This window comes from Lactuca virosa, chromosome 9, assembly GCF_052849685.1.
Source record: "Lactuca virosa cultivar CGN04683 chromosome 9, Lactuca_virosa_CGN04683_v6, whole genome shotgun sequence".
Classification (NCBI taxonomy): domain Eukaryota; kingdom Viridiplantae; phylum Streptophyta; class Magnoliopsida; order Asterales; family Asteraceae; genus Lactuca; species Lactuca virosa.
In genome coordinates this window covers 227,369,601-227,441,689 of record NC_136434.1, presented here as the reverse complement: position 1 = coordinate 227,441,689, position 72,089 = coordinate 227,369,601, and the positions used below count along the sequence as shown (strand labels likewise).

Below are 72,089 nucleotides of genomic sequence, written 5' to 3'. Positions count from 1 at the left end.
TAGGACTCGTGTTGTCTCCATGCCGATTCCACTTGTAGCACCTAAAAATACAGAAAAAGATTTAACAAATAAAAAAGTGAATTCTTGTATGACATCATAAGTGGGGAATGGATTGTAGAAAGTTGGAACTTAATGGGAAGGAAGGCCTAATTTCTCTGCGAAATTGTTTTGCTTCAAGTAATTGACGATTAAATCAACTTATAAGAGTAGGATACAAAACCAGAAACGTTTTGGGTTCATTTTGAATTAGCAATTACTATTTTTGGAATTTCAGAAACAGAAGTTGACTTTTCCTTATGATTCCAAAAAGAGTAAATTGTAAACATGAGAATGAATCCATGATCCAACAATCTAACCCTAATTTCTTAATTTAGTTCTCATTATTGAGTCATAAGCTCAAGACCCACCACTTATTCATTAAAATTCGTATTCAATTCCAAATTATAATTCATAAAACCAAAAATTAATAAGAACCCATGTGATATATCTTGCAATAGGAGTACGAACTGCATACGAGAAAGAGAAGTTCAGAAGCATTGAAGATTACCTGTAATAATAGCAGTCAAACCAGTTCCATTGATACCTTCAGTGACATCTTCAACTGTTGAAGAAGTCGAAAACCCAGATGCCCCTTTTCTCCCAAAAATCCACATGTTTGCTCTTCCTAAAGATCACACCAAAAATCCCGGAGTGCCGCTGCGCTAGAGGATTTCGAGCTCGACAAGACCGAGAGACCTGTACTGCGTTTAAATCTTGTTTCCATCGATTGCTCAATTTAGGGTTTTCAGAATCGGTTTTTAGATAAAGAGGGGAACGAGATTCAATAAAAGTCAATACCATGATTATAGGCATTATTTTTGGAAGTTATTAAACAAATTACTAAATTACCCTTATTTATTTATTTAATTATTTAATTTTTTATTTAATTTTGATTGGCCCACATTTATGCATACAATAACACAATAATTATTTTAAACACCTGAACCTAGCTCTCTCTCTCTGTCTCTCTCTCTCTCTCTCTATATATATATATATATATATATATATATATATATATATATATATATATATATATATATATATATAAATAAGAGTCCATATTTAATTAGTTCATTTTGATCACTAAATTAATTCTAAATTGATTATTGATCAATACTAAGTAAATAATATGATTTCATATTAATATTTTATTACTTATAATATATTAATAAACCATAGACATACTATTCTCAAAAGACTATCCATACAAATTGTTCCGGTGAGGTGCAACCCAAATGGACCATGCTACTCTCGGGTCGAGTACATACCAATAATAGTTATGTGCTTAGACATCTAATCCAACAAAGCCGATGCCGGGTTCGTCCCGATGCAGCTGGGCGGTGTCCCAAAGTTTATGTTACATGTTATATGTTATGTGTATGGTATGTGGTAGTTTGGGGGAGCTCACTAAGCTTTGTGCTTACAGTTTTCAGTTTAGTCTCAGGTACTTCAGCTAGCAAAGGGAAGGGCTCGGGATGATCGAATGACACACACCACAGTTTTCTAGCCTAGGAGATTTAATCTGATATTTGATATGAGATTTTGATATGTTGACAGATATTACGATATTTTGAGATACATGGTTTATGATTTTATATGATGATGATGATATTTATGGTTTTATTAATAACTTAAAAATGAAATTTTTGGTCTGTATTTTTGGGATGTTTCATGAATTAAGGAAAGTTATTATGAAATTCAGTTAGTTGCAAAATGACAATTTTGAAATATTGAATTCATGTATATAAATAAATTTAGAAACCTTAATCTAGACATCATTATTAATTACTTTACATCAATAGTCTAAACCAAAAATATAAATATAAGGTTAAAACATCAATATTTTACTTAAAGTTGATAATTATTTTATTACTTTATAACTAATTATAACGTCTACCAATTATTTTGTTTCTATTATTTTAATGAAATCATACTATTATATATTGTATGCTCAAAGATATGATGTTACGCAAGAAAAAAAATAAAAAAAATAAAATGACACAATGAATTAACATGGCTTGATCGATATGAACATGATAACTATTCTATTAATTAACTGTTTCAAACGTGATTATTTTGGAATCCCTAACTACAAGTATTTATAATCATAAACCTAAACAATATAGGGTTTGAACTCGTATACAAGTAAATCTTTAACAATTAAACATATCAATACCATAGAGGGATGTAGGGACAAAGGCCATATACATAGACCATGATACCGCGTAAGAAAACAATTCGATAAACGAGTTATTTTTCGCTACCGCTTTGCGTGGGCACACATCTAGTACATATAAAAATGTATTATACGTTAAAAAATATGTATAAATATAATCAATACATATAAAAAACATATTTATATATTTTTATACCTTAAAAACGTTTTTAAAGTTCTTTTTTCATTTAAACCTATTACCGAAAAGATGTACTTTTAGTTACTTTATCTGATCAAATCTTTTGTATAGATCGTGTTAGTTAGACATATTGAGTATGATCGGATGTCCACCATACTTAAACAGTCTGGTTTGAATATGGTCGTTTGTCCACCATACTTAGACATGTTGAGTACGGTCGTTTGTCCACCATACATTTCAACTCTACCATACTTAAGCATCACATGGTCCACCATACGTAAGCATGACCTGGTCTGTTCGTTGTAACGATATGTTCTATCATCAATCAGTTATTTTCTCAACAAAGTATAAAACGTTTAAATGAAAAGAGAACTTTAAAAACGTTTTTAAAGTATAAAAATATATAAATACATTTTTCATATATATATATATATATATATATATATATATATATATATATATATATATATATATATATATATATATATATATATACACACACACGTATAAATAAGTATTTAAAATATATTTATATATGCATTTATTTAATAATATTAATGATAACAAATTAAAAAATAATATATTTACTTGAGTTTTAATAAAATAATAAAAATAAAAAAATAAAAATAAAGGTTTTTTTGCATAAAAGTCCCAGTATTTTGGGTCAGTTTAGAAAATAGTCCAAAATTAATTTGTTGTGGGCTGAACCGGGAAAAAAAATATGTCAGAATGCAACATTTTACCGATTTTTAGGACTTTTTTTTTGTAAAGAATAATAATTTGAGACTATTTCGTAGACTGGTCCAAAATATTATGACTTTTCAAGAGATTTCCCTAAAGTCACTGGTAATACTATCAAGATGAAATTTATCTAACATATCTTTCTCTGTATATAATATTGCCAAAGCATTCAAGCTTTCTTACTATTGTGATATATGCTTGGGACTTAACACTGTCATTTGATGATCTTGGCTTGATAAAGTCTTGTAATCACAACAATGAAGAGATAATGTTAGTCGATGTCCGCGAGGTGGTCCCGAGACGAAGCTCCGACGGTCTAGTTAGTACGTGTATGAGAATATGGTGATTAGGGTTTTGGAGAGTAGAAAGGTGATCCCTTCTTCTGGTGAAGAAGGCTTCCTTTTATACCTGTTGTTCTCTGCACATCATCTCAACAGTATCCTTTGTCTCGTTTGGGCTAATAGGACGTGGAGGGGTCCCATTGGAGAATCATGCACCACTAGTGGTCATATGCTATTATCGCTCTGAGCACTACACTTTTTGCTCTGGGAAACGACCAGTTGTGTTTTGGCTTATTATAGACCGGATATTGTCGTCAGGGATTAGACCTGGGCGCGAGGGCGCCAAGCACCTGGGTCCTAGCACGAGGGCGAGGGCCCGACTCTGGCGCTAGGATGGGCTGTGACTGCTAACTAGGTCATCCTAAAGATAGCGGTTCCGTTATCTTTAACGTATTCCTTGAGGGATACGTTAACAAGTCCCCTAGGATAATAGACGTCAGCGTTTGGCGTAGCGTAGCTGAGTTGTTCTAGCCTTGATCAGGATACATGTTCGGTGAATATGGACTGGTCATTCGCTGATGTGATGGAGCCGGCAGCGGAGGCGGTTTCATCATGGTGACGGTTCGGTATTCCCGCTCTTCATTTAAAACTCCCTTATTAGGAACAATTTCCTTTTTACTCTTTCCATTCTTCAACTGATTCCTTATTCTCTTTCCTTACAGTCTCTTCTTTCCTGTTCTTGCTCTAAGAAAAAATGGCGACACCACGATTCGGAATCGAGCAACCCCTGGATGAGTTTGAGGCTCTTCAAACCCAATTCGGTTTCATGCCTGAACATGAGGTGCAATTTCCACAGAAAGGGGCCATCATCTGTCAGCCACTAGTGGGCAAAGTTGGATTCCCCATTCCGATTTTTGAGGGGCAGGTCTGAGGCTACCGACGACTGATTTCTTTGATGAGATCATGTGTTTGTGTGGCTTCTGCGTGGATGACTTGACTCCCAACGTCATCAACAAGATTGAAAGATTTGAACTGGCCTATCGAGCCCCTGGAGTGCTTCCTCATTTTCTGGCCTTCAAGGCCTACTTCAACTCCTCCACCCAGTCTGGCGTCCGTACCTTTTCTCAGAGGCGGGGAATTCATGCGTTCATCATCAACAAAAAAGCGCCCAAGAAAAACTGGAAAGACAAGTGGCTCTGGGTGAATCGCAACTTGGTTGGCTTTGGCTATCCCCGAGTGACCATCTTTTCTGATCGGTCACCACAACTGTGGGGTGCTAGCCTGTCTGTGGCACAGGCGTTGAGGAGTATCTACTTCAACGGAGAGGATCGGGAGGATTACATCTTAGCCGCACTAGGGATGAGTGCCTCCTGGAGGGCCTGGGAGACGATTCCCCAGTTCTTTGTGGAGAAGGACAGTAAGTACCCTTATCCTTCCCCCTCCCCCCAATATATATATATATATATATATATATATATATATATATATATATATATATATATATATATATATATATATATATATAAGAGAATATGTTTACCCACTCCGTTTATTGTTTGTCTTTGTAGGTATTGAAAGGATCTTGTCCTTTGAAATGGTTCAACGGGACAAGTATAAGGGCAATCTTCAGTACTGTGAGGTACCTATGGTGGAGACCCTTTCGCCACCCATTAACGCTGATCGAGCCCTAACGCTTGGTGCACCACTTGTTGTCAGGGACGAGGGGTCTGCGCCCCAAGCTAATCTGGCTTTGGTGGATCCCCTCGTTGAGGATGTTTCTCGTGATGATCCTCCGCCTCAAAACTCTGAAGACGAATCAGCGAAGGAGGTGGCAGTTGGGAAGCTACCAAGCGACAAATAGCTTGGGTGGACTCCCCAATTGCTGGAGAAATTGGTGTTAATACCATTGGCAAACATCTTCGCAAGAGGCATAACGTGGACTTCTTGCTAGGGGAGTCTGACGTATTAATCACCATCCTCGATGATGAAGCTTTGTACTTGTCGGAGGGGATGAACAAAGAGGCAACATAAAAGCCTCATGAACCAAAGGAGGAACCGAAGGATGCCATCGATCTTGGTGGTGGCGAATATGGGAAAAAGTCGGAGGTTAACCTCCAAACTGATTCTAGCTTTACTGCATCTGCATTAAGAGACAGTGTTGTCGCAGGTGTGTAACGCCCGCAGATTCGGGCTAGTCAATTTAAGGACAATGAGCGTCAAAAATGACTTTTTGATGGAAGATTATTTAGAAGGAGTAATCTTAACTAAGTTGTAGTATATGTTACAAGGATTCCGTACATATAAAGAACGCTGAAATCCGAGTTATAACGAAGAAGTTATGACCCGTCGACAGAACCGGCACGACACAGCGCGACGTAAATAGTGAATTTACGATAGAGCGATATTTGGCCTTAGCTATCTAAACAAAAGTCGTAGAATACGTTAAACCGAGAGCGTGCATAAAAAGAACGCCCAAATCTGACTGCGTATGAGGAAGTTATGATTTTTCGAAGTTTCGGCTAAGCAGTATGCAACCCGAAATTCGAATAATAGATCGAGCGGTTTTTAGCCGACACAACCTAAACGAGAATTGAAGATATCGTTAATAGTAGCGTAACGATAACAAGACAGACGAAAACGGACGTCGGATGAAGAAGTTATGAATTTTTAACGGACTTTTCCTGTCCCGGCCCGTTAAAAATATAATATTAAAAATAAAGTCAAAATTAGCCGATCGAGTCTAAACGAAAGTTTTAGAGCCTAATTTCACCTATGTATGGATATAAAGAACGTCAAAAACGGAGTTCGTATGCGAAAGATATGAATTTCTGAAGTTCGGAGCACAAACTTCGAGAATTTGACTGCATTCACGACGTGAACATAGTGTTCACGACATGAACTCAGTGAACGACACGTTTCGAGCCTAGAAGACACACGGCAAGCCTAGGGGTGAAGACAGTGTTCGGGGGGGGGGGGGGGGTTAAAAGTGGGATAAAGAAGGTTTAGAGAGTGAGAGATATCAGAATTAGCAAACAAACTTCGAGAATTTGACTGCATTCACGACGTGAACACAGTGTTCACGACATGAACTCAGTGAACGACACGTTTCGAGCCTAGAAGACACACGGCAAGCCTAGGGGTGACTAGGATCGAAGTCACGACGTGAACATACATGGTTCACGTCGTGAATCTCAAAATTTCACCCTATAAATAGAAAACGAAGCCTTCGGGATTTGTGTGAGTTATTTGATGATGTCTTAATTAAGTGTTAAAGAACATACCTGATTGTTTATGATAACTTAGGTTAAAGAGTAAACCTAAGGTTTGTTATAATGGTTATGGGGTAGTATCTATTTATGAGTACGAGTGAGATATATACGGAGAATAGAACTTTAAAATATGTCATTGATCCGGAAGCATGGATTAGACATAGTTATTCGTCCCTAGTCCGAGAGTATGGATTGGACTTAGTTAATTGTCATTAATCCGGGAGTATGGATTAAGACTTATTCAGTTGTCATTAATCCCTGAGTATGGATTACGACATAGTAAGTTTTCTTAGTCCGGGAGTATGGACAGGACATAGAATTTGTCATTAATCCGAGAGTATGGATTTAGACATAGTCAGTTGTCCTTAGTCCGGGAGTATGGACAGGACATAGAATTTGTCATTAATCCAGGAGTATGAATTAAGACATATTCAGTTGTCCTTAGTCCGGGAGTATGGAAAGGACATAAAATCTGTCATTAGTCCGAGAGTATGGATTTAGACATAGACCAATTGTCCCTTATCCGTGAGTATGGAATGGGCACAATCATGGACTCGAGTATATGGATTAGATTCGGGAGTAAGAGTTAAAATTTAAGGTCCAAGGGTATGGATAGTCTCGTTGAGAGGATTGACGGGGTGGGGTAAGAGTTGGTTATATATATAGAGAGAAAATTTTATATCGTGTGAATTTTAAATTATATATATGTTATAACATTGTGGGATTGAAATCCCTATGTACTCACCAGGTTTCCAAACCTGACCCACTCAATATATTTGTATCACAGGTATCGATACGAAGCTATATTACACTGAGAGATTAAAGGAGATGTAAATCACTAGTGTAAATAAGGTCTGTTTATGCTTATGTTTTTGTATTGACGATGACATCCCAAAGTTTTAATATAAAAAAAATACATTTCTTCAGAAATTCTTTGATAATATATTTATCATGTTTTCTGGGAACAAATTCCGCAACATTTTTATTAAAAGAAGTACTCTGATTTTTATAAAGCATAAACAAAATCGGTTTTTTCTGGCCGTGAATTTGGGGATGTCACAGTTGGTATCAGAGCATTAGTTTAAGCGAACTAGGAATTTGTAGGATTTCTAGACTTAAACTTAGAATGCTAAGCGATGATTGTGAGATGAGTGTCTAATATATTTTAGGTAGTACACCTGAATTGACACAAGCACTAGCTTACTTTAGGATTAGATGCCTAAATTGCTTTTATGTGCTAAATGTTTTATGTTATAGATATAAAGATGCCTTATATGGTATTATTTGTTCGGATCTATGGTCTATTGCCGATCGGATCTGGAAATTTTATGTGTTCAGATTTCTAAACGTTTAATTACGATATTAGAACTAGCATGTAACTTTTCGGAGTAATAGGTAGATTTATACGTCTATCGTAAATAAAACTTTCCCATCTTAAATTCTCGCCTAGTACGCCAAACGTCTGCTTGGTTGTATAAAACGTTATGGTGAAGACTCGTGGAGAATTGAGTAAATGGAGGAAATGAAAGGCTTATGATAGTGAATGACACCTATCGGAAGATATCGTAAGAGTGGTATCTTGCCTTTAGAATATGTCTGATAAAATAACGGAACGTTTAGAGGGGTATGGTACGTCTGAAGTACACCTTCGATTGGCAGGATGATGGAACGACTGGTGTAATTCTTGAAGTTTTCCCATCGTCTGGAATTTCCATCACCAACCGAGTTGAAGTAGAATTGATGATTGATGATACGCATGGAAGAAGTCCTAGTAGAGTCTAGGAAAATTTTTATGATTAATTGGACGCATTCATATGTGTTAAATTTTTTTGTGATTTTAGGACTTGGGGACTGCGAGACAATACTTGGGACGAGTATGAGTAGGTGTGAATAGTAGTAGAGATCTATACTACTGGAAGCACATGACTCACACTTGGATCAGGGAAAGTCACAAGGTTACCAAGAAACTAGTAATTGATTATGTCTTATTCATGTATGTCGTTACCATCATTTCGGTAATGACTAAGAAGATGATTGATATTCCGACCCTAGTGGTCATATCAAATCTTGTTCGACATAATACGCGGAGCATGTGCAGGATTGAGCACTGCCTGCGGTCAAGAAGTCTAAGAGTTAGAAACTCATTCGAAGGAACATAGAAGTTACGGTTATTACCTAGGATGAAGAGACAACGTATGGAATCATTATACCAGACCTATTTCGTTGATGATTTCGGGACGTAAGCATCCTAAGGGGGAGATAATTGTAACGCCCGCAGATTCGGGCTAGTCAATTTAAGGACAATGAGCGTCAAAAATGACTTTTTCATGGAAGATTATTTAGAAGGAGTAATATTAACTAAGTTGTAGTATATGTTACAAGGATTCCGTACATATAAAGAACGCTGAAATCCGAGTTATAACGAAGAAGTTATGACCCGTCGACAGAACCGACACGACACAACGCGACGTAAATAGTGAATTTACGACAGAGCGATATTTGGCCTTAGCGATCTAAACAAAAGTCGTAGAATACGGTAAACCGAGAGCGTGCCTAAAAAGAACGCCCAAATCTGACTTCGTATGAGGAAGTTATGATTTTCGAAGTTTCGGCTTAGCAGTATGCAGCCCGAAATTTGAATAATAGATCGAGCGGTTTTTAGCCGACACAACCTAAACGAGAATTGAAGATCTCGTTAATAGTAGCGTAACGATAAAAAGACAGATGAAAACGGACATCGGATGAAGAAGTTATGAATTTTTAACGGACTTTTCATGTCCCGACCCGTTAAAAATATAATATTAAAAATAAAGTCAAAATTAGCCGATGGAGTCTAAACAAAAGTTGTAGAGCCTAATTTCACCTATGCATGGATATAAAGAACATCAAAAACGGAGTTCGTATGCGAAAGATATGAATTTCTGAAGTTCGGAGCACAAACTTCGAGAATTTGACTGCATTCACGACGTGAACACAGTGTTCACGACGTGAACTCCGTGAACGACACGTTTCGAGCCTAGAAGACACACGGCAAGCCTAGGGGGTGACCAGGATCGAAGTCACGACGTGAACATACATGGTTCACGTCGTGAATCTCAAAATTTCACCCTATAAATAGAAAACGAAGCCTTCGGGATTTGTTTGCTAATTCTGATATCTCTCACTCTCTAAACCTTCTTTAGCCTACTTTTAACCCCCCCCCCCCCCCCCCCCCCCCGGTATCATCCTCGACACCCGAAGCAAGTCCCGACCCCCCGAAGATCCCGAGAAAAAGAGTTTTTCGAGTCGAAACTCTGCCCGCGTGAAGCCCGGTTTTTTAGAAAACATCCCGGTTTCATCAAAGAATATTACTTTATAGAGCCGTAGTGCTGTCCGATCATCGTTTTATCATGTGAGTGCATAGTCCCTTTCATGAACATGATTTTAATACAAGTATTGTTTGAATGTATTAAATATATGTTTTGTGTGAGTTATTTGATGATGTTTGAATTAAGTGTTAAAGAACATACCTGATTGTTTATGATAACTTAGGTTAAAGAGTAAACCTAAGGTTTGTTATAATGGTTATGGGGTAGTATCTATTTATGAGTACGAGTGAGATATATACGGAGAATAGAACTTTAAAATATGTCATTGATCCAGAAGCATGGATTAGACATAGTTATTCATCCCTAGTCCGAGAGTATGGATTGCACTTAGTTAATTGTCATTAATCCGGGAGTATGGATTAAGACTTAGTCAGTTGTCATTAATCCGGGAGTATGGATTAAGACATAGTTAGTTGTCCTTAGTCCGGGAGTATGGACAGGACATAGGATTTGTCATTAATCCGGGAGTATGGATTAAGACATAGTCAGTTGTCCTTTGTCTGGGAGTATGGACAGGACATAGAAAGTGTCATTAATCCGGGAGTATGAATTAAGACATAGTCAGTTGTTCTTAGTTCGGGAGTATGGAAAGGACATATAATCTGTCATTAGTTCGGGAGTATGGATTTATACATAGACCAATTGTCCCTAATCCGGGAGTATGGAATGGGCACAATCATGGACTCGAGTATATGGATTAGATTCGGGAGTAAGAGTTACAATTTAAGGTCCAAGGGTATGGATAGTCTCGTTGAGAGGATTGACGGGGTGGGGTAAGAGTTGGTTATATATATATATATATATATATATATATATATATATATATATATATATATATATATATAGAGAGAGAGAGAGAGAGAGAGAAAAAAAAAATTTATATCGTGTGAATTTTAAATTATATATATGTTATAACATTGTGGGATTGAAATCCCTATGTACTCACCAGGTTTCCAAACCTGACCCACTCAATATATTTGTATCACAGGTATCGATACAAAGCTATATTACACTGAGAGATTAAAGGAGATGTAAATCACTAGTGTAATAAGGTCTGTTTATGCTTATGTTTTTGTATTGACGATGACATCCCAAAGTTTTAATATAAACAAAATACATTTCTTCGGAAATCTTTGATAATATATTTATCATGTTTTCTGGGAACAAATTCCGCAACATTTTTATTAAAAGAAGTACTCTGATTTTTATAAAGCATAAACAAAATCGGTCTTTTCTGTCCGTGAAATTTGGGGATGTCACAAGGTGCTTCCCCTTCAACTTTGTTGGCTCCCGGTGTCATTCTCCCGGAGTGGACTCTTACTCGTGAGTCTCTACTTACACAGCATTCGGTTGCATATGAGTGGAGCCGTCACGTGTTCCCTACGACCACCATAGATGCCTTGGAGCTCTTTTCCAACTCCCATATGGTAACAACTTGCAATATGCGGCAGTACATGTTGCTCCTTACTTGGTGGTTGCGGCCGGGCGCCTGCGTCACGTTAGTTAAGATTTGGCGGGATTTACTACCGTCAAGGCTGAACGTGACGAGGTGAGGGAGAGGGTGTTGGGCCTTGAGGATGAGAAGCGCAAGTTGTGACAAACCAAAGAATACATCACCAACCGTTGTTAATATTTAATAATAAGACGTAAAATGTAATAAGGACATCCTTTTAATCACGCGATATATTTTAATATATTCGAATTTTTCCGTCCCTAATTACGTCAACCATTAGGCTCAAAAATAAGTGCGCAAAATGTCACATCACTTTGAGAGCAGGTTAACATATTTAGACTCTATAGGTTATCGTGATTCAAAAAATATAAATTTTGTAAGAATCCGACACAGTATGGGTGAGATATGACATTTATGGTAAATAAAAATCTATCGTACTTAAAAAGTCACAACGACAAAAACTACAAGGAGATTGGTCGACTTTTGGAGGAAGTCACAAACTAGACAATCATAGTACTACTTAAAGTAGGAATTATGAGGCAATGAACGCCTAAAACGGACGTCATATGAGAAAGTTATGATTTTTATTAAATCATAACGATAATAAAAACACGTCGAAAAACAAAAGTCAAAACTAGAAAAAATGACCAAAAGGAAAGTTGTAAAGAACGATGAGACCTACACACACATACACACACACACACACACACACACATATATATATATATATATATATATATATATATATATATATATATATAAGAGTCGTTGAGAACGCTGTTCGTATGCGAGAGTTACGAAATTTCAAAGTTAAATTTTTACTGTCGTGCGATGCATGCACTCACACCCTATTACGTCGAGATACATGATGACGTGACACACTAAGATGAGGACACGTGGCAACATCGTACGGTTCACACACATTTGCGTGGCACGCACTCAAAAACTTGCTATAAATAATAGGTATCGACAACTCATTTTCCTCATCCCCTTCTTTCGTTTTCTCTCTATATTGTTCCGCGTGCCACCTCCCCGAGCATCTCTCGAAGTTCGAACTTGTGATTTCTACCTTATCGCAACATTTTTATAACTCACAGGTGAGTTTCAAGACCCCATTATGCAAACCTTTTCGCGGGGGTGGGGGGGGGGGGTGGGGGAAGGAAATACATGTCTAAAATTCAACTTTACATATTTATTACTAATTGTAGTTAGATAATTATGCTCATATCATTAGGATGATATTATGCCCGGTAGTTACTTTGCCAAACTCTTTAGCTAATATTACGCCTAGTTGTTATGCTAAACCACTATGGTAGATCATACCTAATAAATAGGTACTAATATTAATTTCCCTACTTCTTGACTACTTAGGGGAGATGTGACTAGTTTGAACTATCGCTTGGGTTGCTGGATTTCAGAACATCTATATGTTAAAATGATCCTACCCTCCGGTACTTCTTATCCGACCGATCCTTACTTTATTGGAGTACAAAACCCTAAAAATTAATAAACCCAACCCAACAAAAGACTGAAGGATATAAAGCAATACATATACGCTCATACAAGTATATCTACTACCCACAAACATGAACCCACGAAGTCGCAACTCAGGATTTTAGGTGAAAAACCCTATTTATAGTTGGTATGGTACAACGGCTGTACCATAACTAGACCTAGAATGCGCAACTAAGTTTTATTATGGTTTGAATTACGCACGATCAAACTCAGATACGGTGGTTGGCAATCTAGACACTTGAGGACTTCTGGATTGGATGAATAGATAAGGATTCTATACTTAGGGATTTCTTGTAGAGACTTCCACATCTGGATATTTTCGACACAAAGACATCGACACTCAAGGATTACGTAGGTGCCACTGACTTACGACATAGTTGGTGGACTCGGGAGTTATGGGTACTATCTATTATATACTTATAATCGGATATTATATAGTATTTAATCGATCTTCACATATCTAACAAAATCTTTCATGTATGATGTCTAATGCAGGTTTATCGAGAGCATGGCAGGCGATAGCTCTTGGATGGCAGCTTACTCATCGGAGGAGGAGGACAAGATACCTGTTGACTCAGACCATGTCGATACCCCAGAGGATGGTGATGACATGGAGCCCGATTATACATCGGCTGAGCACCCATCACATCCAGCTCTTTCCCCGCACTACCATCCGATAGGGCTAGAACTTCTCAGTTCCGAGTACGAGCCCAACAAGGACGAGGAGGGCACTACTATCTCACCACCTCGTCCCACTCATTCACATAGATCATACAGGATGTACACGGGTACTCGGGTGAACCAGACCCCGAGGAAGACTGTTGTAACACCCGAAATCCAGAAGGCCAAAGAAAGGAAAGGAAAACCCTAAGTCAAGAAGGCAACTCGTCGAGTCTGGGGGATGACTCGACTAGTAGGAGCGAGTTTTGGTACGCGGGTAGAAGGACCTACTCGACGAGTTGGTATGGGTTTGGGAAACCCTAAATCCAGGTCTTTGTACCCTATTTAAGCATCCTATTCTCCTTCCATCAGCCCCGTTTACAGTCTCCAAGTCCTAAACCCTAATCCACGAAGACTAGAAGAAGACTAGAGTGATTTGTGTGTTCTTGAAGACTAGAAGAAGAGGAAGGAGCTTGAAGGTTCAAGGAGAAGGTTGTAGATCCAGGGATTTCGTTCCATTCTCATCACTTTCTGGTAATCAAGCTTCTAAATTGCCCTATAGTTTCTTAGATCTTCTTGTGGTCACTTTTATGGGATTTTTGACCAAGGAGCTTGATTTATGGGTCATGGATGTCCCAAGTTGATTATACTTTCAGATCTGAAGTCTTTGAGGGTTATGAAGGCATAAAGGTGAAAAATTTATGCCATTGGAGTTCCATGCAAACCCTAAGGATGTTGTTATGGCCTTTTAATCCCCAAAGGGCCATGCATGGAAGTAAAGTTTGAGATTTTATGTGTTTATTGGGTGACTAGGACCTAGATCTTGGTTCTTCTGTTTTGGATTGGAGTAATAATGATTTTCGACAAAGATTTATGTCTTAAGGAGCTAGGGTTTGAGCTAAACCCATTAAGAAGGATTAGGAGTGGGTAAAGTTGGAAACTTTACCCTTAAGAGGTCATTTCTAGCATGTAGACGAAGTTTGGAGTGTAGATATGAAGTGTAGAGGGCTTAATCTGTTAAGATGGCCCAAACAGACTGAGGGACTCGGCGAGTCCAGGGAGGGACTCAACGAGTCAAAGTGAGTTCTCCCGATTCTGTTTATGGTAGAACTTGACGAGTCTGAGGATTGACTCGATGAGTTGATTCGCTAAATCGCGACAAAGAGTAGTCAGGGAACTCCGCGAGTCTGGGGGTGACTCGACGAGTTGGATCGCGATTTTAGGATTCTGATTTATAGAACTCGGCGAGTTGATGGAACAACTCGGCGAGTTGAGTCAACTCGGAGTGTTGACTTTGACCGTTGACTTTAACTTTGACCAAGGTTGACCTAGTTTGACTTTGAGGACATTTTGGGGCTAAGTTTCATTTTGTTATTTATAGCTCGGGGAGCCGAAGGAGCAGCAGTATGGGGAATTGCCAGTTAGCAGCCAGAGGAGTATCAATAGAACTTCAACAGTGAAAGGTGAGTCTCCTCACTGTGTGCATGGGTCTACGGCCACAATGCCTGCCTATTATGTTTGTGTATAGTAGGAAGAACCGGGGGTTAGCCCTAGGCAATGTATGTTATATATATATATATATATATATATATATATATATATATATATATATATATATATATATATATATATATATATATATATATATATATATATATATTCCAGATTACGATCCGATGTCGGGAGAGGCCCGAGGAAGGTTAGTATGCTAGAGGTCTTTGTGATTCTTGTATGAATCGGTATTTATAGTTTTCGGACTAGGATCCGATGTCGGACAAGCCCGAGGGAGGTTTATATGTTAGATTATACTTGTTGTCTTTGTGATACTTGTATGTGCCTGGTAGGGAGGTGAGTGTGGGTGAGGTCCCGTATCTCATCACTAGCTGAGTATGGACGGGGTTCCATAACTCAATATTAGCAGAGTAGGGGCCATGCCCGTGATAGGAGAGAAGTGAGTGTGGGCGGGGGCCCATATCTCACTATCAGCAGGAGTGTGGACGGGGTTCCATAACTTATCAGTAGCAGACCAGGGGCGGGGCCCATGATTAGGCGAGGCCTTAGAACAGGAATACAGTTAGAATATGCGTTCTTATGTACTAGCATGTTTATGTGTTTGTTTGTGTATAGTGGGCGAGGCCCAGAGACAGGCAAGGCCTAAGAGAAACAGATCTATATACCGAGTGGGGCTCGATGCCAGGCGGGGCCTAATGCCGGGCGGGGCCCGATGTCGGAGCAAGTCCGATGTCGGGCAAGTCCCGATGCAGCGGGCGGGGTCCCAGTGTATGTGCTTGTGTGTATGGTATGTGGTAAATTGGGGAACTCACTAGGCTTCGTGCTTATGGTTTTCAATTTTGGTTTCAGGTACTTCTGGTAGTGGAGGGAAGAGCTCGGGATGACTGCATCGCATACACAAAGAAGTTTAGCCTGGGATGTTTTACTCTGATAATGATGTTTTGATTTGTAACTCTGAAAATATGTTTGAAGTACTTTGGCAAATGAATTTATGCAATGATTTGATAATTATGGTTTAATTAATTATTTAAAAACAAAATTTTTTGTCTGTATTTTTGGGATGTTTCAAGTTGGTATCAGAGCCTTGGTTTGAGGGATTCAGGCACACTTTCGGGTATGTCTGAACTCAAACTAAGGAATTGGTATAGAAGTTTTCAAAAGAAAAACCATGTTTATAGAAGGATTTTGAGAAAAGAAAAGAGTTTTAGAAAAAGCAAAAAGAACTTTGAAAAAGAGAAAAGGGTGTGGTGCATGCAATCAACCGAGCTCAAGTAAGTACTCCCAAATTACCCATACAAGCTTATGTTATGTAACACCGTAAATTTTTAAACAAAATTTTCATTTTAAATCGCATACTTTTCATAGAATATTGTATAAAAATCTCATTTATTCAAATTACAAAACACAACTCCATTAATAATCCAGGATCCTCAAAACATAACTCATTCTCTGGTGTGTACAATCAAGCCGGTGCCGTCCCGCGATCCTGAGAAACCTGAAACACATAACACATAGCACGGTAAGCACAAAGCTTAGTGAGTTCCCCAAAATACCACATACAAAAAATTCGCCACTCGAGGCTATACTCTGTAGGACCCTCCGGTCCATGTGTCTCAGCGGAACCCTCCAGTCCCGTAGCTCGTTGGACCCTTAGGTCCGGTCTAGCTCGCTGGACCCTCTGGTCCGGTCTGGTTGAGCCTTCCGGCCTCATAAATCGTTGGACCTTCCGGTCCGGTCTAAATAACTCATAGCATAATATCACATAGACAAGATGCACAACCCAAACAAGCACATAAGACCTTTCGGTCACACATAAATACCACTCTAGGTAACGTATAGTGAGAAGACTCACCTCGACTAGCAGGTAACCGACAAGCACTCGGAAATCTTGGACTAGCCTCCGACTAACACATAAGACAAGCATTTCAATCATTATCCGCTTTATTACTCATTTACTCCTGAAGTCCTCTTTTCCCCTTTCTTACCCTCGGGATAGGTAAAAGTCTATTTTACCCCTCCTTGGTCCTACCTGCCTCTTATTGACCCACCCAGGAAGTCAACAGAAAACCAGATTGAGTCAATAGTCAAGGTTGACCTGACTCACCGAGTGCACACCTGTGACTCGCCGAGTCCACTCGTATTCTCCACGTTCATCCTAGGTTTCACTCAGCTCACTGAGTTGACTCCCAACTCGCTGAGTTAACACTGGGTCCAGGCTACTAGGTCACACTCACTACGACTCGTCGAGTCATCCCATGGACTCGGCGAGTTGGCTCCATCGGATTTCTCATTCAACCACCTGAGGTCAGATCTGTAACTCTAACTCATAGATCTGACCTCCTAATACCCAAAAGTCACATAAAGGTCAGATCTTGATATCCATGCATAGCATATTTTGCTCTATATGCCATTTAGACTCCATTAAAGCTTCCTAAATTCAAAACCTCATGTTTGCACAACAATGGCTTCCTACTTTCTGAGTCTCTGGGTCATACAAGATCCAGATCTATGGCATACTCAGAAGAGGGGGGGGGGGGGTTGATGCCCCCAAAACCCCACCAAAAGTGATATGAGCCCTAATTTCTCATACTCAAAGGATCTATTCAATAAGACAGGAAAGGTAAGGGCTTCATACCTTGATCTGAAGCTAAAGATGGGGATGAAATAGATCCACAAGCTCTCTTCTTGATCCTTGAAACACCCTTGATCTTCTCCCCAAGGAATGACCTCCAATGAGTCCTTTTCCCTCTCTTGCTCACCAATGGCTCTAGGGTTTCTCTCAAGTGACGAATGACACTGATGGGGGGGGTGTCAAGGAGGCTATAAGTGCCTTTAAATAGGCCCAGGCCCGAGAGAATTAGCGTTTCTGCCAACAGCGCTGACTCGGCGAGCCATCTCTCCGACTCGTCGAGTCCATTCATTAACCATGTCACCAAGTCGCGACCCTACTCGATGAGTTGAGGCACCAACTCATCAAGTCCCTCCAAAATCCTTGAATTAAATACTCAAAACAATATACCTGGTAAACCGGATGTTACAATTCTCCCCCACTTGAATTAGATTTCGCCCTTGAAATCGCTCCTTAACCACACATAGATTGAATCCAACAACCCAAAAGCACTATCGAAATGATCTCCTACCACACCGATATCTTCTTCCTGTTGGGTTTTCAGCATTCTAACACTTCCTAAGTGTACATGCAACCCTATTAAACCTTGGATCTATGTTTGTCTAAGATACATGCAAAGTATTATTTTCCAAGGTTTATAACCTATCTAGCATGGCATGGGGTACTTTTAACCATAAAAGAACTAGATGAATTACATACCTTTTGTTGATTGTTGATTCCTTGGAGTTTGAGAGCCAAGCACCAATAATGTGAATGCCTCAAATGGAAATCACAAATCACCACAAACTTGGAAAATGTATGAGAGAGTATACTAACTCTTGATTTTGGCCACCACACTTACACACACATTAGTGTTTTTTCATGCAACATAAGCTTGTTTATATAGTGTACATGGTTAGGGTGAAACCCTAATAACCCATGTCTTTTCCTCTTCCAAGGATCCATGGGTAAAAGCTCCATGGATCATCCATGGACTTCCATATAAGCTTAGCCCATTCCCAAATGAGTGTTAGCCCACACTATATATATATATATATATTATATATATATATATATATATATATATATATATATATATATATATATATATATATATATATATATATATATATATATATAATAGCCCATGATTTAATTAGTCTTCCTTTTAATCACTAAATTAATTCATAATTAATTCAAGATTAAAACTAATTAAGTAACATGACTCTATATTAATATATTATAACTTATAATATATTAATAAATCGTAAGTATACAACTCTCATAAAATTATCCATAACTAGTTTGGGTGAAGTGCAACCCAAATGGACCATGCCGGGTCGGGTCAAGTATATATACCAAATAAGTTATGGACTTAGACATCTTATCCAACAGACTCCCACTTGGATAAGTCTAATAACTGTATTTGCCTATATTACTTCAGGAACCAACCGACAATCGTAGCTCTCGAAAACTCTTGTGAACTATGAAGCGCCATTTTAGATAAGTGATCATATAATCCTCTGCTCTCATGATATCAGCCAGACAAATACATGGAACAATGTCTTACTTATTGTCTAGCAGTTGTTTCTCGATTTCCGATTTGTTTGACAAAGAACTTAACTGAACACATCAATTTAGTTCTGACCGGGCCCGGTACATGGGTCAGCACAAAATCATCGAGGGGCCCAGATATCGCTTCTATTTCTAGAAGGAACAGATAAACTTCGACTCATATGCTTGTTCTACTACTTATTGAATTGCACACAAAGGCACGTTTTATAACATCAAGTTACTGATGCGTTTACGTGCAATCAATGCACAACCAACTCATAGGTAACAACTCATATCTCTAGGTTTGAAGACTTATATGATATTACCGTCTCACGATCACTCGAGATAAATTCCATGAAGTGATACAAGTGAGCGTGGGTTTATTCCAATACTCATAACTTATGAGTACTCATGAATGTTGTAGCAACCATTGCTATGGCTAAACACCTTTAGTCATCTACAATCCCAATTCATGACAGTCTTGATTCATACCTACTTCCGACATATGACCGACTGTGGAGAGTTTGAATAAATTAATTATTCTGGAAGTCAAAACATGCAAAAACTGAAACAATAGTAAATAATTGACAATGATAGCAACACTTTACTCATAAATAAATCACAAATTTTATTCATCATCAAACGTCGATTACATTTTACAAGTTTCAGAAAAGGCTATCTAATCTGTAAAACTAATATCGTCCCTCAGCCCGATGCACCTCACATGCTGCAAATGCTTCACCCTCGTCAGTCCCTTCGTAAGGGGATCCGCAGGGTTCTCATCTGACGATACCCTCTTTGCCACGAGGAGTCCCACTTCTATCTTGTGTCTTATGAAGTGATATTTTCTGTCAATGTGTCGGGATCTGCCATGATCTCTTGGTTCCTTGGCTAAGGCAACCGCACTATTGCTGTCACAGAAAATCTCCATAGGCTCCTTAATAGCTGGTACAACTCCAAGGTCTCCGATGAAGTTCCTCAGCCATATCGCCTCCTTTTCCGCTTCACTCGCTGCTATGTACTCTGATTCACAAGTCGAATCAGCTACAGTCTCCTGTTTGGAACTCTTCCAAGTGATTTCCCCTCCATTTAAGGTAAAGACCCAGCCCGACTGAGAGCGGAAGTTATCCCTATCAGTCTGAAAGCTAGCATCACTATACCCTACTACTCTCAAGTCATCACTCCCACCAAGGGTAAGGATCCAATCCTTAGTCCTCCGCAGGTACTTGAGAATATTCTTTACCGCAGTCCAATGAGCTTTGCCAGGGTTCCCCTGATATCTGCTGACCATGCTCAAATCGAAGGCCACATCAGGACGGGTACAAGTCATAGCATACATGATCGAACCAACAGCGGAAGCATAAGGTAATCGACTCATCTCAGCTATCTCATCTTCTGTACTCGGGCTCTGAGCCTTGCTCAGTTTGGCATTGCTTTGGATCGGTAATTCTCCTTTCTTGGAATTCTGCATGTTGAATCTTTTCAACACCTTATCCAAGTAGATACTCTGACTAAGTCCAATTAGTCTTTTACTCCTTTCTCTTAATATCCTTTTCCCTAGGATATAGGTAGCTTCTCCAAGGTCCTTCATAGCAAAGCACATCCCAAGCCAGGACTTAACCTCCTGCTAGGTTGGGATGTCATTTCCTATGAGTAGTATGTCATCCACATACAGTACCAAAAACCTAACTATACTCCCACTAGCTCTGACATACACGCAGGACTCATCTTCACTTCTTGAGAAACCAAACTCTTTGACCTTCTCATCGAAACAAAGATTCCAACTTCGAGATGCTTGTTTCAATCCATAAATGGATTTCTCAAGCTTGCACACTCTATTGGGGTACTCTGCACTGACAAAATCTTCTGGATGATTCATGTAAACATCCTCAGCCAACTTTCCGTTAAGGAAAGCGGTTTTGACATCCATTTGCCATATTTCATAATCATGAAATGCAGCAATGGCTAGCATAACCCTAATAGACTTAATCTTTGCTACTGGTGAAAAGGTTTCATCATAATCAATACCCTGAGTCTGAGTAAACCCCTTCGCAACCAGTCGAGCCTTATAAGTGTGCACCTTCCCATCCATGTCGGTCTTCTTCTTGAAGATCCATTTGCACCCGACTGTCTTACGGCCTGGTACATTGTCAACCAAGTTCCAAACTTGATTGTCATACATGGACTGTATCTCGCTGTCCATAGCCTCCTTCCATTTAGCAGACTCTGGGCCTGCCATGGCTTCCTTAACACTGTTAGGTTCATCCAGATTTACCAGTGTACTGTCACTGATAAATGTATCACCTTCCGTAGTAATATGAAATCCATAATAAAACTCAGGTGTGTTCCTAACCCTTGTGGAACGCCTCGGAAGTATAGACTCGTCAGCTGGATCAACAGGAATTTCCTCCTAGAGTTGATTGCTAGTGTCTGAGGTTCCTTCACCAATTGAGTCTTGAATTTCTTCAAGGTCAATTTGCCTCCCACTGTCTCCTTGGTTTATAAATTCTCTCTCTCGAAAGACCCCTCTCCTAGCCACAAAGACCACATTCTCACTGGGTCTGTAGAAGAGGTAACCAAAGGATTTTTGTGGGTAGGCGATGAAAATACACCTTTCACTTCGAGGTTCGAGCTTGTCATGAGTTTCACGCCTCACGAAAGCCTCGCAACCCCAAATCTTGATATGCTCTAGATTGGGAACTTTCCCAGTCCACATTTCATGAGGTGTTTTGGCAACCTTCTTTGTAGGGACTAGATTAAGGATGTGGGCGGCAGTCTCTAAGGCATACCCCCAAAAAGAGATTGGTAGCGAAGCTCGACTCATCATAGAGCGAACCATGTCCAACAAAGTTCGATTGCGCCTCTCAGCTACACCATTCAGCTGTGGTGTCCTGGGAGGTGTCAATTGTGAGACAATCCCACACTCCTTAAGATAGTCGAGGAACTCAGTACTAAGATACTCACCACCTCGATCGGATCGAAGCATCTTAATGTTCCTGCCCAATTGATTTTCTACTTCCTGTTTAAACTCTTTAAACCTTTCAAAAGTTTCTGACTTATGTTTGATTAAGTAGACATAACCGTATCTACTAAAATCATCAATAAAAGTCACATAATAGCGATTAGCATCCCTTGTGGCAGTTTTGAATGGTCCACATACATCAGTATGTATAAGGTCCAACAAACCCTCACCCCTTGCACAAGTACCAGTGAAGGGTGATTTTGTCATTTTTCCAAGTAGACAAGACTCACAACTATCATTCGACTTGAGGTCGAACGACTCCAAGACTCCATCCTTTTGGAGCTGGCCTATGCGTTTCTTGCTTACATGTCCAAGACGACAATGCCACAAAGATGCTTTATCCAAGCTAGTAGAAGAATCAATATATAATACATTATTTCCTAAATTATCTACAACCGATACAGCTTCATACACACCATCACAAGGTAATGCTTTAAAATAAAGAACATTATTAAAGAAAGCATTAATACTACCAACTTCATTATCAAAAGAAAAGGTAAAACCTTGTTTGTACAAAGCATGAAAGGAAATAATATTCCTCACCATTTCAGACGAGTACACACATTTATTCAAATCTAACTTTAACCCACTATCTAGCAACAAAGTATAAACTCCAATCTTGGTAACAGGTGCAACCTTCTTGTTCCCCATGATTAAGTTTATCTTTCCGTGCTCCACATCCTCACTTCTTCTTAGGTCCTGCAAGTCACAACAGATGTGAATACCACAACCTGTATCAAGAACCCAAGAATTAGAATATGGTGAGTTATTAGACAATATAGTGTAAATACCTGCATGGGATGGTTTCACTTTCCCATCCTTGACATCCTGCAAGTACTTTGGGCAGTTTCGCTTCCAGTGCCCCTTATTTTGACAGTAGAAGCATTCAACATCCTTAGGGATGGCAGAAGGAGTGATAGAACCACCTTTGGTTCCAGATGAGGAGCCTTCAAGGGACTTTCCCTTGGTACCCTTCGAAGGGTGCTTCCTCTTCTTCCCTTTGCCTTGCCCGATAGCCAAAACAGGGGTAGTAGTAGGAGTAGGAGTAGCAACCGACTTACTCTTAAGACCACTTTCGGCAGTCTTCAGAAGTCCTTGAAGCTTACTGAGTGTGACTTCCTCCTTGTTCATGTGGTATGTCATACGAAATTGATCATAACACGATGGCAAGGAGTGCAAAATGATATCAATTGCCAACTCCTCAGGGAAGTTCACATTCAATTTCATTAGACGATCCACATACCTTTGCATTTTCTGCATGTGGCTCGTGATTGGTTCGCTATCCTTCATACGGGTAGTGATCATGGAGGAGATTATTTCATACCGCTCTTGACGAGCACTCTGATGGTACCTTTCCATCAGATCCTGATGCATCTCAAAAGGGTAATAGTCCTCATAGGACTTTTGGAGTTCAGCTGTCATGGTGGTCATCATGATGCATGCCACCTTGGTGGCATCTCTTTCATGTGCCTGATACTCAGCGACCTCCTCAGGAGTAGCAGTGGACTCATCAAGCTCCTTTAGCTCCTTATCGAGGACATATTCCTTGTCCTCGAAACGAGTAACCATCCTGATGTTCCGGATCCAATCCATGAAGTTGGAACCATCAAAGATGACCCTCCCATAAAGGTTCATGAGGGAAAAGGAGCCAGTAGGGTTAGAGCCCGAAGCTTTGTTGTTGGAAGACATCTGAAAAGAAGAAAACAAGTTTAGATTAGATATATCGAATCCTTAATAATACACCCAAATGTAATATTAAGGCTAGGATCCAACACAATATATTATAACTTAGAAGAGGGATGCCGTAATCTAAGCTATAATATATTTGAAGGTAGGTGAATGACGATTCACCAATTTCCACCATGAAAACGAAATGAATAATTAGGTTTAATTGGTTTTTGAAATTCCTAGATTCCTTTGAGATTCATTGAACTTTTCAATGGCATGTTTCAATCTCGATTGTGCCCTTCAAGTTTTGTGACTGGGATGCCGAGGATCACAAAACAAGGTGTGAATAACCATGCAAATTCACTTGGTACCCTTAATATTATCACCTAATCAATGTGCCGGTTAACCACACACGCTCCACCGATCTATGATAAACATTAAGTCACCCTTCGTGATCCTTACTAGTCCAAGTTAGTGTGTCGGTTAACCACACACGCTCCACCAACGACTTGGTAAGGTACAAAGTGTGAATTTCATGGGTTAGCACCATATTCACATTTTCCTAAAGTAACTAAGATTGGGAATTTATAAAAGATTTAGTTACTTTATAATATTCATCATACTTTTAATGAGAATTTATAAGTCCTTGTCCTACCCGTTCGGCTAACGACCCTCCACCAGCCAAGCAAGCGGTGGGTGAGAGTGGACACCCATTAAGTTGCCATTTTATAGGCAACAACCTTATACCCACCTTATAGACTGGCTTCGTGAATGAGGCGTACTAGCGGTAAGACGACTTTGATCTTATACATATATATAATAATTAACCATTAATGTTATAAATAGTATAAGTGTTGAATTTTAACTTTTAAAACTCTAAGGGTTTGGAATTAAAGTATATTAAAGTGTGTGTAACTTTACAAATTCCAAAACTTGAGGACAAGTTTTGAAACTATTCAAAACTTTTCATTTCATAACTTATGAATTAAAGGTTCATAAAAATGAAGACTCTTCATTTCCATGTAACTTATGTGTTTTAAGTGTGTGTTTAAAAGAAGTGACCTTTGGATATCCATAACTTGAGGACAAATTATGGACTCCATTAAAACACATAAATGATCAAGAATTAATCCTAAACAATTCAGCAAATAATTCCTATCATCTTCTAAATTCATAAGAACATGAACATGATCATCAAAGTTTCAAGAATTATATGAACACATACAAAGCATGAAATTTTGATATAAGCTATTGTAAATGGATTAGAACAACCATTACACCAACTAAAACAAGTTTTAAAACACCAAAACAGTTTAGGGTAATGTTTCTAGTCCATTTCCAGCAGCAAAAGTCGAAAATCTGCATTCTGAGGCTCCTACTCGCGGAGTGCACGAACCTACTCGGCGAGTAGGATGAGTTTACACATGAACTCGGCGAGTCCCTCAGTCAGACAGCAAAAAATCGACCTTTTATCACTATTTTGCATCAAGTATCAAACAAACAAGCCTAGGCTCTGATACCACTGTTGGGTTTTCAGCATTCTAACACTTCCTAAGTGTACATGCAACCCTATTAAACCTTGGATCTATGTTTGTCTAAGATACATGCAAAGTATTATTTTCCAAGGTTTATAACCTATCTAGCATGGCATGGGGTACTTTTAACCATAAAAGAACTAGATGAATTACATACCTTTTGTTGATTGTTGATTCCTTGGAGTTTGAGAGCCAAGCACCAATAATGTGAATGCCTCAAATGGAAATCACAAATCACCACAAACTTGGAAAATGTATGAGAGAGTATACTAACTCTTGATTTTGGCCACCACACTTACACACACATTAGTGTTTTTTCATGCAACATAAGCTTGTTTATATAGTGTACATGGTTAGGGTGAAACCCTAATAACCCATGTCTTTTCCTCTTCCAAGGATCCATGGGTAAAAGCTCCATGGATCATCCATGGACTTCCATATAAGCTTAGCCCATTCCCAAATGAGTGTTAGCCCACACTATATAAATATAATAGCCCATGATTTAATTAGTCTTCCTTTTAATCACTAAATTAATTCATAATTAATTCAAGATTAAAACTAATTAAGTAACATGACTCTATATTAATATATTATAACTTATAATATATTAATAAATCGTAAGTATACAACTCTCATAAAATTATCCATAACTAGTTTGGGTGAAGTGCAACCCAAATGGACCATGCCGGGTCGGGTCAAGTATATATACCAAATAAGTTATGGACTTAGACATCTTATCCAACACTTCCATGGACACCTAAATCCACATAGAAATACCCAAGTCCAGAAGCAAACCAACCCTTCTGCCGCTAAGTTACCCCTTTCTGACATTCCCAAACTCTGGAAACTCTAGTGGCCTGGCCCGCCGCTAGACCGCCCATTCAAGCTATCACCATGATATATGCTCCTCGAACACCAACCCTGATAACTCACTGCTCCACTGATTCACACAAAACAAAGTCCAAAAATCGGCGACCGATCACTCATACCAAACGATCCGAATCACGCCCCAAGGAACGAAAAGGGCTCACATCCCACCAGGGGCTCATCCAGTGAACTATAATCAGAACCCATCCGAACCATAAACTCTCATCACCCTGATCTCAGACATAAGAGAAATAATCATGCTCGCTTGGAAGTCCTCAACCTCTAAAATCGTAATCCTTCACTTTCTCACAGATATCTCTTTTATCATTTAGCACCTGGTCTACTCTCGACCCTACAGTCGGACCTCCAAAGGTTAACCACTACATGTCTCAAAATGTCTCGCCGCCTTCCCCCTCTCAACAACTATCTCGGTCCATTGTGACACACCAGTCACGAAATTCTCGCTATCCCAAGCGAATACTAAAATCCCCACTGAAGATCGGCTCACCCGTGACCTTTGTCGTCTACGGCTCATTAGTTCCATGCATCTCGCGATACCTCCCGAATCAAGCACTGACCTACACTGGTCTAAGACACCAGATGACAACCAATATCCTTCAACATGGAACTCATCTCTGAATCTGGAATCTCATCTCGCCTACCCGACGCACTACCAGAGCCAAACTCAAACTCGAGAGTTTGGTCTGACCCAGAGTTGGAACCAATCGTCCCAACGAACCACTCAACTCATGTCTCATGACCCGCAACCCATGTATACCCCACTTATCCACTTCCCTTTGGTTGCGACAACCACTACTCAATTCAGAATATAATGACTCCCGACAAATATGGAGACCCCAGTCTCGCCCCTAGTTCGACCACCAGGCTCCCACAAACTCAAATATTAGGGCTACCCAAGCCTAAAACTCTTCTGCATCATGCTCTGATCAGAGAGTACTTCATCACAACATTCTCTTGCTGACTAGTGGATATTATGGCTCCCTGCAGTATCACAACGACCTCTCACCGAATAGTGAGTACTACGGCTCCCCGTAGCATCACCACAACCTCTTACTGAATAGTGAGTACTACGGCTCCCCGTAGCATCACCACAAACTTTCAATGAATAGTGAGTACTACGGCTCCCCGTAGCATCACCACAAGCTCTCACTGAATAGTGAGTACTACGGCTACTCGTAGCATCACCATAACCTCTTATTGAATAGTGAGTACTACGGCTCCCCGTAGCATCACCACAACCTCTTTGCACCAACTCATTGAAACTGCAGCTCCCCGTAGTCTTACCGCACTTGCTCTTACCACTTCACAATCTCATCCTCAGGTCGACACCACACTGCGATCATTAACTCATGCCCTGCGGGCCAACCATAGATAGGTGTACACACTTACCCAAATTATGCATTGCTATTTCTGACGTCATCCGCCGTAACAAAACACCTTTCCCTGCTGCAATACACATTCTCGAATAATCTCACTTGATGTCAATTGGCTGAAAGGGCTCCCACTGGAACCGAAGACACCTGATACACCACTCGCCCTCTCATAACTCAAGACTCAAAATAACTTGAAATTCAGGGCATTATACTCGGATACCTCGGTACACCATCACAGGACCTCACGATGACTTGCCTCAGCCATTGATCTCTTACTTACAACGTCATACCCAGATATAGACACGCATCCCTTCAGAATCTTACAACTGATTCTCCTCTCACACAACTCGCAGCTTCGGAGTACCCCGGCTCCTGATTGGGACACAGAGGAATCGTCAATGACTCAGAACACATTGGCGACCATCCGAAACTCTTTCCTCTATCGCTCAAAACCCATGCAAGAATACACATACCGACCCTGAAATTGGATGCCCGATCATCTCTTACCTTTTCCAAAGAGCATAGAATAATCCATTCATCGAACCAAAATTTCCCAACTGCCGAAGTATCCCTACGAACCAACCACCTCGAAATATTCTTATCTACCTCAAGCCCTCTGACCAACGGCCACCTGCCGTGCAGACACTCATCCTTTCTTGAATGCGTACAACATGCATTAACTCCCTCTGCAACTCACCTCAACCACCAATAACCCTGGTCTCATGAATCCATAGTGCATGTCTCTATCCAGTTCCTTAACCGCTCTTGAAAAAATCTCTGATCCTCTCGATAGAATACCCGGTTCTCCCCCACTCAGGGTTCGAACCATCACCATTTGGCGCACCAATAATCTATTCCACAGACTGTTTCCACCAGGAACATCACACTTACTCTTGGAAGGTACTATGCAATGCTCGGTGGTCTCCCCAATAGAGACCCCGCAACTCCAACTACCCCTAATCTCAGTTGAAATCCTCAGAAACTTCTCGTCATGATTGCCTCTAATCATACATAATCTCATACCATCCCATTACCGGACATCTCAACTATCCAGTAGTAACTCTGACTCTTAATTTGAAAATAATGAACTATCATACTCCTCATCCTCGACCCCTCAACGAACGTTCCATCACGTGGGTTGTAATAAGAGCGGAGACCTCATTACCACACTCGGTACTCATTATAGACAATAAGAGCCACCGCCCCCATATCCTCTTCTTGATAGTCCGCCGCTGCAGCTAATACATGCCCTACTATGCTCAAACAGGTTGTATCCTTGTCCTTAACCATCTCAGTCCCCACTGACAACCTGCTCATGCTCTATCATTACCTTTCGGCAGACATACTGCCCAAATACGCTGATGGAAGGTCGCCATCAATGCTAACCCGCAGGGTTTTACCCCCAAGTTCAGGAACCGAAGTCTCAAAACCTCTTATGTTTCCCACGGGAAACAAAAATAATACCACCCAGGTCACAAAAGGTGACATCCCCACCATCGGATGATTGCTCGACTCATGCCACAATCCTCCATAAACGCCATCTCTACTCATCCTTGAGCCTTGCAACTTCATCTGACATCTCACCAAAAATACCTTGGAACCATCTCTACTTCCCTCACAAGGGATGCTTCGCTGGAACTTGTTCCGCATGACCCTCTGACCTCATACTTTATCGCATCCGATCTCGGTCTAACCAATCACAACGGAATAACTGGTAGAACCAGTAACACTAACCGCCACGGTTCATGGTATTCGAACCATGTGGCCACCTCTCGATCTGCTATAAACCATGGTACTCGATCCATGTTATCTCCTCTTAATCCGCTACAGATCATGGTACTCGAATCATGTTCTCTCTTCTCAGTCCACTACAAGCATGGTACTCGAACCACGACATCACCAACCAATCTGTCACTTAGCATGGTACTCGAACCATGACATCACCAATCAATCTGTCACTTAGCATGGTACTCGAACCATGACATAACCTCTCAATCTGCTACTTAGAATCTCCAGAATACTTCCTGCATCAAGTATGGGTCCTCTGACTTCAGTAGTACGGGCCCATACTACCTGCCACATCTACCCATACTTTCCACACGGACCATCCCAGATTTCCTAAGTAGCTGCGCAACCTTCTTTTTCGTCCATCCCGTTACATGTGTTCGCTCCCCAGCGAAATGCTCTGCTCTGACCGCGCACTCATCTGACCACGGTCACCCCCTAGGCTCTTCCTAGGTGCTCACACCTTTCTGCCATCATCCGCTGAAGAACTCCTAATGATGCCAACCATCTACCTCCTGAATATCGTCATATTCACTTAGTAGCTGACTCCCATCATCGACAGTTCCACAAAGCACGAAGCAAGCAGCATTCGGGCATCGAATAATCTCCACCAATACGTAAACCACTCTAGGTTACAACTCCACTTGCTCTATTCACACACAACAGGTGTCACCGAACTCAAGCACTCTACCCCACACGGGCATATAACTACTCTCTCAGTAGGCATCCTTCGATGGTTATCTAGGTATCTCTCCTAGACTACTCCTCTACTTGAAGCTCTATCTTTGAAATATTCTTGCTGGATACTCTTACTCAGCACATACTCGAAAGCACATGACAGATAACAACAACTCCTAGGCTAAGGCATCACAAATCAGGCCACTCTAGTCCTGAAATATGGAATACCTAGCCTATTTCTAGCATGCATGATATCTCATAAAATATCTCATAAACATCTCATAACATAAAAGAAATGGTATTTTGGGAAATCACCGTTCGGGCTCTGGCTGATTGTACACACTGCTCCTTCTCGTTTTCTCTTAGAAACTCTTGTTCGCTTTAGAAAAAGCATTTCTTTGAAATTTTTTCTCAAATCCTCAGTTTGACTCCAGATTTACCCGAAGGCGCATCCGAATCCCTCAAACCAAGGCTCTGATACCAACTTGTAACACCATAAATTTTCAAACAAAATTTTCATTTTAAATCGCATACTTTTCATAGCATATTGTATAAAAATCTCATTTATTCAAATTACAAAGCACAACTCCATTAATAATCCAGGATCCTCAAAACATAACTCATTCTCTGGTGTGTACAATCAAGCCGATGCCGTCCCGCGATCCTGAGAAACCTGAAACACATAACACATAACACGGTAAGCACAAAGCTTAGTGAGTTCCCCAAAATACCACATACAACAAATTCTCCACTCGAGGCTATACTCTGTAGGACCCTCCGGTCCATGTGTCTCAGCGGAACCCTCGAGTCCCATAGCTCATTGGACCCTTAGGTCCGGTCTAGCTCGCTGGACCCTCTGGTCCGGTCTAGTTGAGCCTTCCAGCCTCATAAATCGTTGGACCTTCCGGTCCGGTCTAAATAAATCATAGCATAATATCACATAGACAAGATGCACAACCCAAGCAAGCACATAAGACCTTCCGGTCACTCATAAATACCACTCTAGGTAACGTATAGTGAGAAGACTCACCTCGACTAGCAGGTAACCGACAAGCACTCGGAAATCTTGGACTAGCCTCTGCCTAACACATAAGACAAGCATTTCAATCATTATCCGCTTTATTACTCATTTACTCCTTAAGTCCTCTTTTCCCCTTTCTTACCCTCGGGATGGGTAAAAGTCTATTTTACCCCTCCTTGGTCATCCCTGCCTCTTATTGACCCACCCAGGAAGTCAACAGAAAACCAGACTGAGTCAACAGTCAAGGTTGACCTGACTCGCCGAGTGCACACATGTAACTCGCCGAGTCCGCTCGTATTCTCCACGTTCATCCTAGGGTTCACTCAGCTCACTGAGTTGACTCCCAACTCGCTGAGTTAACACTGGGTCCAGGCTACTAGGTCACACCCGCTATGACTCGTCGAGTCATCCAATCGACTCGACGAGTTGGCTCCATCGGATTTCTCATTCAACCACCTGAGGTCAGATCTGTAACTCTAACTCATAGATCTGACCTCCTAATACCCAAAAGTCACATAAAGGTCCGATCTTGATATCCATGCATAGCATATTTTTCTCTACATGCCATTTAGACTCCATTAAAGCTTCCTAACTTCAAAACCTCATGTTTGCACAACAATGGCTTCCTACTTTTTGACTCTCTGGATCATACAAGATCCAGATCTATGGCATACTCAGAAGAGGGGGGGTTTGATGCACCCAAAACCCCACCAAAAGTGATTTGAGCCCTAATTTCTCATACTCAAAGGATCTTGTCAATAAGACAGGAAAGGTAAGGGCTTCATACCTTGATCTGAAGCTGAAGATGGGGATGAAATAGATCCATAAGCTCTCTTCTTGATCCTTGCAACACCCTTGATCTTCTCCCCAAGGAATGACCTCCAATGAGTCCCTTTCCCTCTCTTGCTCACCAATGACTCTAGGGTTTCTCTCAAGTGACGAATCACATTGATGGGGGTGTCAAGGAGGCTATAAGTGCCTTTAAATAGGCCCAGGCCCGAGAGAATTAGGGTTTCTGCCAACAACGCTGACTCGGCGAGCCATCTCTCCAACTCGTCGAGTCCATTCATTAACCACGTCACCAAGTCGCGACCCTACTCGACGAGTTGAGGCACCAACTCGTCGAGTCCCTCCAAAATCCTTGAATTAAATACTCAAAACAATATACCTGGTAAACCGGATGTTACATGTTATGATATGGTTATGAGAACTGCATGCTAGATTAGGACTAAGGATCTAGGAATGATGCCTTATGTTCCAATTATATGTGTATCAGCTTCATGAGAATTGCATGATAGTTTAGGACTAAGGATCTAGGAAGGATGCCTTATGTGCCTTTTATATGTATCTCAGCTTTATGAACCGCATGCTGATGTGTGTAAAACTAACTAGTTTTATTCCTACTTTTTTTTTAATGTAAATTAGACATACAAAAGGCAGCGTACCTGTCTATTGGTGGTAAAGTTAAGCAAGCAGGGTATCGATCTCAGGGAACGGTAATTAATCTAACTACTAGAATTATCTAAGGAAAACAATAATAAAATAGAAGGATTTTCTCTAGTTTTACAAGACTAGAAACTTAACTAACACTTAAACTAAGCAACTAACAGCTAAGTAAGCAAAAATTAACCAAATTCAATAGTAAGAGAGATTTTTTTTAGGTTCAAATCATTTGATCCTATGGTTGATTTTATAGTAAATGCAATGGATTAATTTTTCTTTGGCTACTGATTAAGGTGATTAGGTTCACGTTCGCTATTACTAGTTCTTAGCAACAGATTAATTCAAGCAGTGGCCAACTGTCTAAATTAATGAATTTCCTAGTTTATTGATTCAGGTTAAGTAAGACTTGTAATGGTTAGTTAAATTGGTCGTTCAATTAACCTCTTGTTGATGGCTCGTCACACGAGCTCACACATTAATTTATCTATTTTCTAGTTAACCCTAGTTTCACATTCACTATTCTTAGGCATATAACAATGTTCTCACATAAATCATACGAAATTAGCAATTAAGAGATGTTCATGCAACTTAATATGCTGGTTAATTAAATGAAAATAGTTGTTGTTAACATATAAGGTTCTTTAACAAGCTTAACAAAACAATATCACCAAATTAAATTAATCCTAACCATAAAATCAATCCATATTCACAAAATCATCTACCCTAAACAGAAGACAAGGATTTTAGTTCATAATTACAGCAAAAACAAACTCAAGAACGAAATCCATTGGTTTAAACTTGATTCAATCAAAAGTTTAAATAAAACTAACTAGAATTTGCCTTAATCCTCCTCAAAATCGAATGTAGGGTCGATTCTTCACTTTCCAGAGCTTCCACCATGTTCTTAATCGCAGCTCGGCCTCCAAGGGTTCCAGAGAAGTCCTTTGTTTCGGGCAGGAATGCCATATTTATAGACTTCTGGAAACAGGGTTGACTCGCCGAGTCCATGGGTCGACTCGCCGAGTCCTTCATTAAAACTCTGTGTACGGCAAGGACTTCTATTACTTCGCGAATGTTCGATCCGACTCGTCGAGTCGGGGTATTGACTCGCCGAGTGCTTCAAGATTTTTGACTTTTTCCTATTTATTTACTTCCCGAGCTCCCGATTGTTATTTCCGCTTCCTTTTGCTTCCGAGCACTTCTTCTAAGCTGAAAATACAACTTAAACATAATTAAGTACCTTTTGTTCCATATTTGCAATAAAATAGTCAAAAAGTATTAATATTCTATACAAAATATATGACTAAATATGCATATATCAAAATACCCCACACTTGACTTTTGCTTGCCCCCAAGCAAAACTGAATTTTAACATATTAGCATCACATAAGATAATCCCAATCAAACCCAACCATTATGCCAAGACCGCAACGCATGCATTTGTGTCTAAAATTTTCCTAAGGACCCCCCTCAATTCTAAATAGTCACAATCCTCATAAACACTCGCCCACTTCTTTTGAACAATGCTCATTTTATGCATCCCTCCGAATCCATCCACAGAAAACTTCCTAACCTCAAGGTATTTTTGGTCAAGCAACCCAAGCATACATAATCTAGAAAATTACAACTTTTTGATACCACTATAGAGCTTATTTGGAATTCTTCACTTCTTTGATAATTTATCTTGATTTCTTTGAATTCACCACCTTTATGATTCTTGGTATCTTCAAAATTTTTGATTTTTCGGAATTTTGATCTTTTGATCTTCACTTTGAAAGCTCCAAAATTCTTACAACTTTTCTTGTAATTCTCTCTCTTTCTCTTTTTTTTCACATGTAACTCACTTTTTTTCACTCAAATCCTACATGCTTAAGCAGGGGCGCTCAACTTCAGCCTTTATTGATTAAAGATAAAATTTTTCTGGATACATTTCTGGTACACGATGCTAAACATATTGCATCCCTCAAACTAAGCGAGGTTGTGTTTTTGTCCAATGATTTCACTAGAATAAAGGGGGCCACAAATGCACTAGAACGTATATAGGCTCAACGAAACATTTGGGTCCTCATAAAATCATCAAACACAATACTAGCAAGGAATCCTAATTGCTTTTACCATGATTTTCTAAATTAACCCTAGCAATTTTAATGCAAAATTTTCAAAAATAACTAAAATATTCAACTAATGTAACCAACCCCTACCCACACTTAATTTATGCAATGTCCCCATTGCATACTTGCATGATAAAGAAAAAATAAAGTAAAGAGGGAATTGGAACAAACTCCCATGGGAGAGCAGTGGCGAGGTTGATCGTCTTCATTCAAAGCTCCATCTTCAATTGACTTTTGACATGGGAACAGCTCGTCCATGTCTTGGGTGTCATTCGTCTCGTGTGTTTGACAACTCTAAAAATGCAGGAAAAACTCTCATAAAACTTCAGAAATTAATCTTCAAAAAATGCAGTCAGTTGCCGTGTGAAATATCATCAAATCACGAGCTTGAGAGGTGAAATAAGGAGCAACTCGTCGAGTTATTATGGTGACTCGCCGAGTTGTAGTGCGAAAATGGCAGAAATCATGAAATTACACGGCGACTCGTCGAGTTAGTACGTGCACTTGACGAGTCCGTCGCTGTGTGGAAAAAATGTGTTTTGCTTCAAATCCGTTTTTTTTCGTGTGCTGAAGTAGTATTAAAATGGCACTCATGCTCTTTTTTTATTCAATATTTACGCACTCTTTAACCCTCTTTATAATCAGATTCGATACTCGGACTCAAAACTTCCTTCTCTCTCGCCTAGAGTCGATTCTTCCCACCATTCGATAATCCTCTAGACCTTTTTCATGCAAACCCTCATTCAAATTCTGAAAAAAAACAACACACAAGTAATAAAAAGGAAAACATCCTAATGATAATCCTAAAAACTAGTTGTCCAAAATTAACCAAACAAAAACACCAAACAAAAGACAAAATAGTTCCAACACAACCAAAACAAAAATAAAAAGGATAAACTAGTCTTCATCTTCCTCATGATCAACATATCCACTTCCACTTCCTCCCGCTCCACTACTACGAGCATTGAGTATCTCCTCCCACGTGCGCACATGCGGATAATTTCCCCCATCTATGTGTTGAATGTGAAAGTGTTCAAACAATTGGACATATGACTGGTTTCCAAAATTTACCCCCTTGCCAAATCATCTTGGAATTTTCGCATCTCCACATTGTACCAATCCATTGGTACTTCATCATCAACCGGAATTACCAGTGGGTCATCATGGGCTTGTTCTTGTCTTTGCCTAACTCTCCTTCCTGGCTCCTCGGGTCCTATAACTGCATCATCATGAGGAATAGCAAAGGTCCCCCACCAAAATCTTCAATTATTCTTGCCCTCCTAAAAAGCATAATGCTAAAAGGAGGAGTCGGGACCATTGTCAACATATTCCTTGTTCCTCTTTCCATCAACCCATATGATTTTGCCAAGCGGGTCACAGACATTTCGCCATTGATTTTTGAAGTTTTTCTCTCCTTGAACGCTCCTACGGCTAAATAAGATGCTAAACAGTACGAGAGGTTGCAAAAAGTGTTTGGAGTAATAATACTCCACAAATAAAAGACATCAAGATTAGGAACCTTGTCGTCATCCTTCCGCATATTGATCGTACTAGCAATGAGGCGATGAATTAATCGATGGGTAGGCAATCTAATGCTCCCTTCTTGAGCGGACTTGGGGATATAGACTTTGTTTGCAATAATATTCCGCCATGTGGAACCCACAACACCCTCTGGAAATGTTTTGTGAGCATGTTCCAAGAAAGTACCAAAACCTCCAGTGTTGACCAATTGTTGATCATATATACCCAATCTCCAAGCAAGCTCCACCATGCTACATTGGCGGAACTTGCCACCAAGGCAAAAGGCAATGGCTCCCAGATTATAGTAATCATTTCCTCCACAAAAATTGATGGTTGAGAAGAACTCCCAACACAACTCCTGAAATACCGGTTCTTGGATACGGAATAACCGGTTCCATCCATTACAAGTGATGGATACACCGTTATGCATAAATGTTTTGACCAAAAACGGGGCCAATTCTTCCTCATACTGAACTTGTCCCAGCCACTCCCAATTGATTGCGTTAGGTACATAGATTTCTTTATTTCTAATCTCCACCAATTTCTTTTTCCATCGGGACATTGTTGAGTTAGATTGAATTCTTGGGAAGTTTAACCAAGGGAAATCCCCTTGGCTACCTCGAGAACTTTGCCCCCGCCCGGAAAACATATTCTGCAACACATGAAAACAAACAAAAACTAGAAAGAACAGAAACGTTAAAAAAAATCCGGACTGTATTGAGGGACTGACTCATCGAGTCCATGAACAGACTCGACGATTCATATGAATCCTTCGAGTCGCGTGACTAATTTCGACCAAATCATCCAACAAAACTCAAAAAAAATTTCCAGGGGTTTGTCTAGGGATGCATATCAAGTATTATTTCACAATAAATTTCATCTAGAACACTCTACTTAAACAAAAATTCGAAACCCTAGAATCTTAATCAAGTAAAAATCGGGTTTTCAACATACTTAGGCCATTATTCTACCAAAAATTAGAGCTTTAATAAGATCGAAAGTAAAAGATGTTACCTTTTTGGAAGAAAGTAGAAGGAATCAAGAGAATCAAGATGGTTGCTTGGAGAGAATTTGGCACGTCGAGTGGGTGCGTGCCGGCTGTGTAAAATGAAAGTGTTTCCCAATTAGGGTAAAAACCCTAATTTTACAGAATTGTAAAATTATATTTTTTTTTTCAGTAAATAAAATCGACCCGTCGAGTCAGTAAACGGACTCGCCGAGTCAGGTCGCGATTACAACTTTCTGGTTCGAAAGGACTCGCCGAGTCATTTTTTTTTAAAAAAATCATCATTTTACATGTTATTCACCACACCCCACACTCAGACCTTGCTTGTCCTCAAGCAATCATTTTAGACAATTAAGAAGATTTAGATAGACAAATCCTAAGAAACGAAGAAAAAACGCAAAATAAAACTAAAAATAAAGGTAAAAGAAAGCAAACTCTATTGACGGGTTGCCTCCCGTTAAGCGCTTCTTTTTTTAGGAGTCTTTAGCTGGACTCCTTCCCGCTCTACGTGTCAGCGGTTGCCTCCAAGTTCAGCCCTTCTTCAAGTCTTTCATCTTGTGGCATTCCTTCTTCGTATTTCTTAACCCGATGCCCATTGACTTTAAAGCTTGACCCATCTTTACTCCATAACTCAACCACTCCATAAGGATAGACATGCTTTATTGAAAACGGCCCGGTCCAACGAGTGCGTAATTTTCCCCGAAAGAGCTTAAGCCTTGAATTGTATAATAGCACTTTTTGTCCTTCCTCAAACTCTTTATTACCCTTTAACCTTGCATCATGCCATCTTTTGGTCTTATCCTTATAAATTAATGAGTTAGTATAAGACTCATTCCTCAATTCTTCCAAGGCATTCATTTGCAAAAGTCGATTTGCAGGCAACTCATGTGGCTCAAAATTGCATGTTTTCAAGGCCCAATAGGCTTTGTGTTCAAGCTCCATGGGTAAATGACAATTTTTACCATACACTAGTCTATAAGGTGTGGTTCCAATGGGTGTTTTAAATGCGGTTCTAAATGCCCAAAGTGCATCATCCAATTTGTCCGCCCAATCTTTTCTATTGTGCCCCACCGATTTCTCCAATATTCTTTTTAGTGCCTTATTTGTAATTTCTGTCTGCCCATTTGATTGTGGATGGTAAGGTGTTGAAAATCTATGGCGTACCCCGTATTTTTGCAACACTTTTGCTAGTTGATCATTAGCAAAGTGGGTTCCCCTATCACTAATTAATGCTTTACGCACTCCAAATCTTGAGAATAATTTTCTTAAAAATTTAACCACAACTCTTGCATCATTAGTTTGTAGTGCTTGCGCTTCCGCCCACTTTGACACATAATCCACCGTCACAAGTATGTATTTGTTGCCTTTGGATGAAGGAAATGGTCCCATGAAATCTATACCCCACACATCAAAGATTTCACTCACTTGAATAATCATTTGGGGCATTTCATTTCTTGCCGATATATTACCCGTTCTTTGGCAAGTATCACATTCCTTCACGTATGTAGCAGCATCCTTGAAAATAGTAGGCCAATAAAAACCGGTATCAAACACTTTTTTAGCAGTGTATTGTACCCCATGATTCCTCCTGCAGGTCCATTGTGGCAATGCTCTAATATGTCCCGATTTTCCTTGCCAAAAACACATCTTCTTATGATTCCATCCACACAACTCCTAAAAAGATAAGGCTCATCCCAAAAATAATATTTTATTTCAGAAAAGAGCTTCTTCTTTTGTTGATGGGTAAGGCCTTTTGGAAGGTAATTACCAGCCAAGTAATTTGCAATGTCTGCATACCACGGTTCCTCATCCACAATCACCATCAAGTATTCTTCCGGGAAGTCATCTTCAATACTCATATTATCTATCTCGTCCCTTTCTGGATTTTCTAGCCTAGATAGATGGTCAGCAGCTACATTCTCCATCCCCTTTTTATCCTTGATCTCTATGTCAAATTATTGTAATAGTAGCACCCATCGGATTAGTCTTGGCTTTGCATCCTGCTTGGCAAACAAGTACTTAATAGCATAATGGTCAGTGAAAACAGTGATTTTAGATAAAATAAGATAAGGGCGGAGTTTGTCAAAAGCATACACCACGGCTAGTAATTCTTTTTCGGTATTGGTGTAGTTTTCTTGGGATGGATTTAAAGTCTTGCTTGCATAATAAATGCGTCGAAAGTGCTTATCAACCCTTTGGCCAAGTACAGCTCCTAATGCAAAGTCGCTTGCGTCACACATTATTTCAAAAGGCAAATTCCAATTCGGGGCAACGATGATCGGGGCATTAGTTAATTTATCTTTCAAAATTTCAAAAGCCGCTAGACACTCTTTAGAAAAATTAAAAGGTGCATCTTTTAAAAGTAATTGAGTTAGAGGTCTAGTTATTTTAGAAAAATATTTTATAAAACGGTGGTAAAAACCTGCGTGACCTAAACAACTCCTAATGCCCTTCACATTAGTTGGTGGAGGCAATTTAGCAATTGTATCAATTTTTGCCCGATCCACCTCAATCCCTGCCTTGGATATCTTGTGACCTAATACTATGCCCTCTTTTACCATAAAGTGACATTTCTCCCAATTCAGAACTAAATCGGTCTTTTCGCACCTAGCAAGCATCAAGTCAAGGTTAGCAAGACAATCATGAAAGGAAGATCCAAAAACAGAAAAGTCGTCCATAAATACTTCCATAAACTTTTCCACCATGTCGTGGAATATTGCCGTCATGCATCTTTGAAAGGTCGCGGGTGCATTGCATAACCCAAAAGGCATGCGGCGATAAGCAAAATTCCCACTCGGGCAAGTGAAAGTAGTCTTTTCTTGGTCAATTGGGTCTATGGGTATTTGGAAGTAACCCGAAAATCCGTCTAAGAAACAGTAATAACTATGGCCAGATAATCTTTCAAGCATTTGATCAATAAAAGGTAAGGGAAAATGGTCTTTACGAGTGGCATCGTTTAGCTTTCGATAATCGATGCATACTCGCTAACCGGTTACCGTTCGAGTTGGAATGAGCTCGTTTTTCTCGTTTGTCACCACCGTCATCCCTCCTTTCTTGGGAACCACTTGAACGAGACTAACCCATGGACTATCGGAAATAGAATAAATGATCCCCGTATCCAATAGTTTGACTACCTCCTTTTTGACCACTTCTTGCATGTTCGGGTTCAACCGCCTTTGATGTTGCACTACTGGCTTTGCTCCTTCTTCCAGGTTGATCTTGTGAGAGCAATAAGAAGGGATTATTCCTTTTATGTCGGTGATATTCCATGCAATGGCACACTTTCTTTTCTTTAAGACATGAACTAACTCTTCTTTTTCAGATTTGGAGAGGTCAGAAGCTATAATAACAGGTTTTTGATCACCATCCTCAAGAAATGCATACTCCAAATGATCTGGTAAAGTTTTAAAGTCTGATTTCGTATTTTGTACACTGAACACGTCGAGTCCAGGTAAGTGACTCGTCGAGTCCATGCCAAAATCCTCGTGTGACCGCGATTTCTCGATCAGACTCGTCGAGTCGGTGTATCTGACTCGGCAAGTCGAGTTTTCTGCACTTTTGAGTATTTCATTGTATTCAGCTTCTTCAAGTAGTCTCTCTATTTCCCCTATATCCCTTTCAGCATCAAAATCGTCTTTGAAGGCAGTGGAAAAATTGTTTGACTTGTCTTCCTTTCATTATTCTATTAATTCTTCCAACATATCCACCGAAAATGTCGTGTCATCACTAAACCTTGTGTGCTTCATGGCTTGAGCAACTCCAAATGTAACTGATTCGTCCCCCACCCGAAGGGTAAGTTTAGAATCTCGCATGTCTACTATAGAACTCGTGGTATTAAGGAAAGGTCTTCCAAGTATGATCGGGACTTGAGGATCTGCTTCCATGTCTAGAACTATGAAGTCCGCGGGGAACACAAATTTATCAACTTTTACCAATAGGTCTTCGCATATCCCTCTTGGAAACGTCACCGTTTTATTAGCTAAGTGAATTACCATTCGAATTGGCCTTGGCTCCGGAAGGTCTAGTTTCTTAAAAAATGAATATGGTATGAGATTTACACTTGCCCCTGAGTCAGCCAATGCATGTATAGTTGCTAAATTTCCGAACTGACAGGGCAAGGTCAAACTACCCAGGTCACCTTTCTTCTTAGGCAGTTTGTTCAGCATCGCGGCTGAGAAATTTTCATTGAGGACTACCTCCTTCACTTCTTCCATATTCTTTCTATTCGTAAGAAGCTCCTTTAAAAATTTGGCATACTTGGGCATTTGTGCAACTGCTTCGATGAAGGGCATATTAATTTGAAGGGATTTGATGTGTTCCAGGAACTTTTGATAATCTATATCATGCTTATCTTGTTTAGCTCGGCCTGGAAACGGTAACGGAGGCTGATAGAGTTTAACAGGAGACTCTTTTTTCTGTTCAAGTGGGGGACTCATCGAGTTTGTATCTTCGACTCGGCGAGTCGAGTCGGGTTTCAGCGATTTTTGCTTTTCTGCTTCCTTCTCTTGTACCAGTTTCGGATCTTCTTGCTGAATAGGGGTCAGAGGAGTAATAATCTTCCCACTCCTAGTTGTCACGATATTTGTATGTGTGCCTCTCGGATTATTTTTGGTATTACTAGGAAGTCCACCCGGTTGTCTCTCGTTTATTTGTAGTGCAAGTTGGCCTAGTTGTTTTTCAATGTTCAGAATAGATGCTTGCTGATTCCTTAGCAGGGTTTGTTGATCCATCATCATTGTGTGGTGTTCTTTAATCATGCCTTGGTGATCCTTTAACATATTTCGTTGCTCTTTTATTGCAGCGTCGGTGTCATTATGTCTCTTCTCGGATGCAACTACAAATCTTGTGAGCATGTCCTCCAAATCAGATTTCTTTTCTTGCACCAACTCCTCTTATGATAAAAACCCCTTGCTTTCTGCTTATATTTTTCCTCCTTTGCCTTTTTGTAATCATCATATGGTAGCCATTATTTCTTAGGTTTTCACCAATCATCATCATATCTATCACCGCTTGAATAACACACTTGAGCTTTCTTGTTCCCATTCTCATCAAGATCACAGTCTTTAGTAAGGTGAGGCCCTCTACAATTTTCACATCCCACTCTAATGGCATGGATGAATTGGTCAATCTTAGTCATTCTTCGGTCCATGCTCTCCAATTTTTCCATCATTACTGCCATATCATCGGTAATTGAGTTCACCACACCTTGAGTTGTGTCATTCCTTGGGTTGTGATATTCTCTAGAGTGCTTAGAGAATTCTTCATTTAGTTGCTTTATCACCGGGGGTGGCTTCTTCGTGAGTGGTCCTTGTGAGTCAAGGAGCTGCCTTGTTGTCACGTTTATGCTATCATAGAAAATGGAGACTTCTTCTTGACTATTTAGATCATGACGTGGGCAGTTCCTTAGTAAGCCTTTGTATCTCTCCTACGCCTCATAAAGTGATTCGCCAACTTGTTTCTCAAAGTTTGCTATGGCTTTCTTCAACTTTGCTATCTTTGATGGAGGGAAAAATTGATCAATAAATTCCTCACGCATCTTGGCCCAAGTAGTGATGGATCCTGGGGGAAGTGATTTCAGCCAATCTTTCGTAGCTCCTTTGAATGTGACTGGTAGCATACGAAGCAATACGGTGTCGCTGTTTACATTAGGAACATTGAAGTAGTCGGCTATGTCATTGACCTCGTCAAGATGCTTGTATGTGTCTTCATGATCCTTCCCGAAGAATGGGATTTCCTTAAGTTGAGCAAGTATGTGGCCCTTAAGTTCAAAGGTGGCAGTTGCGGGAATAACGGGTTGCACGAGTCCTGGGCCGATGTCGTCACGCATCCTTTTCTTCTATTCACCCATGGGAACTTCATCGATGTTAGACATGGTGTTAGCTAGTTCACCTTCTATGTCGCTTCCTTCTTCAAATTCGCTTTCTTCCTTTTCGGTTTCGTACTCGGTATCTTCCTTCGTGTTGCTTGATTCTCCTACTTTCTTGCCCTTTTTCTTGATAAAAACAGATTTGAGATTCGTCAACGGTGAATTCTTCGATGTTGCGGATTCTCCAAAGGTTTTGCTTTTGTTTTTCCTTAGAGTAGCTTCCGGGTCTTCAAGTGGGGGAATCAAAGGTGTGCCTCCTCCTCTAGTCATAAACGTACTGCAATAAAAATAGAAAACACGTGTAAAAAGAACAAAAATTAACTAAAAACGAAACTATGCGTTCAGCGATGGACTCGTCGAGTCTATTCATAGGGACTCGGCGAGTTCACTGCCAAAATAGAAAAAAAGTTAAACAAATCTACTAAAGGCTAAAAACTAAAAATCAATCCTAATATTAAATTTACTAAAAGCAGTAACTTTGTGTAAGAAAAATCTCACACAAAGGATCGATAACACCAGTAATCAAATTAAATTTTAGAACCGTTCCCCGGAAACGGCGCCAAAAACTTGATGTGTGTAAAACTAACTAGTTTTATTCCTACTTTTTATAATGTAAATTAGACACACAAAAGGCAATGTACCTGTCTATTGGTGGTAAAGTTAAGCAAGCAGGGTATCGATCTCAGGGAACGGTAATTAATCTAACTACTAGAATTATCTAAGGAAAACAATAATAAAATAGAAGGATTTTCTCTAGTTTTACAAGACTAGAAACTTAACTAACACTTAAACTAAGAAACTAACAACTAAGCAAGCAAAAATTAACCAAATTCAATAGTAAGAGAGACTTCTGTTTAGGTTCGAATCATTTGATCCTATGGTTGATTTTATGGTAAATGCAATGGATTAATTTTTCTTTGACTACCGATTAAGGTGATTATGTTCACATTCGCTATTACTAGTCCTTAGAAAACAGATTAATTCAAGCAGTGGCCAGTTGTCTAAATTAGTGAATTTCCTAGTTTATTAATTCGGGTTAAGTAAGACTTGTAGTGGGTTAATTAAATTGGTCGTTCAATTAACCTCTTGTTGATGGTTCGTCACACAAGCTCACACATTAGTTTATCTATTTTCTAGTTAACCCTAGTTTCACATTCGCTATTCCTCGGCATATAACAATGTTCTCACATAAATCATACGAAATTAGCAATTAAGAGATGTTCATGCAACTTAATATGCTGGTTAATTAACTGAAAATAGTTGTTGTTAACGTATAAGGTTCTTTAACAAGCTTAACAAAACAATATCACCAAATTAAATTAATCCTAACCATAAAATCAATCCATATTCACAAAATCATCTACCTTAAACAGAAGACAAGGATTTTAGTTCATAATTACAGCAAAAACAAACTCAAGAACGAAATCCATTGGTTTAAACTTGATTCAATCAAAAGTTTAAATAAAAGTAACTAGAATTTGCCTTAATCCTCCTCAAAATCGAATGTAGGGTCGATTATTCACTTTCCAGAGCTTCCACCGTGTTCTTAATCGCAGCTTGGCCTCCAAGGGTTCCAGAGAAGTCCTTTGTTTCGGGCAGGAATGTCATATGTATAGACTTCTGGAAACAGGGTTAACTCGCCGAGTCTATGGCCTGAATGTGATATGCTTGATTATGTGTAGTCGATGCTCGAATGCTACTTGCTTTGTGCTTTTAGGAGTTCTAGTTATCTCTTACTAACTAGTAAATGAATATGTTAAGTTAAATATTGCGAGGATTAAATAAGTTCAGAAGGTTAGGTCTAGCTCTATTGCGCAGCTCTTGTTTGAGTCCAACCGTTGTAGGGTAGGATCTCTCATTCGAAGAATTATCTAGTCTTAGTGATATGTAATAGTATTCACGAGCTAGTTCGGGGGAGGTAGCAGGGACTTCTTATGCAGCTGATAGCGGAGAGTGGGTTGGTGATTACCCTTGGACAAGCCTAGGATGAGATTAGCATGAGATCAGCAGTGGTAGTAGAAGGTACTTTGTGGAGTCGAGACAGTTCTTGAGGAAAGTACGGATAGATGTGGAAGGTAGTATGTGTCACAACTGGCAAAATTAGGTTAAGATGTGAATTCCTAAACAATATAATCTCCTTGTGTAGCCCAAAAACTCGATCCAATAAGCCAACTCCAATCATCTTTGGGCTTTAGCCCAAAAATCCTCAACCCAAAACCTTTATTGGACCAAGATTTCTTTATTGGGCCCTAATGGGCCGATAACTTCTTCACTTAGTCTCTATGGGCCAAAAACTTTTACTAAGTATTATTTTGGGCCGAAAATTTATATTTTTTTTGGGCCTTCGAACCAAAAACTGTTTATTAAGCCCTAATGGGCCGAAAGTCCCTATTGGGCCAACCAAAAATCGGGTTTGATCTTTTGGGCCAACCTTGGGCCAAATGCCTCTCCAAACTAGGTTATCCCATTATAAAAAAAAAGGAAAGAAAATGGTGTTTTATGCATGTGACACCTCACCATTACACTTCATGCATCTAAGCTTATTGCCCAACAAATAAACATGGCATTCACATCACTTTTAGAAGTCCTCTCCTACACTCTCCCCTCTCCTTCTCCTCTCTCGGCCTATACATACACACACACACTTCACAAATCTCACTTTCCTCACTAAACTCTCAAGAAAACATCCTCTTTATCCTCTCAAGCATTTTCCTCTTTATCCTCTCAAGCAACTTCGAGTTCTTCATCATCAAAGGTTGATTTTTAAGCTTCTTGGTAAGTCCATATTCATCCCTAGATGTTCTATTTCAAGTCTATGCAAAGATCTTTCTTCTTACAACTCCATTTTAGTGAAAATGGAGCTTAGATCCACCACCATTTCGAGATCTCTCAAAGAACTCAAGCTAGGATTCAAAACTACTTCATCTTCTTCATCTACATCTAGAAAACCCCAAGGTTAGTTCATACCCCCTTGTTTTCGGTTTTATAATGTTTTTGGGGGAGGATACAAGTGCTTTTGTGTTAGATCTATGTATATGTGCATGTTTATGTGTTTAACTTTTAGATCTTTACTTGAAAATGAAGTTTATCACTTAGATCTTCATAAATACCATGAGAAAAGTATATTTTGTCTCATATATTATATGTAAACTTGTAGATCTGGGATTTGTACACTTAAAATAGCAAAAACAAGTGTTGTGAACAAACTTGGATAACTTAAACTCAAAAATCAGCCCTTGACAGAAAAGTTTTGGTCCAATATCGGACTGTTTTGACCAACTTAATGAGAATATTTTTCAAAACTGTTTTACATTCAAAACGTTCAGGGTATTACCTTTAAAATTACTACTCACACGTTTTCATACGATTTTTCTACAATTTTTGGCGAATTTTACAAAACTGCCTATCAGATTTGAAATAATTTCGGACCAACCTGTGAAGGTGATGAATTTCACACTTATTAGAGGCCAATAAAAATTATGAGAAAAATTGTGAAGAAAGTAGACAAAATTTCCAAACTTCCAGAATTTACGGATCCAAATTTCGACTTACGATGATTTTTCTACAAATTTTCCAACAACTAGGTCCGAAAAGCCAAAAACCAGAAAAATGTGTATTTCACAAAAATCAAGCCAAAAATGATATTTTTGACAAAAATGGGTTTAAAATGTTATTTTTACCACAAACTAGTCATAAACACAAGCTTTGAACAAAATGGGGACTAAAGTGTTATTTTTACTATAATTGGGCCTTAATTGAAAATTTGTGGCTTATTGGGCCAAGAACGTCATTTTTACAAAAAGTGGGCTTTTTATATCAAGTTTGTAAATAATCGAGCTAAAATAAACAAAACAATAACAAACGGGTTAAAAACGATATTCATATCCTTATTGGGCCTGGAAATAATATACATGTTTAGTGGGCCTTAGTGTCCTTTTACATGTTTAGTGGGCTTTAGTGTCTTTTTACATGTTTAGTGGGCCTTAGTGTCCTTTTACATGTTTAGTGGGCTTTAGTGTCTTTTTACATGTTTAGTGGGCCTTGGTTGTCTTTTTACATGTATATTGGGCTCAGGATATACATTCATATTCCTTTTGAGCCTGGAAATAATAGACACGTATAGTGGGCCCTAGTGGTCCACTTACATGTTTATTGGGCCTGAGAATGAGTTTTATATGTTTTTCTTCTTTTTTTTGCGTAAACTTTGATTAAGGATCTAGGGAGACTTTTCGTTTGCCACCATATGAGTGTACAAACGTAGCCTGTAGTTATAACCAGAGTCTCCCGGTGAGAGAGCGTGAGCTTGTGTATAGATCTATACGGGGGTGACACTCCACACCTGAGTTGTTCGCTACAGTTAGACTAGGCCAGTCTAGGGTGACAAACCGTACCTTGTTCCGTCGGCGTCCCAAAGACGCAAAGACAGGCGAAATTGTCATTATTTAGTATGGTTATAACGGCTCACTTAGAGGAATTAACGTTATAAGATTTACGGGAAACCATTCTATTTTCTTTTTGGGATAAAACAGGAAACTTTCTTTTTGATAAAACGACAATCTATACGTACCGGTACTCAACCACGGGGGTTGAGATTCAGCATTATCTATCGCAGACAACATCGGGTTGTCTGGAAATCATTCTCTTTCTATTTTCGTAAACATTAACACACATGCATTAATATAAGATCAATCACAAATATTGAGAACCATTTCTTTTTAGAAAATATCGGATTTCTGAAAACGCTATGAAAACTATTCTAAACAAGTACAAAAACCATTTTTATACAAAAATTCTTATGAACTCACCAACTTTTTAGTTGACGCTTTTCAAAACGACTTGTATTCTCAGGAATCCAGTAACAGGTAGTAAGTTCGACTAGGAGATCAAGTGGTGCAACTTCAAGAAATTTACCTTCTTACTTTTGTGTAACTGATGAACAAGTTCAATATGTAAACTATGTAAGTGTGTATTTCTAATGTATGATGTTTGGTTGCTATGATTCATTTATATTCAATTGTTATGATACTGTACACGAAGTCATCCGCCCCCAGACGTTTCCGCCGTCCAGGTTCGGGGGTGTGACAGTATGGGCCCGTACTACTGAAAGCAGAGGATCCATACTCGAATCAAGGAAGGCTGAGATGAATCCAGGAAACTTGTAGTATGTTAGATCCCTCGAGATATGATGAGTATACTGATGTTTGTTATGGTGTATTTTCAGTATGGTGACGCTACGCACTAGGCCGATTGGCACTTCAGGCACTGGTGAGGGATCAGGCTCGGGCTCCGGAACCGAGCAAATGGCTGAGCAGACGAGGGAGTTTATTTCGTCTAAGATAACGCACATCATTTTAGAGCAGACTCCTGTGATCTTTGGTTCGGTCAAGGAGGGTATTTTGGAGCTTCTGGATGAGAAGCTGAGCGCGTTCCGTACTGAGATGGTGGCCATGATGGGGGCGTGTACACTGACATTCCGAGAGTTTAGAGCTTGTGGAGCTCCGGATTATCATGGGGCTAGGGACCCCATTGCTAGTAGCAGATGGTTAGCAGATGTCGCCAACGCTTTTCGCACTAGCCGGTGTCCCGAGGGGGACAAGCTCCGACTCGCCTCCTATCTCCTGAAGGACAGAGCACATGATTGGTGGGAGGAGGTTGGACAAGCTATTGGGGATGATGCTGCGTTGGACACGATGACATGGGGTGACTTCTCGGCCAGGTTCAAGGCCGAGTTTGCACCAGCTATTGAGGTGCATCAATTAGCACGGGATTTCCCGGACCTCCAGCAGACTACTGAGATAGTGTCAGAGATCACCGCCAAGTTCAGAGAGAGAGCCCTTCTTGTTCCGCAGTATGTGGCGGACGAGGAGATAAAGAAGGCTCGGTACCACGAGATGCTGAGGAGCGATATTAGACAGTTCGTGAGTCGGTCCAGCTGCAAGACACTGGAGGATATGATTGAAGGGTTTTGAGCATTCTAACACTCCTATGGTGTACATGCAACCCTAAATACCTTGGATCTATGTTTTCTCTATTATACATGCAAACTTGAATTTTCCAAGGTATTACCCTAACTAGCATACAATCATTGATACTTGGGTAATATAAACAAGTTAGAAGACATACCTTTTCATGTAGCTTGATTCCATGGATCTTAAGAGCCTAGTGCCTCAAGTGTGACACCTCAAATGGTTCACACAACATCACCAACAACTTGGAATAACTTGAGAGAAAAGGTTCATATGCTCAAATCGGCTAGCCCTCATGTGTACACACACTAGTGCCAATTTTGTGAACCAAGGACTCCTTTATATATTATGGAGGATTAGGGTTACATCCATGTAAACCCTAATACCCATGACCTTTCATTTACATAGGATCCATGGGTTAAAAGCTCCATGGACTATCCATGGACTTTCATACACTCTTAGCCCATCTTGAATAAACCTTGGCCCATTCCATATATATATAAGAGTCCATATTTAATTAGCCTCTTTTGATCACTAAATTAATTCAAAATTAATTCTTGATCAATACTAATTAAATAATATGATTTCATATTAATATATTAGAACTTATAATATATCAATATAAATCACAAATAACCTCTTCTCACAAAAAGGCTATCCAAATGTTCGATGCCATGCAACCCAAATGGACCATGCCAATCGGGTCAAGTACATACCAATTATAGTTATGGGCTTAGACACTAATCCAACAGTCTCCCACTTGGATAAGTCTAAAACTATTACTGCGTATGACTTCAAAACCTGACTAGCAATCGTAGCTCTTAAAAACTGCTGTCGAACTCTGAGCACCTTTTATTTATCACCATATTGATTACACATTGTTCATTGTATACTGTTTCAAATTATCAACTTTATACTTGAATTAAAACAATAGTTGTCCCATGCTCCAAGCATGTACACTATGTTTTCTAAACACTAGTCATGCCATATACCAAGTATGCACACCATGTTTATCCAAACATTAGTTATGCATACACCAAGTATGCACACTAAGTTTGTCTATGATCTTTACTTTGTGAAATAGATCGATTGAACATAATTCCAATGATTCTCATTTCACAATCCCAAATCCTTACCGAAAACGCAAGAATTCCAAATTCCTGCCATTTACCGAAATCTTGTTAGATTTTAAACTTATATGCACTGATCCTCTTGTAATGATTATGCACAAAGTCACAAAGACTTGTCAACAGTCATTACAGAGTATTCCAATGGAAATCATTCCATGGAAACGAAGTCTCAAATTCAAAGTACAGTGCTTTGAACATCCTTCTTGCATTAAGTTTTCTAATCTTACACAGATTGAATAACTTCCACCTATGGAGACATCTCCATATTCCCATTTTGACTGTCACCTCTGAACAAGAGTTGCCTCTTTTCAGAATATGTCAATATGGTCCTTCCAAAATTAACAGTATACTTCCAACTGTGCCTGAGCAACCAATCTTTGGTAAACCTTAAATTGTTCTCGACAATTGCTTAATCAAATTAGTCATATCCAGTTCTAGTACTTTTTCCCTCTTAATGCTCTAGGAATTTGGAAAAATTTAGAATAGATGAATATTATAGCACATGCAATCGATCCTATATCCGAAGCATATGGGACACGATTCATGATGTCTCACATAAAGACATGATACTAGACCAATCTTTTGCTATAATATTTCTAGTTCTATTTGCCAAGTTCTCATAATTCAGATTATGAAAAGGGATGCCGTAATCATAATCGAATTTTAGAACGAAAATAATGTTCCCATATATAGAATTTCCTTATGTTGAACCATTCCAACATAACATTCATATATATACTTGACTAAATTTGATTAAAATCTCACGATCTATGCTTTTAGATTTGAAATGAAGTATAATTTCCTCTCCCTTAATTATAGCAAAACAACTTTTCCCAATTGAAACTTTTGTTTTCTATAATTAATATGGTTAACTTGCAACACTTATTATAATTATCATACTCCCACTTGCATGATGATTATTAGCATAACAATTATGCTCCCACTAGCTTTGACATGTACTTAGAAATCAGCTGGACTTCTAGAAATCAATACTTTATTGACTTTCTTACCAAAGTTCAGATTTCTGACACGAGATGCATTGATAAAACTTTATCAAAATCATACACCTTTCCTTAGATAGCACACATGTGTGTCTAAACAATTTCAGAACTATGAAAAGGGATGCCGTAATCATAGTCTCAATTGTTTAGACCTTTTCCATTCCTCACAAGTCCATGTTAGTGTGCCGGTTAACCACACACGCTCCACTAACGACTTTGAGAATGCAAATATCACAATTGCTATCTACTTAAAACCACTTAGTGAAAGCGTTTCCTTACCATCATTTTCATGAATCGGAGAGAAACCTTATGACACTTAGATTTTATGGTGTATGTGTTCCTATCCATGTGAATGTGTCAAAAACCATAATCATAAGACAAGGTTAGTGACAAATCCAAACTCATATGGATTGAACTTGTGAAATCTTAACTTCTTGCCACCTGGCAGCACAAGGGCCTGCCATTGCTTCCAAGTTGTTATGAAACCAATTGAGTACTCTCAGAACTCATATGCAAAGCCAACTTTAACTAGAATGGGCACAAAAATAGGAATATGTCAACACGATAGGTTATAGACCTCAAGTCGTGTGCTAGTGATAAACTACAGGTTTTATTCTTGATTAGACTCTTTGAAGATCTTTTATACTCCCACTGTCCTCTTGACATATAAGACTCTCTTGCCAAGACCCATTCCTTGACAAACAAATATTCAAGAGATAGTGCAGATTCTTATCAAGACATACACTTCACTCAATTGGCCTTAGTTGGTCTTTGTTTTATCCAAAACATCACAACTTACCCAATTTCAAATGTACAAGAGTAGAACACATTTTACTCTTACATTTGACAAGTGTTATAAAACTTCTTTAAGATATGTCACTCAAATTACAATCTTGGAGTATGACTCTAAGAATTGTTTTGGAACTAAGTATGACTCATCTTCTTGATTTAACCATTCCAACAATTCATGACTCCTCTTCTTAGCCATAAGAATGCACTAAGATGTCCCTAGAGGATGAATTGTGATATGGTCTCACAATCATTAAGATGATCATAAAACATGATACTAAAGTACTCTCCCATCTTTTCAGATTTGAGAAACTTTTATCTTTCTGCCAAATTTGATTCTTCTCATTCGTTCTGCCATACATCGAAACTTTTCCAATGCTTCAGAATTATACTTAAACTTGTAAGTATAACCATTTTTACTAAACTTTAGTAAATCATGACGAATAGTCTTGTCGATCTTTTGTGGTGGACTTGACCAGTGCACAAGAATGTGTACTCGATCCCTTAGTCCTTCACTTGACTCGCATATACATGTAAACAAGGAATTAGTATTAATTTTCCAAAGATGAACATTCTCATTCATCATACAATACAAGTTGCATGATTCCAAGTTTCTATCCAACTGAAACTTGGTTGATGAGAATCTTTCCTTATTTGGTAAATTATGACACTACCACAAACGACATAATCAAATCCATTTACTAATGTTGCTATCAATGGAATCATATAAACAACAATTTTCCACAAATGCTATTGTAAGGATACTTAAAATAAATAAAATCAAAATTTTCTTTTATTTTAAAACTTGCGGAAAAACTTATGCTTACAATGCAAATGCATATCAAAACTATGTTGTTATCTATTCCTAAGCAATCTATAACAACTCTTAAGCAACAGCTCAAAAATTTTGTTCATCGAACCATGCGATCGAAATCCATCTTCGCGATCAGAATCAACTTACTCTTCTTTAAGCTTCCTCTCTTTTCTTTGATTCTTAAAACTTCAACATGTGACCCAGTCACATCATGTAATAAGAATCTCAAACTAGGAACTTAATAGAGTTAGATAGTGTAGTTACCTGAAGTAGAGTCAAACTTTTTGACTTGACCTTCTCTCAGATCTTTCAGGTAGTTAGGGCAGCTTCGCAACCAATGCCCCTTCCTTTGGCAATAGGAACATATGGACCCTTTGGTAATGGGACTATCTCAGACTTAGCCTTTCTCTTTACCATTTGGTCAACCGAGATGACTATGGCCGATTCCTTTCCATTGGGAAGAGAAAGTTTTTCTGGATTTTCAATGTTACCATTGTCAATGTCCATGGAAGTTTGGGAAGTTGATCTTCTAATCAAATTTGCTTTACCAGAGCTCCAAATCATTGCTGATTCAGCAACACCTAGCAAATAGATAAGATCATTAAGGGTCATGTCATAGTCTGTTTCATAGTAGTCCCAAAGGAAACTCACTATGTGACTTAGAAAGTGATTGAACAACCAACTTTCTCAAGACTTTGACACCCAAATCTCCTGGCTTGTCAATATGTGACTTTATCTCCAAGATGTGAGCACACATAGACTTTGCTTGCCAATGGAGCTTGAGTGACCTTGAACTATTCAAGAACTTGTGGGTTAGGGAGAATAATTGAAGGAGGTGGAGGGAGTGAAGAATGATTTCCGGTACATCATCTTCATTAGGAAAGCTTATTCCAAGAGTTTTGGGAAAATCATAAATGTTTGAACCAGACATCTAAAATGGGAGATATTCAAGTTAGTTGATTTAAGTCCTTAATATAACACCCAATATGAAATATTAAGGCTAGGACCCAACACAATATTTTATAACTTGGAAGAGGGATGCCGTAATCCAAGCTATAAAATATTTGAAGGTATGCGAATGATGATTCACCAATTTCCACCATGAAAAAACGAAATAATTTATTAGGTTTTAATTGGATTTGAAACTCCTAGATCTTTTGAGATTCATTGAACTTTTCAATGGCATGTTTCAATCTCGATTGTGCCCTCTCAAATTTTGTGACTGGGATGCCGAGGATCACAACACAAGGTGTAATAACCATGCAAATATACTTGGTACCCTTAATGTTTACCACTCAATCGATGTGTCGGTTAACCAAACGCGCTCCACCGATACTATGATAAACATTAAGTTACCCTTTGCCTACCTTGTTAAATCCAGGTTAGTGTGCTGGTTAACCACACACGCTCCACTAACGACTTAAGCAAAGTGCAAAGTGTAATTTCATGGGTTAGCACCAAATTCACATTTTCCTAAGTAACTAAGATTGGGAATTAATAAAAGGTTTAGTTACTTAGTATTTATCATTAATACTTTTAATGAAGGGAGAATTATAGTCCTTGTCCTACCCGTTCGGCTAACGACCCTCCACCAGTCAAGGAAGCGGTGGGTGAGAGTGGACACCCATTAAGCTGCCATTTTATAGGCAGTAACCTTATACCCCCCTTATAGACCGGCTTTGTGAATGACGCCTACTAACGGTAACACTGGTTTTGTTCTTATACATATATATATTATTAACTTATAATATTATAAAGTATAAGGGTTGAATTTTAACTTTTAAAATTCTAAGGGCTTAACTTGGATTTACAGTATTCATGAGGGGAAACTTTACAAATTCCAAAACTTGAGGGCAAGTTTTGAACGATTCAAAAAAATTTCAATTCGATAACTTATGTGTTTAAAGTAGTTTTAATGAAAAACTCTTCAAGTTCCATAACTTGAGGACAAGTTATGGAAGACTTTAAAACATTTAAAAATAAGACTCTCCATTTTTCATAACTTATGGAAATCTTATGAGTTTTAATAATCATAAATGTGACTTTTCATATAACTTGAGGACAAGTTACAAAAACACATATTATGAACATCTTTTAGATTAATTTGGATTGAAAACATATTATCACATAACTTTTCTATTAATCTAAATCAACTCTTAAGAACAAGATAATTCAAATCAAACACTTTTCATGTAATTAGCCTAACCATTAAACTAATACAAAACATGAATCTATTGACAATTATCTATGAAATTGGATTAGCATGAACATTACCACATCTAAAAATAGGTTTACAAGTTCAAAAACAGCTTAGGGTAATGTTTCTAGTCCAATTCCAGCCAAAAACTCGAAAATATGCCAACTGGAAGCCAAACTCGTCGAGTTCCTTACAAGAACTCGTCGAGTTCATGCCATAACACATGAACTCGTCGAGTTTATAGCAAGAACTCATCGAGTTTTTAGTCTGGGCAGATTCTCAGCTTTGAAAAACAAGTTTGCATAAAGTATAAATGAAAACAAGCCTAGGCTCTGATACCACTGAAGGGTTTTGATCATTCTAACACTCCTATGGTGTACATGCAACCCTAAATACCTTGGATCTATGTTTTCTCTATTATACATGCAAACTTGAATTTTCCAAGGTATTACCCTAACTAGCATACAATCATTGATACTTGGGTAATATAAACAAGTTAGAAGACATACATTTTCATGTAGCTTGATTCCATGGAGCTTAAGAGCCTAGTGCCTCAAGTGTGACACCTCAAATGGTTCACACAACATCACCAACAACTTGGAATAACTTGAGAGAAAAGGTTCATATGTTCAAATCGGCTAGCCCTCATGTGTACATACATTAGTGCCAATTTTGTGAACCAAGGACTCCTTTATATATTATGGAGGATTAGGGTTACATCCATATAAACCCTAATACCCATGACCTTTCATTTACATAGGATCCATGGGTTAAAAGCTCCATGGACTATCCATGGACTTCCGTACACTCTTAGCCCATTCTAAATAAACCTTGGCCCATTCCATATATATATATATATATATATATATATATATATATATATATATATATATATATATATATATATATATATATATATATATATATATATATATATAAGACTCCATATTTAATTAGCCTCTTTTGATCACTAAATTAATTCAAAATTAATTCTTGATCAATACTAATTAAATAATATGATTTCATATTAATATATTAGAACTTATAATATATCAATATAAATCACAAATAACCTCTTCTCATAAAAAGTCTATCCAAATGTTCCCATGCCATGCAACCCAAATGGACCATGCCAATCGGGTCAAGTACATACCAATTATAGTTATGGGCTTAGACACTAATCGAACAATGATCGGTCGAGCCAGGGAGAGGGAGATTGACTTAGAGGTAGATAGGAAGAGGAAACCAGTCGAGGTACAGACATCCGCGGGATCAGGCAAGAGGCCCAAGACATCAGATTCTAGATCGAGAGGTCATCAGGACCGTAGCTGTTGTGGGAAGTGCGGCAGGACACACAAGGGTGCATGTAGGAGTGGCAGTGGTGGCGATTCTGGCTGTTTCAGGTGCGTTCAGATTGGTCATTATAGCAGGGATTGTATTGCTACCACCACCCAGGGATCAGACCTAATCTGTTTCCATTGCAGTCAGAGGGGCCACAAGAAGGCCCAATGTCCGAGTTTGGCGGCAGCGGGTCTGGTGATAGCAACTGCCCCTGCGACATTGAGGATCACCGACGGCCGTCAGGGTCGGGCAGAGGCGCCTGCGGCTAGGAGTAGGGCATTCCAGTTGGTTACAAAGGAGACACGATCAACTTCCGATGTTGCAGGTGTGTATCTTTGCTTTCCTATCAGTTTTCATTTATGATTTATTACTATTTTCTCGCATCCATATGAGTACTTATATCTTGAGATTATGCTTCTTACTTATGACCGGATTATATGCAATCTGCATACCATGGGTCTTAGGGTAGTAGTGTGGGGACGTCTCCGTATAAAGTGGATTCTCAGGATACGGTAGCTGTAGCAAGTGTGATTGGAACCCGGGAAGTGTCCCAACAGTCTTCAAGGGTCTTACTGCTTTAGTGTCGGTTAGTTTTGGAAACACTAACAATGGTAAGTGTTGGTTTCTAGCAAGATTGATCACTAGATGATACGAAGGATTTGGAAATCTTTCCAGTCGGGTGTGTTGTAAGATGTTAGTGGACCCAAAGTGGGGGAGAGTTCTCCAAAGGTTCAGGAACAGAAGGAAGTGTGGATTTAGGATGGGTTCGCATTCTCGTCAGGAAGGAAGGCAGCCCAAGTGGCTGATTGGATTGAGGGGTATGAGAGTAGGGAGTTTGGGGAAACTTCTTAACGCAGGATATCGCGTCTTTGTTCGATAGCTAGCTTAGGAATCAGGATGGGGATTCCAGTCAAGATGTGATTTCTGCCAGGAAGTTAGGTTGTATGTATGATTGAAGTCGGAAGTGTTGTAAGACTACGGGATAGCCGTAACATTCACTAGTATCCAGATAACGGGGGAAATGTTGTAAAACTCTGGGTTAGCCGCAACATTCAGTAGCAGCCATATAGCAGAGTGAGGGCGAGGTCCGTAACTCCTAGACAACGGATTGTGGGCGAGGCCCGTATCACCTGGTTAGTGTAATCAAAATCAGGAAAGGTTAGATAGATAGAACTCGAGGGAGTTGTACCTGCACAACCCTAGATAGGTAAGACCTGGGGGCAAGGCGACATAGTAGTATGGTTTGGGTGAGACCCGTGGGCGAGGCCCGTGAGTTAGTAGCAAGGCAGGTGGGACCTGGCAGAGACCATGGGGTCGAGATATGGGGTCGGGGATTCTAGGATTTATAGAGCCATGAGTGGCAACGTGGATAGAGCAGTTTCGGTAACTGAAGTTTTATACGGAAGTCGCTGGGAGCGACTGAGAGGGTGATCAGTGGTTAAGTAACGGGGTGGAATCCGGTATTCCGGATAGTGCATAGATAAGTTTGGACCTGAGAGAGCCTGTTTCCTTTGGAAGGTAGATAAGAGACAACATGATGTTCAGGTAGAAGTAGTGATGGGAGGGTTCCTGTGAGAGGAGTAACTTGCGGATCAAAAGAGCGAAGACATTTACAGTTGGGTTGGATAATCTCAGAGTAATTAATTTGACCCTATTGCGCAGCTCTCATCTGAGTCTAACCGTTTCAGGGATGAATATTTTACTCGAAGGATTATCTAAGCCTCCTGGCAAGCATAAGTATTCTACATCTAGTTATAGACATAGATTATGTTGTTGATGGTAGCATCGATTTGATCAGGGTGAGAAATTTTGCGGTTGAGCAGTTATTTGTTGCGTTTTTGGCATGGTGACATAGGCGGTCCGTCAGGGAGACAGACCATTATAGATCTCAGATCGTGGAAAGACGGAAGTGGTTCCCCTTAGAGCGGTAAGGATGACTTTTCATCAGGTTTGGAAGGTTCCGATGGTTGGGTCTGATTGCCTTGGGAAGGCCATTGAGTACGCATGAGGATAGTGATACTGCTAGGGTGACGAGTGCTGGTGGCGGTGGAAAACACCAGTTGGTCCAGAGCAGATATGAGAATAGCTGAGGGTGTGACACATGAGATGTTCGCGGGGTAGGTGACGGTAGCGGAATTCGACAACGAAGTCCAGTTTAAGTGGGGGAGAATTGTAACACCCGGAATCCAGAAGGCCAAAGAAAGGAAAGGAATACCCTAAGTCAAGAAGGCAACTCGTCGAGTCTGGGGGATGACTCGACGAGTAGGAGCAAGTTTTGGTACGCGGGTAGAAGGACCTATTCGACGAGTTGGTGGACCAACTCGACGAGTTGGTCTGGGTTTGGAAAACCCTAAATCCGGGTCTTTGTACCTTATTTAAGCATCATATTCTCCTTCCATCAGCCCCATTTACAGTCTCCAAGTCCTAAACCCTAATCCACGAAACCCCAGAGCATCTTGTGAGTGTGTGAGCCATCCTTGAGTGATTTGTGTGTTCTTGAAGACTAGAAGAAGATGAAGGAGCTTGAAGGTTCAAGGAGAAGGTTGTAGATCCAGGGATTTCGTTCCATTCTCATCACTTTTTGGTAATCAAGCTTCTAACTTGCCTTATAGTTTCTTAGATCTTCTTGTGGTCACTTTTATGAGATTTTTTACCAAGGAGCTTGATTTATGGGTCATGGATGTCCCAAGTTGAATATACTTTCAGATCTGAAGTCTTTGAGGGTTATGAAGGCATAAATGTGCAAACTTTATGCCATTGGAGTCCCATGCAAACCCTAAGGATGTTTTATGACCTTTTAAGCCCTAAAGGGCCATGCATGTAAGTAAAATTTGAGATTTTACGTGTTTATTGGGTGACTAGGACCTAGATCTTGGTTCTCCTATTTTGGATTGGAGTAATAAGGATTTTGGACAAAGATTTATGTCTTAAGGAGCTAGGGTTTGAGCTAAACCCATTAAGAAGGATTAGGAGTGGGTAAAGTTGGAAACTTTACCCTTAAGAGGTCATATCCTGTTGTCAAGATACATCATCATATAGAGATACTTTATTCAAACTCACCGCAAGTTTTTTCACTAGTTATAATCAAACAACTTATACATGTCCATACTATAATCTCAAACCAAACCGAAAAAAATGAACGATGTTTGTTTGAAATAGAATAAACAATTAAACAAAATTCATTTGTTACGAGCTTAAAATAAACTTTTCTATCAAAAAGATTTTATTGTGGATGTTTTAAAAATAGAAGATAATAAAGTGGAGTTGTTAAAAAACATATATAATTCGGGATAGAGGATAATTAAGTAAAATAACAATAATTTAAATGTATAATGGAAAGGAACATATTGAAAAGCTTGTGAAAAATATGTCATTAACTTGGTGAAAACACAACCCAAATCAATCTTATCATTTAGATGGATGGTGTCACTTATAGCACAATGATACATTTGCGATCAATAATTTCTTTTATTCAATTTTTTATTATTATTATGTAGAAAACAATCCTTATAACTATATTAATAAATTTAAAAGAAAGACAAGAGACGAGGAATCAATCCACAAAAACCAACACCCAACGACCTACTCTAAATTTACGTTCCAAATTTTCCTTGAGGTCATATTCAACTAATTTTGCTACAAGGTCTAAATTGCATTATAATTTACTAAGAAAAAATATGAAAACACATATACCAAATTAAACAACACGTTCTATTTTCTATTTCTGAAAGGGGAGAATTCGTTTTTGGAACGGAACCATTATTAAAGCAAATGCAGCAACATTTGTGTTGACGAATATAAAATATTTATTTTGAAAATGACTGAAACAGAAAAAGGAAAAACAAAAGACAAAAAAAGCTGAAAAGTGACAGGTGTCATTACAATGACAGGAAGCAATAAGAACCGGCCATGTAAGCTAGTGCTTGTCCAGTCACCATAACTCTCCTACGGGCCCCCACTAAAGTTTTTTCACTACTTTTCCTTTTCCTTATTAAATGCTTTGCATCATCATTCCTCTCACTTTCTTCCTCAAAGAGAATCTCTCTCTCCTTCTCTCCCTCTTTCTCTCTCTCTCCCACAAACAAAAATGGCTTCTACTGAAGCAGAAGAACCATCACAATCCTTCAAAACCAAGGTAGCATATCGTCGTCGTCGTCATCATCATCATCATCATCATACGCCTGTTATGATCAGTTCATGTTTACTAACTTTCATTTTTGTATCTTTCTTTGTCTGTAGACATCGGTTTTAAGAGTCTCCATACACTGTCAAGGCTGCAAACGCAAAGTCCAGAAACTCCTTCAATCTGTTCCAGGTATCTTTCTCTTTTTTGTTTTTTTCTCTTTCGATCTCCTGATTGTATGAATTAGAAGCTGATGTTTTGAGTTTTGTGATTCCAGGAGTTCAGGAAATTCGTATTGAACCCAAACTACAACGGGTTGAGGTAACTGGGGATGTGTCGCCGGAGACTTTACTGAGGAAACTGGTAAAAGCAGGGAAGCATGCGGAGTTATGGCCGGAAAAGCCACCTGAGATTCGTGTGAAGGAAACTGAAAAACCAACCACCACCAGCCAAGGGAGTGTGAGTGAAGAGTCTCCTGTTTCTGTTAAAGAAATCAAGCCACCAACGACTAAAACGGAAAGCACTGTTGAAGATCCAAAGAGAGTTAGTAAAACCGCCGCTCCTGGCGGTGGAGAACCGGCGGTTAGCGGGGGAAAGGGTGATGAAGGTGTAGGTAAAAGTGAAGGTGGGAAAGAGTCAGCTGAGGTAAAAGCTGAAGAGAAGAAACCAGAGACCGGAGCAGCGAGTAACCAAGCTTCTCAACCGGTGAGTGAGAAGAAGGAAGAGCAAAACGAGAAAGACGGCGGAGGTGGTGGTGGTGGTGGTGAAGGGAAGAAGAAAAAGAAAAAGAAAGCGCAAAATAGTGATAAAAATGGATCATCAAGTGGCCAACCGCCATCAACTGGGAGATCAGTTAATGGTGGTGGTGGCGGTGGTAGCCCACCGCCAACTAGACCTCCAACCAATCCAAGTCCTCCACGACATAGTGGGTATCAATATCCGCCACCTCATTACTACACGCCGCCACCAGCTCCGGTGTACACTGTCAGCTACAACACGGCTCAACCTCCGGTGAATAGCTATACGGCGTCGTATTACACACCCCCACCACCGCAATCGTATGCCTACTCGCATTTCAGTTCACAGATGGATCCACCGCCATATGTACCACCGGATTATGATTCGTATAGGCAGCAGCCATCGGATTCATTTGAGATGTTTAGTGATGAAAATCCAAACGGGTGTTTGGTTATGTAATTATCTTATACTGCTTGTATGAGGGATTAAAATTTTCCAATTACATACCCTTTTCTTAGACATTAAAGCTAAATTATAGATGCTTTTTAGTTTTTATAACATTTCTACATATAATGTTTCTTTTAACGATTTCACTTTTATGCACGATATAAGATAACTTATTATATTAGAACATGACTAAATTACAGAAATGGTCCCTTTGGTTGGCACGCTATTAGGGATGTCAACGGGGCAAACGGGACCGGGATTGCATCCCCGCCCCCAAAATTCTCTCATTCCCCCGCCCCCGAAATCTCCATCCTTTCCACCCCACCCGCCCCCAAATTCACCTTCTTACCTCCGCCCCCGATTGATTTTGGGCTACCTTATTTGGGTTAAAAGAAGTTCTTGTTTAGGCTAAAAGAAACTATTTTTTAGGTAACAAATAGTTATTTATAGCATAATTTTACATATTACAAACATCTTAAAACATGTTTTGGTTGAATTTTAATATGTAAAAATCATTCTATTTTTTATTATATTTATATAATTAATATATGTGAATATATATAATTAATTAACGTGGCCCCCATGGGGGTTTCGGGACGGGACTGCCAAACCCCGCCCCCGCCCCCGAAATTAAAACGGGGGTTAACCATGCCCCCGCCTCTGCTCCCGTCCCTGATTTTTTTTTCAAAAAATACCCCCCAAACGGGACGGGGACCCCACGGGATCGGGGTCCCACGAGACTTTTTGACATCCCTACACGCTATGCAAGATATAAGATAACTTACTATATGACATAAATTACTCTATTAGAACATGACTAAATTACAGAAATGGTCCCTTTGGTTGGCACGCTTTAGAGTTTTAATCATAGTTTTCGATTTTAATAAATTAGTCCCTGTTATTGTGGTTCGATTACAATTTTGTCCTAATCTCTTAACACCGTCAATGTTTTTTTTAAGTACTTATAAAATAATTAAAATATGGGAAAATTCTACTCTAGCAGAACGAAGTTTGGTCAATTTATCCATTTAGTCACTCAAGTTTTTTTTGTGTAATTAGTCTTTAAAGTTAGAAATTACTTTCTAGTCAAGGGAATGAGAGAAAATGTCTCCTGTTTATGGGTTACATGCTAACTTGTCTTGACCTACGTGGACTTGAATGGACCACATCACGGTACATGATGCCTTACTTGCCTTCGGTGGAACCCTCAAGCGAACCAAGTGCAATATGTTCTTACCCCAATTAATCCACTGCCCTCCTGAAACCCTCTTCATGATTGCTAGAACCCAAGTGATGTGTTCTTCATCTGCTCGAACCATCAACATCCTTCGTTTTGGACACCATGGAGATGATGAACAATGCCCCCCATGTAAGTGTAAAAATGGTATCAGCTTCAAAAGAACCGCCTGGACTAACGATAACCCAGTTCGTAGGTTTTGGGACTACAAAAATTTGATGGTAAGTATTCATTCTTTGTAACCCCATCCAATTTCGTATCTTTAACTGAAAATTTCACATATTTATTTAAGTCGTAACCCTAATTATATACTATATATTTTTTATCAGTCAAGTGAAAGACCAAGATGTGAAATTTTCAAGTGGAAAGACAAGGATATAGAAGAGGGGTATTACAAAGACCAGATTCGTAAGATGAGGTATGAGCTATGAAAAAAGGAAGACTATAGTGAGATTGTGAAGGCTCAGAAAAAAGTGGTTCAACTGGAGCAAGCTAGGGGTGAACTGCAAGAGTTGAGGGAAGTTGAGAAGGAAGCTTTCGAGAAAGATGTGATGGAACTGAATAAGAAGAATGCAATCATGAAGACTTACATGGGATATGCTAACTGTTTGATCCTTATGTTGTTTATTACAATCATCGGGATGTGGTTGAATTTTAACTGACTTTGGTGGTAGATATTGTATTTTTGATGGTTGAAGATATATAATTCCAACCACTCTTTTGGATAGTGTATAGTTGTCAGGGTAGGTATATGTATGCTTATGTGGATGTTGACATGATCACATTAGAAAATATTTTGGTTGATGGATGTTTACATGATCAGGGTAGGTTTATGAATGGTTGTTTGGATAGATGAATCAGGGTACATGAATGCTTTGATAGATATAATTGTTCATAACTACTTTTGTATCTAACTTATATGCATGAATGAATGGTAGTATTGATTCTATTTTGTAATGGTTGATAGCCTTGATTCCTTTCTTTTGCATTATTAATCACATTGTGTGAACCGCATGTTGCACTTTCATCTAGTTCATAATGTGCATGTGGTAAAAGTATTATACACCGTTGAGCATATGGACCACATTGTGTCCTTTTTATGAAATTAAATTGTGTGTAGGGGTACTTTGTTTGCAAACTGTCATAAGGACATAATCTGGGATAATATTAAATTGGCATTATATGGTTCCCCGTGTTGGTCAAGATGCTTGCATTTTATAACTTCAAAATACCAATTTATGCATGGCACCATAATAGTACTTAGCATGCATGCAACACAACAACTTACTAAAAATAACAACCAATCTAATAACAATAACAACCAAGTTCACATTAATAATAGATTAACATCTAATAACAACCAACTTAAATAGTATCATACAAGGGAAAGTACATAGTTTTATACAAATGATAGTACACACTAACATAGAAAGTGCATGTTCCCTTAATCTAAAACAAGAGCTTTAGATGTTGAATTTTTAGGTGAATCTTCATCACCAACTCTCTTGGCTAGCTTAATCTTCACAATCCTTTTAGATTTCTTCCTTCTAATGTTCTTCAAAATGGTTGAAATTCGTCTTAGTCTAACCTTATGTTGCACCCACACCTTACCAACATTGACATTGTCATTTACTTTCCCAACCTTTACACCACCTCCTTCTAGACCAACAACTCTATTTCTGGATACCTCAACCTCCATAGGAGTGAGTTCTACCTTATCATGTTCTTGTCTATCATCTTTACCTCCTTCATCATCATCCTCATTCACTTCATCACTACCCATATTCTCTTCATCACCACGCACATGCTTTTGTTCTTCCTATCCACCATCTTGACATTATTCTCCCCCATCAACATAATCTTGATGAACTTCATTGATATTGACCTATATGACACAATATTAGCAAAGGAAAAGAAAATGTAAATCAACAACCTTATTAATTATTAACCTGTCTTTTTTTCTTTTGACATTAATTTTAGGGGTCCTTCCAACAATACAAGCTCTTTTGTTGTGTCCTTCCACCTTACAAATGCTACATTTTTGCTTCTTTCCAGCCTTGGATGCTCTATGGTTGTCATTATTTTGTGTTTGGTTACTCTTCTTTTATTTGTCCACTGAATAGTTTTTTGTTGCATCCTTTTTCTTTTAGTTGTAGGTCTCCCAGACATAATTCTATGAACAGGAGGTAAAGGTTGTTTGTACAAAGTTGTTGGCCACAAGTTACTTCCATTCATAGGTTCAAACCTAAAATTTTATGACTTCATGTACATAATGCTACTAAACATTTTGTCCACATATGACTCTACATCCCTATTAATAAAACTAATGCATACAACGGAATGGACACAACCGATTCCATTAAGTTTCCATAACCTGCTTGAGCAAGTTTTCCTTTCAAGATCTACCTCATAAGCATCTTTAGTTCTTCTTACTTGAAACTGATTTAACCTACTAGGTAATACCTGGTAATTCCTCTCGTGTTTCTTAACCTCATTCAATAACTCTCTAATTGTTCAACAAATTTGATTACCCCGTCCTTTCCCCTGAACTTTCAAGTTGAACACCCTCTCCGCCCTATACAACCTCAACTCCTCCAAGATAGTGATAATTGGCTTCTTCTGAGCATCAACTATTGCAACATTGAAGCTTTATGACATTCCATTATCTACAACATCACAACATCTTCATAGTTGGAAAAAGGCTTGTGCCCATGTCTTAGGGTCTTTGTCCATCAGATACTTGTGAACACTTGGGTTTATAACTTCAAGCTCTTTCATTACAAATTTAAATTTTTCCTCATTTAATGTTTTAGAATCTTTTCAGAATATGGTTTCATAGTGGGCACTAATAAACCTCTTTTTTCAAGTTTTCGCTAATATTCTTAGCATAGTGTCTGTGCTCTGCATATGGTAGGAGCTATTTGACAGCCTCAATTAGACCCTGTAAAAATGGACATTATATTAAATGAGTATGCAACTGTAATGGGAAATGGAGTACAATTAAGTAAATTACTTTGTGTTGATTGGATATTAGAATGTATCCATATCTTACATTATGTCCCAAGTCATAAATGAGTAGATCCAAAAACCACTTCCAATTTTCTTTATTCTCCACACAAACTATTGTCCATGTAATGGGATAAATCCCATTGTTTGCGTTTGTAACACCCATTTTTCTGGATTTGATCAGCTGAAGACATAAGGATTTCGAGGATAAGATTTTGAGGAAAAACCTTTATCCACGGTGTGGCCACGTCATTTAAAAGAAGAGTGTGTTTGGATGTTGATGCAGTGCGGTCAGGTAATCGCCACGACCCGGTGGGGGCTGATTCCTAAACCCTATAGTTCGGGCCTTGGGCCCTATTTAAGCAAAATGATGGTTAGGATTTCGACTCAGTTTAGCCCCCCTCTCTCCAGAAGAAAAACTTAGCCCCCGCTTAAGTTTTCTTGGTGTTTGTGTGGTATTCTTGATGTTTTGAGCCTTGGAGTGCAACTTGGGAGAAGAAAGTGGTGAGCTTGTTGATTGAATGGTTGTTTCTACTTCAGATCTTGCATCTCTTGCATCTTGTAGAGCTTTGGAAGGTATAAAGCTTCCACCTTTATCATTCGTGTTTCTCATTGCATGCTTTGAGGTCCTTTGGAATCCTTTATAGGAATGTTCTTGGAGTTTTTAGCAACTCCAAACCTTAGAATTGCTTGGTGACCATTTTTGGACTTGATCTGATGGAAAAGGTGTTGGTTCTTGGTTTCCTTTGAACCATGCAGAAGTTTTGGTCATTCTGAGAGCTTAATGGGCTTAGGGTTTAAGATCTTGCATTGTGGTGATGTCTAATTGGATAAAGTTGGAAAATTTATCCATTAAGTCATTGAGAAGAACCAAATCTAAAGTTATGAGCCTTGATCTGTAAGGATTAAGCTCTTAATGAAGAAAAATCTTTCTGACTGAAACCATAGTATGGCCACGGAAAGCCTGCTGTGTGGTGGCGCACTGCATGGTGTCTGTATAGTCTGGACTTAGCCACGACGCTGCTAAGGACTTGCCACGATGCGGTGGTCGTTGACGTGGTTGAGCATTGACTTTTGTTGACTATTGATAGTTGATTTTTGACTAGTTTGACCTTGGTTCAAACATGAAGGATTTAGGTTTTGATTGAGGTTTGATCTTTATTCGGTGATAGTCAATTCATGGGGCCGATCAGTGCGAGGAGTTGTGAGTGTAGCAGTGCTTCACTGATTTTGTGATTTAGGTGAGTCTTCTAACTATACCACGTATGACATTGTATACGGGCCCGTCCCAGATAGTGGGCAACACAAGCGGTCGCCCAGGGCCCATGTCTCTAAGGGGCCCAAAATTCCTAGAGTAATGGTATATATAGAAAGAGAAAAATAATTAACTTATCTAAAAATACTATGAGATTTTAAATTAGTTGTTTTTGTAATTTTTTTCCATATTTGTGTTTTTTAATATTAATTGTGAACTTTGTGGATTTTGTAACGGTGTGTCTATTTTCGATTTAATTTTTATTATATTTATGACTTTGGGGGCCCATTTTTTCTTTTAGCCCTGGGTCCACTATATCTTTGGACCGAACCTGATTGTATATCCTTTTATAGGATGTAGGTACAATTAGATTATGATGCGACTTTGCTCCTGCTCTAAGTAGACTTTGGCAACGGTCTCTGAGTTGCTCCTACAAGATCACAGAGAAAAGGGGGGCCGCCATCTGTTTCCCGAGAGGGAGCTCCCGGAAAGACGCTCCGACGGTCAAGTTACTAGGGTTTAGAGGGTGTGTATGAGTGTAGCTTGGAGAAGGCGTCTTACCTTCTGGGGTCATGAGCTTTCTCTTTTATACTCAGCGGCCCTTCTCGTCCGTACGAGACAGGATCTCCTGAGCCGACAGGATCCGGGGAGCTGATTGGAGGATCGTGTTCCTCTACTTGTCAGAGCGCTGCCATTGGTCCTGCCGGTAATGCTCTGATCCCTTGCTTTGTCCCCAGACCGTATCTTTTGTCGTGAAGCTCTGGAGCGCCTTTGGCGGGCGCGAGCCTCTTGCGAGGACGCCTTTGACGGGCGTTTATCCTTTTACTAGAGCGCCCTGTCCTTGAGGGCGCTGGCGGGCGCTAAGCCCGCTAGGCTTGGTCTGTCGGATGCGCCAGCCTTCTGAGCTGGGCGCGACCCTTTCGTGCTAGCTAGGACACGTTATCAAGTCCCCCAGTCCGGCAGACGTAGCGTTGATGTGCTAGCCACGACGTTCTGGACTTAATTGCTCTATACGTGACTGTTTTCTATTCGCCTTTCGTTTCGGTTTTTAATGGCGACGTGACCGCTCATCATAGCCGACGGTTACGTCATGTGTCAAGGATTTTGAATATCCCTCTTTTCCTCTTCTCGTATAAGGGCACTTTATCGTCATTTCTCTTTACCCTCACGCTTCCTCTCCTTCTGTTCACCTTTCTTCTTCCATTCTTTCCTTCTCTTCTTCCATGGCTGATTCATCTGGAAATCTTCCTTCTAATGTTGAGTATCGGTATTTGGAGGAAACATATGGTCTTTCTTCAGCGGATGGGGTCGAGTTCCCGTTGCCTGGTTCATCTATCACGTCTCCCCCTCCTGGAAAAGTTGGGGTTTATCTGAAATCCCTTGACGCCAGACTACGACTTCCTCTTACCGACTTCCAGGAAGAGGTCCTGCGAAAGGAAGGTTCTAGCATCCAGATGTTGACTCCCAACGCTGTGAACAAAGTTGTGGCATTTGAGATGATCTGCCGTGCCAACGGCGTTCTCCCCGACTATTTTGTCTTTAATTACTTCTTTAGGTTCTGTTGCACTGGTGACAAGTGCACTTTATCTGTCCGGAGAGGGGGGCATACCCTGGTTCCCGATGGAAAGACCCCCAAGAACTGGCAAGACAAGTGGTTATGGGTGAATCATGGTTTGGCAGGCAGTGGGCGATATTGTGCTAACTCCTTCGCTGATCTCACTCCCAAACTGTTTCCACACAACCAAAGTGTTGCTGATCTTTTGAAGAACATCCAGGTTACTCCTGAGGATTATTCCGAGGTGCTGCTGGTAGGTGTGGGAATGAGTCCTTCTTGGAGGCGTAGGGGGAAGATGGCAGTCTTCTTCTCTGTTGTCGACGGTAAGCGTTTTCCTTTACTCTTCCTCTTCTCTCCCCCCTTTTTTTATATTCGGTTAAGGTTTTTGTTTTGGTTGATCCATACGCCATGGCTATATGTTTTCCTCATGTTCCCTTGTTTTACAGGTGTTGATTCCTCCCTATTCATGGATGAAGTGTTGCGAAAGCGTTATCGGGGGAAACTGGAACACCGAGAGGTAGATCTGATCGATTGTCTTCCACCCCCTCGACGAGTTGACCAGATTGTCTTGGCTAGTTGCCTCCACTCCCCCTGTGGTTAGTGGGACATCGACACCAACCGTTGTAGTTTCTTGTCCCATTACCACTATTGCACCTTTAAGTGGAACATGTTCTAGTTCGGTTGGGGTGAGTGAGGACAACAAAGATGGGATTATCTCTGATGTCCGTCGTGTGCAAGCCAAGCGAACAGCCGTCTTAGCTTTGGGTGAGACGGTTACTGGAGCTCCTAACATTGCCAAACGGGTTCAGACGAGGCGTGGCTTTGCCCGCCTTCTGAATTCCTTATCTTCAACACCGTCGGCACTTATTGTGATCCCCGATGACGACGTTCAACAGTCCGAGGGGGGCCAGGGGGTGTCTGAGCAGCCCAGTTTTTCTATTCCAGTTGTGTCTGAAGTTCTTCCGAATACTTCTCGTTTCACTTGGGTATATTTTCCCAAGCTCAAGAACTTTATAAAGCAAGTGGAGATTCAACTGCGAAAGCTGGTTCGTAATGATAGAAGCGACAACGAGCTGGAATTAAAAAACAAAGAGTTTGAAGAATTTCTAGCTGAAAAGGGAGTAACACACAACTTCTCTGCTCCCTATACTCCACAACAGAATGGTGTAGGTGAAAGGCGAAACCGTTCCTTATGTGAAGCTGCACGAACCATGCTCAGTTTCGCTTGTCCGCCTCTATATTTCTGGGCCGATGCCATTGCGACTGCTTGTTTTACACTGAATAGATCCATCCTAAATAAGCGATTCTCTCTTACTCCATATGAAATCATTAATTATCATAAACCTAATGTCAAGTTTTTCCATGTCTTTGGTTCCAGGTGTTTCATCTTTAATTCCAAAGAAAACCGAAGCAAATTTGATGTGAAAGCTAATGAAGGTATCTTTTTGGGATATTCGTTAACCTCCAAGGCATATAGGGTTCTAAATAAACGCTCAAAGAAAATATAAGAAACCTATTATGTCACGTTTGATGACAATTACATAAAGAAAATTCAATCAAGCGAAGGTCAATTGGAGGAAATTTTTCCTAAGATAGGTTAAGTTACTGTTACACTCTCCAATCTGTATGAAGAGTACAAGCTACTTTTTGATGAGCCAGAGAAAGCCATCACCTCTGAAGCAAGAGCAGCTGATAACAAAGTAGACGAACTAAAAAAGATAATTGATGATGCTTCTAAAGAAATGGAAAGCGAACCTCAGAGTCCACACGAACCTCCATAAGATCGCACACCATTGTAGGGGGAGGGTTCGTCTTCATTCTCTAAACCTGATTCGTATTTCCAGGAGGAGAACCCATCTCCAACCATGACCCACGAAAGTCCACCAGAGGGGGAGAATTTTGAACCTGATGTTGAAATCGTTTCATCATTCGAGGGGGAGAATCACAATACGAATGATGATTCGTACGTTCAATCAGAATTTGAAGAAGTAAATGCTGAACTGGATCCTTCCTATAATCCAAACTACCCTCAACTGAAAAAATGGACCAGAGATCATCAGAAAGCACAAGTTATTGGTGAATCATCTGCAGGAGTTCTTACACGCTCTCAACTAAAAGCGAAGCAAACTGCTTTATTCTCTCAAGTGGAATATTGTATGTTTAGTTCGTTCGTCCCCAAGATAGAACCAAAAACCATTAAAACTGCACTTGATCATTCTGATTGGGTACAGGCTACGCAAGACAAACTCAATGAGTTCGAACGAAACAAGGTTTGGAGATTGATTCCCACACCACCTGATGCATCTGTAGTTGGTCTGAAATGGGTATTTCGTAATAAGATGGATAAAGAAAGCAATGTAATAAGGAACAAGGAGAGACTTGTAGTGAAAGGATACTGTCAGGAAGAAGGGATCGAATATGAAGAGACTTTCGCTCCAGTAGCAAGGTTAGAATCCGTTCGAATCTTCCTAGCATACACAGCACACAAAAACTTTGAGGTATTTCAGATGGATGTTAAGTGCGCATTTCTAAACGGAGAATTAGAAGAAACCGTATACGTTGAGCAACCACCAGGTTTTGTTAATGAGAAGTATCCCAATCACTGCTATATTTTGGACAAGTCAGTTTATGGTTTAAAGCAAGCACCAAGGTCCTGGTATGAAACTCTAACTCGCTTTCTTAAAATGTCCAAATTTAAACAAGGTTCGGTTGACCCAACCATCTTTCGCAAGAAAGAGGGTGACCACTTAATGATCGGCCAAATTTATGTCAATGACATCATCTTTGGCTCTACGAATCCTAGCTTAACAGCTGAATTCAGAAAGTTGATGGAGACTAAATTTGAGATGAGTTCCATGGGTCCAATTAAATTTTTCCTTGGACTAAATATAAGACAGGGACCAGAAGGCATTTTCATAAATCAGGAAGCTTACACAAAGACCTTACTGACCAAGTTTGGAATGATGGGAGACTCAAGAGTGAAGGTTCCAATGGCATTTGGAACGAAACTAACACCATCTCTGGAAAAACTGGTTGCTGATATGACTCTCTATCGTCAAATGATTCGCTCATTGATGTATCTAACAACTAGTAGACCATATATTTTGTTTTCCATTTGTTATTGTGCCAGGTTTCAAGCAAATCCACGCGAACCTCACATGGTGCCTGTCAAGAACATCTTTAGATACCTGAAACGAACCTCATCTCTTGGTATATGGT

The 72,089-nt window shown here is 39.5% G+C and overlaps 2 protein-coding genes across 2 annotated transcripts; one reads left to right on the top strand and one right to left on the bottom strand.

The window, feature by feature from the left end:
• Positions 1-41,082: 41,082 nt before the first annotated feature.
• LOC145140369 (uncharacterized) lies at positions 41,083-42,258 on the bottom strand. Its single transcript, XM_079073883.1, has one exon. It carries the CDS (start codon positions 42,256-42,258, stop codon positions 41,083-41,085), a length of 1,176 nt encoding a protein of 391 aa, XP_078930009.1.
• Positions 42,259-60,496: 18,238 nt separating this feature from the next.
• Positions 60,497-61,928, top strand: LOC145140708 (uncharacterized). The gene is made up of 3 exons (XM_079074110.1): positions 60,497-60,644; positions 60,749-60,824; positions 60,910-61,928. Exons 1-3 carry the CDS (start codon positions 60,597-60,599, stop codon positions 61,827-61,829), a joined length of 1,044 nt encoding a protein of 347 aa, XP_078930236.1. The 5' UTR covers positions 60,497-60,596; the 3' UTR covers positions 61,830-61,928.
• Positions 61,929-72,089: the final 10,161 nt, after the last annotated feature.

Coding starts and splice junctions, on each gene's coding strand:
- LOC145140369 (XM_079073883.1), bottom strand. CDS start 42,258: ATGCTCACAAGATTTGTAGTTGCATCCGAGAAGAGACATAATGACACC.
- LOC145140708 (XM_079074110.1), top strand. CDS start 60,597: ATGGCTTCTACTGAAGCAGAAGAACCATCACAATCCTTCAAAACCAAG. Junction 60,645..60,748: donor CACAATCCTTCAAAACCAAG/GTAGCATATCGT, acceptor CTTTGTCTGTAG/ACATCGGTTTTAAGAGTCTC. Junction 60,825..60,909: donor ACTCCTTCAATCTGTTCCAG/GTATCTTTCTCT, acceptor TTGTGATTCCAG/GAGTTCAGGAAATTCGTATT.